Here is a 71,509-nt window from a genome sequence, read left to right on the forward strand (position 1 = left end):
AAGGTGGAGAGCGGTGAAGCTGGAGAGCATTGAGGGTGGAGAGCGGTGAAGGTGTAGAGCATTGAGGGTGGAGAGCGGTGAAGGTAGAGAGCATTGCGGGTGGAGAGCGGTGAAGGTAGAGAGCATTGAGGGTGGAGAGCGGTGAAGGTAGAGAGCATTGAGGGTGCTGCTCTCCTGCCTCTTCTGTGGAGATTCATAAGCTGACTAATGTTATGCTGGTGTCTGGATCACTGTCTGCAGCAGGGGATCTTTGCTGGCAAGATCCCCGATACTGAACAGAATTTAAGTGCCGGTGTACAACGCTGAATCAAATAAAGAAACTCACACATGTGAAAACACTTCTCTCTAAAGTGACCCTGCAGAAACTGACATCTGACCGCATAGAAATTTACGAAGTACTGCATTCACCTTCCCATTCTGCTAAATGTCAGATAATTTTCCCTTTGGGAAGGCTGTCAGAAAAAGTGTAGGATGCAAGTGGTAGAACAGTCCCCCACCCCCACTTTCCCTCTCCCTCTGACATCCCCAGATACCAAGCAGACCCCATCGGTCCACTGTAAGACCCGGGTGTGGGGTCAAAGGTCAGATTCAATAATTCTATGATGACAAATTACAATTAAAGGTCAAGCTATTAAAATTTCCCTTGAAAGAGGGAAGTTTCCCTAGTAAGTAGTGCAGTACATTTCTCTGCTGTCCACAGTGTATTATATTACTTCTGTGTCAGTGGTAGAATGTTTAAATACAGGCTCAAGTACAGCATGAAATGTTACTCCAGAGCCAGTGGTAAAGTGATTAAATACATATTAGAGAATGGCATGTTATTCCAGAGTCGATGGTAAAGTGATTAAATAAATCTTAAGTATGGAATAAAATGTTACTCCAAAGTCTGGGGTAAAGTGATTAAATACAGACTTGAGTATGGCATGCTACACTATTCCAGAGTTAGCGGTAAAGTGATTAAATCAGTTTTTACGGCATGAACTATTACTCCATGATCCGGGGCAAAGTGATGAAATACAGATTTGAGTATGGTTGAGTACATTATTTCAGTCTGCATATTAAAGTGATTAATTAACTTTGAATATTCCCTGGAATGTTACTCTGGTGTCAATGGTAACGTCATTACGCACGGGGGAATGGAAAAACATCAAAACTGTCAATAGATAGTTCAAAGAATAAATGACCGATAAGTGCCGTGGTGAGCAGCAAGAAGACGTTATGTAACATCCAGCTGTCAGGGTTTGCAATGCCGCCGACAGCCTTTTTCACCATTTTACAGACGCTGTTGGAGGCTGGCTAGTTCAGGAATCCCGCAGCAAAAGGAAGAGAGGAGACAGGACAAGGGAAAGAATTGTGTTGACAAATATATTGTAGCATGTCTGTGTAGATCTTGTTAACGGCATGTAATGTCAGTCTTCAGTGATCTGCCAGTTACTGCAATGTATGGCTAGAAACTGGGATGTTATACAGTTCAAGGAGGATTATAAGGCTTCAAAGTTCAGTTTGGGGGGAAGTCCACTGTTGGGGAGGGGGTTGTTTGCTGGGCACAAATACCAATGTGTGCAAAACGTTGGCTAAAGCCAGAACTGCAGCCTGTTAGTAAACATCCAGGTGCCTTCTGCTTGCTCGGGGTCTTCTTCCGTCGAATTGGGATGTTCCAGCATTCATGAGTCGAGTGCAGTGCAGTCAGAGTGAACTTAACTATGGCAGCATAATAAAAATATGAGGCTGAAAATATGTGGATCCCTCCCCCACTCCGTGCCCTTAACTCTAAAGGATTGAAGTGGCATGTTTATGGGTAATGATTCTAGCTACAATAATTCTGAGCTGTTAGTGACCTGGATTTTGCCCGTCTGCGGGACAGGGTGTTGTACTGCGGAAATTCAGGCTCATAACTCACCAAGCGGTCTGCGCACGTATCCCAACAGAGCAGTTTCCAATTACTGGCAGGACATGAGGGCACTGTGGGGGAAACCTTTGTGGGTCAGAGCAGCGTCTCAGACCCAGGATGTACTGCTTGATCCCTTTCAGAGTGGCTGATGCTGTAACATCTGGAAGAAACTTCTTTCAGGTAATATGTGATGTGCTGTATGCTTTCATACAACTCAGGTACTCATAGCTGACAGGAAATACTCCAGCAGTCTTTATCTGATGCAGGGAGAACTCAGACATGTGTGGGAACCATCCGTAAGGCGGTTTCTGAATGGTGGTGCTGACTTACTGGGTGAGTTTGTGAGGGGTGCGCTTGGCCGGGGGGGAGAGGGCATTGTGGGTACACTGATTACCCAGAAGAATTCGGCTCATGTTCAGAATATGCAGGCATCGCTCAGGGGTATGAGCGGTTACATGAATATTCAAAATCCCAAGTTCAATGGGCCGAGGGAGGCAGTACCAATGCACTGTAACACTGTCTGACATGCTTAGGGTACAGTCATGTTTGCTGCATCATAATGAAAGCAGGACTGTATATAGGGGAGGAGCCAGAGTGGCCCAGGTCCCAGCTGAAAGCTAATAGGCTCCTGGAGTGGTCACTCACCCATTCAAAATGTGTCATAGGCTAACGATAGGGCTGCCCCCCACTGTATGAATTATGGTTCCTCTTGAGCTCCCCGCCCCCACCGTTAAAAAAAATCCTAGAATTGCTCTTTAATATAACATAAATCATTTAGCTTTCTGATGCTTCTGACGTTTGTGAGCTCATGAATGTTGATGTGAGATGGAGGAGAGGCAAAGAGAGGTCAAAGGTTGTTCAGGGTTCAGTCTCCGTGGGGGTGGGTGGGTGGGGGGGGGTTTTCAACAGGCCCGTGTACTACGACGGGGAAGAGACCCCAAAGAGAGCCACATTCTACACCTGGGTGAGAACATATGGTGCAGCTTCCCGTACTAACGGCCAATCACAGAGTGCCTTCCAGTAACACGGCCTTTCCAGCAGTAAGGGCTAACTTATGGAGAAACAGATGGGAAGCGACACTGTGGGCGGGATCTGTGCACGACCACGTGTAAAGAGGCGCAGGAATCTGACCCCTTGGTTAGGCCATATCCAGAATGAAAGTTCAAGCCCAGTGCTCCCCGATTCATACTCGTGATTCACTAGAAGATTTGATGAGTACCCACCCGACTCACTGGATAAGTGGATTTATGGACCAGGGAAGCCCATAGCGGTGAAGCAGCCTGATCCACACGTGTAGATGATACATAAGACGGCACAATTGGACTTTAACTGTATAACTATTAGTAGCTATTTGTATTAGTGATTGGTGATGTAGTAGATTAAAGCAGAATTTTACAGTTCTGCTACAGTTAGAATAATTGGATAGAAAGAGCCCCCACCCTTTTAAAGCTGTTGGTTTTGATAGGCTACCACACCCCCAGGACTAACGGATCTATTTCAGAGAGCATTTTCAGTAGGAACAATCACAGGTGCCCAGAGAATAAATGGAATAAATGCGTTTTTCTTCCAGCAGGATGTTAGCATACTTCCAGTCTTTGTGTTTGAGGGTGTTTCAGTGCTGATCTCGCCGCTGTTCCCTGGCCTGGTGGACCAGCAGAAAGCCGGCTGAGTGATTTACAGCGTTTCGTGAGCCAACCAGTCCCAACAATCTCCACCAGCTTGTCCCTTCGGCCTCCCACGTCCCGCTCCCGTCCTCCGCCTAGATGACCACCATTCACTGCTGCGATTTCTAAGAAGCGTGCATGTGAATAGCGTGTGTGTGGGACATACCAAGGCTTTGTTTACAGTTCTGTCTGCGATTCTTTTCCGTTTGTTCTTTGTAAATAAAAATCATAGAGTGACCTCACTCTAAAAACGACTGAAAGCCTCGAGTGTGAAGCTGCTCATTTATTTTTGCCCCCTAGAGCTGTGGGCCGCGGTGCCGACTGGTGAAGTTCAGTCCGGTACACGGTCGGGTTTCGTTCATGCGGAGTCGGCTGGGGTGGTCTCCTGTCTGAGGGGGTGTACATGTGAAAAACAAGCAGGCCTATTTTTATTGGAGACACAATTATGAGGAGAGTTCGCATAACTTACTGGTTTGTCTTCCCTAAGTGCTGGATTTTGTTTCCAGTGTATTCATTACAATCTGAAAGGCTTCTTTGTAGAGACAGTATAACTCAGGCTACCTTATACACTTTTGGCAACACTTTAGTTCCTCTTTTGGGAACTGAGACCATTCTAAGGCACTTAGTACTACGTGCAGAATCATCACACTCCTCTTCATTCTCCCACATCGCTCTCCTGGCCTTTCACACTAAAATCGTTCCCTTTAACCTAGTAGTGCTAATGATGACAAGAAGTGTGATACATGACTTTGAACTATCGTTTACTGTACGCCCTCTCTGACTCTGAAATTCACATGTTACGCAACATTACTGTAAGCACTGACAAGCTTTGCCAAAGGACACCTTGCAGTGGAAACGTATTGCATCAGCTTTTCACTACACTGACACTAATGGAAATGAACGCTCTCCTCAGCTCGTGGTTGAGCACCTGGCTGCGATGGAGGTAATTTATTGGGTCCCACACCAACCTTAACTTACCAGGACCTTCAAAAGCCTCATATGATCAGGTTCGGTATCTCATTATTTCAGTCCTGTTACTCTGACTTCCTTTTGCTGAGAGAGCGTGTATCATGAGGAAATGTGCTCTCGTCATTTTAAAAAGCAAAAAAACAAGGTTTGTGGCCTCTGCGGTCCCTCTGTGTTCCATGCCAGGGGACGTAACTGTGAAACGCAACATGAAGCATGTAAAAGAACACATGATCTCAACGTGGAGACAGTCCGATTTCTACCCCTCTCGTAGTGTCTGTTTAAACAGTTGTGAAAACGAGGCGTCAGTTTGCTTATTCAGGATGGTCTCATATTGGGCATAAATTCAGTTCACCATGACCACTTCAAAGTCGACAGAAGTGAAAGGAGTTGTGCAATGTTTCTGTGTAAAATGCCCTGGCCTGTCAAAGCAAACACAGTCATTTACCCGAAAAGGAAACTATTTATGATCACTTTCAACATAAGAATGACTAAAGCTCCTGGCTAAGTGACAGATCCTTTATTAATTCCAGTGTTGTCTCTTTGAATTGTGCATCTTTGTCATTTTTATGAGCCTAGATTGCTGAAATATTCACCACCCAACACATGCGACACAAATTGCAGAAAGAAACTAGTTTGTCTAATCGGTCAAGTTATTCAGCAAGTGTCTGCTGTGATTAAAGTAACCCAGCGGATCAAGCCAAAAGATTAAATCTGAACGGACTTCAAAATGAACTGTCCCATTTTTGAACTTGTTAGGTATGTGTTCGGCATGTAAGCTTTATGAATATTGAGCATGTGCATGGGAGTGTTGGCGTCCGCTCTGGGATTCGCTGAGTGGAGAACATGTCCCCCCGCTTCCTCCTTATGGGTGCACACTCTGCCCCCCCACCCCCCCCACATGGCTCTTGGCTTTGCGTCCGGAAGCGGGGACCCCAGGGGCGGCCTGACCTCCCTGGCAGCCATAGGCGGCTGTGGCCAGGTGCTCTCAACGCGGCCCACTGGAGCTGGTTTTTGGGACAGAAAGAGAAACGAGAGAATTAAAAACAAACCGACGTCAATAATTTGTTTATCTGCGTGCCGGGTGTTGGCAGGAAGTATTACAGATAGCTGGGGGGGGGGGGGGGTTATTGGCCATAAAATGCACCAATCGGAGGTGGGGGGGGGGTCTGGTGTTAAAATTTGGCGATGAAGGGTACTTGTGGCAAAAATTGCCAAGTGGTCAGATTTGTATAAGTTTAACTGTTTTGCTGGCTGGGGCCCCAGATTTTGTCACGGCTCCAGGCTGTAGCAAACTCAGCCTGGCCACCCTCCTCTTCCTCACACATGGCGTCAGCTACGCCTGGCTTCTGCAGTCGGCCTTCTCTGCTGCACCCTTTTATTGCATCTATATTACACTGTAAATCACACAATGTCCCAGCAACATTTATTCTTTAATATCCTCGCAGACTGTTCAGTGGAATAAATCTGGTTTCTGTTTTCGGGTGTTTCCCCTGATCTCCAGCTGTCAGCAGCTCCCGATAAATGTTCCGACTCCGGCCAAAGTCAGCCGGACTCATTATGATTCAGTTGTGCTGGTGAAACTGCACATAAAATTAGAATCTTTTGATTTCTTTGGCCGTGGTACATGAAAACTTTTTGTTTGTGCAAGTTTTAAATAAAAAATGTAAATAGTAGAAAACTCACACGGAAAAAGAAATGGAATGTTTGGCCGCAGATAAAAACATGGTTTTTCAGAATAACTTAGAGTCTGGAGTCTTTTCTGAGAAGCAGAGAAACAGCAGAGTAACTGCTGCTGTCAAGTCAAGTGGAGATTCTCAAGTGATTCTTACTGCAAAAACGAAGAGTAAAGTTGGTGAAAACGCTTCACCTGCCGAGGCCCGTAGGTCTAGAACAGGTAGCCTTATATCGCTGCTGTGAATGTGACTGCTACTTCTCCCTTTCCTACTTAAGCTTGCTGCTCATTCCAACTTGAATCATTTCAAGCTCAATGGCACCACGCCTCAGTCAGGTCTCCAGCTGAGGTTTCTACAGTACATACATCTTTATTCCATGTTTCCATGTTCTTAGTCTCAGGTCTCAACTGGGAATTTCAGGAAGTAAAACATGCAGTGTGACTTCCAATATGGACAATTTTATGTCCATCATGAAAGGGTGTTGATAAGATTTTTTTTCTATTATTCTATTTTATTTGATCAGATTTCTGGAGTTTCTGCCATGGATTGTGGGCCAGTGTGCATGGCTGGGTGGGGGGCGGGGGGGGGGGGGGGGGGGGGTGTCTAGCCTATTGTCTTATGTAGATTGATGTAAAATGATCCAATTCCCACAGAAGTGTCAGTGAATTACACACAATGATCAGCAAGCATCTTCATACCCACAGGACAAGAGGGCAATATCTCTATTGAAATGAGAGGACACAATGCCTAGGTTAGTGTGTGAACAGAACAAAGCATCTGTCTCTAATGAAACTTCTAATTGTGGCAGTTGACCCTTAATGTAAAGCTTTTCTCCATTACCACATGCTATCCCGCTCAAGGTAAAGCTGGCGGGAAGAGATCAAAATAAGCATCTCCACAGACCATCATGCAACACTGAGTCATGGACTACCTCTGTGACACCGAGAGTCATGGACTCCCTCTGTGACACCGAGAGTCATGGACTACCTCTGCGACACCGAGAGTCATGGACTACCTCTGCGATACTGAGAGTCATGGACTACCTCTGATAAAACTTTTCTCCCTGAAGAAGGAGATGCTTGTGGGAAAACATGTCGACTGGGGGATGCCGGTGCTGTTAGATTGATTGATGGGGCAGGTTTAATAGGTTTAACCATTTAATTTTTTTTTCACTATGATCAGAACATCAGGGGTCATTTAATAAAGGTGTGGCTTAAAAATATATAGTACATTTTGGGAGATTAACCAGCCTTGTTCTAAACCCCCCAGTGTTCCACAGCTTGGGAGAATACTGGGGGGTTGGGAACCTCAAATCTAAACCATCATAAACCATCACCCAGGGCAACTCAGGAGCTGCTACCAAAGCAACTTGGGGAGACACATGCAAAACAGGAGGAGTACAGCACACAGCACAGCTTCCTCAGAGAGGACAGAGGAAGCGAAAGGGGAGCACGATGTTTATATATGACTCTCTCGATTAACTAACTTGCTGACAGATTAGCTTATGAGAAGATGTCAGCTTCTCCGTCAGTGTCTCCCACACAGTGAAAATAAGCAGACTGTTTGTGTGCACACAGCTGTGTGTGTGTGTCTGTGTTAAAAGCTATGAATCTGGGCTTTGATATTGCTTTTAAGTAGGACTACTGGTGTGGACAGGTCTTTGCTTAGAGGTCTCATATAAAAAAATAAATGCTGAAGGTTAATCACTGAATGTTGATCCTGAAGGTTTTGCAACATGTATCTGTCATGTGTTCAGTTCAGTGGCATTGTAAAGGCAGGGAGACACTTCATATCCAGCTAGTGAGTATGGTGTTCAGTGCAGCAGTGTAAAGGCAGGGAGACACTTCATATCCAGCTAGTGAGTATGGTGTTCAGTGCAGCAGTGTAAAGGCAGGGAGACACTTCATATCCAGCTAGTGAGCATGGTGTTCAGTGCAGCAGGTTGAAGACAGGGGGACACTTTACATCCAGACAGTGAGCATGGTGTTCAGTGCAGCAGTGTAAAGGCAGGGATACACTTCATATCCAGCTGGTGAGCATGGTGTTCAGTGCAGCAGTGTAAAGGCAGGGAGACACTTCATATCCAGCTAGTGAGCATGGTGTTCAGTGCAGCAGTGTAAAGGCAGGGATACACTTCATATCCAGCTAGTGAGCATGGTGTTCAGTGCAGCAGTGTAAAGGCAGGGGGACACCTTAGATGCAGACAGTGACCTTGGTGTTCAGTTACTCTGTATCCCTTTGACAAGTGAATAATGGAATGGCTTCCTTCCTTCTTAAGTACTCCCAGAAGGAAGGAGTCCAGGCGAATGCAGGGGAGTGGGAGAGGGGAGGAGAGCAGAGGGAGGTCAGGATTGCACTTGGGTGTTTTTTCATACCAACATACCTTCTAGATGCTTCACCCCCGTATACGTCATATGACGTCATTACGGAATCAGAGGGAGCCTAAATCATCGGGAGTGGAAGCTGAGTGCCAGGAAAACGAGGAAACGTCTCCTTCTTTAAGAGTTAAACCGATCACCCTTCGATTATTGACAGCACTCCATTTCCACCCTTAGGGTGTATTTAAACATAGTTAACTTATCTACTGACAGCAATGTGACTATAAACACATAAGAATTTGGGAAAGATCAATGTGAATTATATTACATATTAGTCCTGCTTGCAAACAGTCACCATAAGCAGATTATTTATTTTCTACTTCCAAATAATTATTCTCTTGGCTAAGTTCCCTGTTGTAATAAATTCTTTTAATTTTATATTTTTCATCACTAATAGTTTTGTTTTTTAAGTGGTAACATCTGTGTTTGAGATTCATATGCAAAATGCTGTGCACTGCAGTACATCACCTCAATACAGCATCTCTGTATCAATTTAATTGAAGGAGTTTCAGCTGTATTTTTGAGAATATTACGAATAAAACATTTGGGACTTCTAAGTACTGGGGTTTACCGTAAGTACTGGGGTTTACCGTAAGTACAGGGGTTTACCGTAAGTACTGGGGTTTACCGTAAGTACAGGGGTTTACCGTAAGTACTGGGGTATACCGTAAGTACAGGGGTATACCGTAATAAGATCATACCAGCCAAGCCAGGTCAGCCTTCATGTCCTTGCGCTTCCCTGCCTCTCTCCAGCTCCTTCCGACATGACAAGTGGCCTCTGCTGGGTCATGTGACCTGCCTTGCTCTCCTGAGTGTTTTCCAGGAGAAGATAGAGAGGCGTGATTGAAAGCACGGGTCCCCAGAGCAGGGAGGCTGTTTTTCAGGCTGGTGACATTGCTGTCACCAGCGAGGCAGACGCTTGGTCAGATCTGCCCCCTTTCGAGGCAATGCAGCGCTTTGTGCGATTGGCAGCAGACATTGGTCCATTTCAGGGGTTCTGCCCATAGCAACCAGAACCATGTGTCCCAGGGCTGGTGGGCCCCGTTTACAGCGTTGAGCCCCAGCCAAGGGAATTAAGAGCCCGTCAAGGGCCTGAAAAGGAATGTTTTCCATCTTGGAAATTTATGTACATTTTTAAACTATGTTATAAATCGCAGCGTATCGATATATTATAATATTATTCCGAAATAAAATAAATAAGATACACATTTTTATTAACATATGTTGCAATGCAATATTTATAACAAGCAATCTCTTCTCAAGATAAAATATTATGGGGTGTAACCCAGATAGTACAAGTAAGTTGTGAATTCAGCCTGGTTGGTTATAAGTCTTTTCTGTTATGTTTGATTTTTCATCATCTTTTGTCAGTGACTGTTTATGTAGAAAGATGACATTATTCAGTGTTTCAGAGGCTGGGCTTTGTAAAGGGCTAGTTGTATGTCAGCATAAGGAAGCACGCAGGCAAAAGTCATAAACTTTGCAGAAGAAAATGCATATAGCAACATGCTTTATATTATTGTATGTAGACACAACGATTTTGCTTATGTAAAATATTATATGAAGGCATAGCTAAACTTCTCCAAAAATGTGATACCTACAGTTGCTTTATGCAACTGAAATAAACATGTCGATATACAACATCGGCAAAGAGAAGAACAGACTGAGTGCTGAGAGAGGGAGAGAGCAAGAGAGGGAGAGAGACACAGAAAGAGAGGTAGAGAGAGAGAGGGAGAGAGAGAGACAGAGAGGGAGAGACAGAGAGAGAGTCATGCACTCTCACAGTTTATACATTTGGAGGTTATCTCTTGAAACTCGGCATCAGTGTCCTGATATAAGGAGCTCAGACATCCAAAAGTTGCAGTAGGTGAAAGTAGGAGGTCAGGGGCTGCCAAAAAATGGATGCCTCAGATAGTACGGTTTGCAGTTATCGTGAAAACATAATGTACTGTATCATTTACAGTATATGGCATTTTGGTATACTGTGTGCAGTCTTTGGTGACTGGGTGAGGTGACCTCCCTTATCCTTTGCTCCCAGTCCTTCCTCATTGTCCCACCATTTCCAGAATGTCCCTCATCATCAGATACCAGTAAGAATTCGCATCACTCTTTCATCCATATGCCTTCTCTTTACAGTCTCTGCCACAGTGAAGCCTTTACTCCCATGTGCTGCTGCAGACCAAACGCTTTCACCCGATGCTTTTCTTCCAGACGTTAGAGCTTCAAGGTAAATAAACGCTGCACAAACTCAGACGTGCCCCTTCCATAAACCCTACTGACCTCTAAAGCAGATGCATCCACGACACCTCACTATGACTGTTAGGCATGATGCTTGAGGACATTTAAGACTGTTTAGGACTAAGTTAACTTTATGGATTACATTATATTTTCATTGCTCTGTTGCTTGTAATTAAAAATACATAAAATAGATGAACAGTTAAAATCAGATGTCACCTGTGAAGCCTGTGGTGATTTGTGGGTATTTGAGATCTGCCAGGCACTCTGAGCTGCAATAAAATGAAAAGTATAAGCCCTGCTTGCATTAATTTTATCACTTTATTTTTATTACGGTCCTTCCCAGCATCGTTACCCCATGTTCTCCCTGGAGTGTGCTTACAAGTGTGCACATGAGTTGAGCAGTAGGGTGGCTGTTAGGACTGTCGGTGTTGGTCAGCAGGGTGGTCTATGTTGGGGCTGAGGTGAGTAGTGGGGCAGTGGTCTTTCATTCAGGACTCTGTCAGGACTGTCGGGGTTGGGGTTGAGGTAAGCAGTGGGGTGTTCATTCAGGTCTCTATGAAGACGGTCGGTGTTGGTCTGTGGTGGGGCTGAGCTGAGCAATGGGGTGATGGTGTTTCATTCGGGTCTCTGTCAGGACCGTTGGTGTCGGCTAGCAGGGTGGTCTGTGGTGGAGCTGAGGGGCATCTCTCATGCTGGCTGGCAGATTGTTCTGGAGGCTAGGTCTCTATTATCTGAAGCAGTACTGTGAGTGGAAGAATTACTTGGTGTTCTGAGATCTGAAGGCGTGCTCCATACTGCAGCTCAGTCAGCTCTGACGGGAAGGAAGGGGTCTGGCATTACGAAGCTGGTCAAGAGAGTCAGCACTGAGCATGACCTGATCACGATTTATACTTAGTATTGCCGATATCGCTACAGCATTTTGAATTGCTGTATGGTGGAGAGTACACAATTCATGCTTCTCGAAAGTGGGCGGAGTCTAATAGATTATAAGCAAATGCATATGTTAATTTTTCTCTGAAATGAAAGACTGGAACTGCCATGTCTGCTTGTTGTCAACTGAACTCAGCAAGGTCTTCTAGCATCCAAAGATGCATGTGGATAGGCTGTGTGGTCACTCAGCTACAGCTTTCAGCCAATGTGACGCCCTGAGGAGGTTCAGCTTAAAGCCTTGTTCGTACTCCACTTGCCCACATGCTGTTACAGCCCATTAGGTGGAATGTCAATGCTGTACGTCGACCATGACTGTCTGTGTACACAGACAAATGTAGTATGTACACAAATGGCTGTGGGCTCAACTGTGCACTCACCATAAAAGCATGGGCAAATGAAGTATGAAGTAGGCGTCAGTAATTATCGGGTCACATGGTCATTAAATGTCATGCACCCTGCAGCCCAAGGAACAGTTCTTACTGCGACTATATCCCAGAAACTACACTGCCTGACCAAAAAAAAGTGACACACTTCAATATTTGATTGGACGGCTTTTAGTTTTGCTTTTGGGGCACATTCATCAATGTATTATTTCCATGTGTTGATGCAACATCTCAATGTTTTTTTCATTCAGGTTTGCCTTCATTTCTTGTTGACATCTGGTATGGATGATAGCTGAGTTGAACCACTCTGTAAAGCCTTCTTCAGCACATCCCAAAGATGTTCAGTGGGGTTATGGTCAAGACTCTGTGGTGGCCAGTTTATGTGTGAAAATGATTCCTCATGCTTCCTGAGCCACTCAATGACAACACTGAACATGGAACATGCCCATGCCATTAGAAAAGGAAATATCCATTGATGGGAGAACCTGGCCATTCAGTAGATTCAGGTACTCGGCTGACATCACTTTATTGCTGCTTAACGTTGACTCTTAAGTACTTTCTGATTTTAATTCAGACGGTGACTTTTTTTTGACCAGGCAGAATGCTTGTCTGCTTTTTAACGCTTGTCTTGAAAAACTGCTAAAAACGTGGTAATGTGACATAACAAAAAATGTAATAAAACTATAAAAATGTTTGCACGAAAATCAGAGGAAACAGGCAATGAACTAAGATGCTGAGCTGCAGCCTACTGGGAGCCGTGAACACAAATTTCCAGACTGACGCTCAGATCTGCCAGAATACAGCAGCAAACCTGGACGCCTTTCATAACCATCATGCTAATCAGTTATAAACACATGGTAGCTTTAGCTCAGTGAGAATGCAGCCAAAATCTATAGAAGACAGCCAGTCAATGCAAACTTGACTATTTATCTGTATGTTCGCTGTACAATCTGTTCACCTAGATTTTACCACATGATTTAACAACATGCAGGTTTTTTTTTATAATGATTTAAATCTCAAGATATTGTAACTCATAATGAGAGGTTCATTTATGAGACAAGATTCTTATACAATCCAATAAGAGATTTTCAGTTTTCAATGATGGGCTCATTTTTCAGCATCCCACCCAAGCCTCTGGGCCAAACCCTGACAAATGCGAGGGGATAGACTGACCGGGAAGGTGTTCAGATGTAATCTGTTAAACTCTCATATTAAACATATAATGAGCCACTGAATTTTGGCGTAAGTCTGACTGATCGAGGCCCCAAGGCAGGGAGGAGTTTTGGGAACAGGCCTTATCCAGAACTAGGCTGGGAACCGTTGGGTGTGGTTGAAAGGGATGGGTTTGATTTCCCATAACAACCGTCTCCACGACAGAGTGTTGATGGGAAACAGACGAGAATCTCAATGCCAGTCAAGAAAGGGAAAACAATAGAATTTTTTTCATTGTCATTGCATATGTGCAATGAAACTGTAACTTGGCCTTTGGATGAGGTGGCCTTACATTCACAGTTACATTTATATATTTTAGCATTACAAGCATGCAGCTGTCAAGGAGCCAACTTAGGTATCAGTGGAGCCACGACCGAGCTTCTAGGGAATGACCAATAAGAAGAACAACTTAGCTTTGGAACAAAAGCTACGCAAAGCATTACAAAACCTTGATAGAACATCAGAAGAGCTAGTCAGATCAAAACAGCACAAGGATTCGTTATCGCTCAGTTTGACGTGGGGGCAGCGATCACTTCACTTACATGTACAAACATGTAGAGATGCCAAATGAATGGTCTCAAGAAAACTGATGCAAATTCCACAGAGCCTGAGCTACTTTAGCGACTGAAGAACTGTTATGATCTCTAGAAAGGGGACACAGTGAAGAACCTTTGATGTCAGGTGACCCTTTGATATTTTTACTACTCCAGGCCCACATGATGGCTCGAGGTGGGACATATCAAACATCTGCGGTTCTCCTCGGCTGTACAACTTTGTTTTGTCCTGGAGCCTCATTGTTGCTGCTCTTTTTTGAAGCGTCCGCATGAGGGTCTCCTTGGCTCAGTACGTCGTGGGTCATTTGATTTTCTGCAACATCTTTGTAGATTAAACCTAGTCAGCTGGAGACATGCTCCAAGCACAGACACCCTCCCCAGGTGAGGGGCAAGAGAGAAATGAAAAGACTGAAAGCACAGTGATGGATGGGGGGGGGGGGAGAATGTGTCTTTTACATAATCAGAGGCGGATTCATCAGGGTACCGCCATGACTGATCACTATTCTTCTTAATTAATTGCATATCTAACTCTACTGTACAGTAGTGCAATGTCAACAATGAAATTCAATCACTAGTATTAGTTAAGAACAGCAAGGACCCAATCAGATGAACACAAAAGAGGTCTCATATCACACATCTAACCTGCATATGAGCCTTTACCATCAACATCATATGGAGCTCTTAGTCTCTCCATGAACCTTATTTTTACACCAGGACTTCATTAGGGTACAGAGGCGTCATATACTTCCCAGTGGCTTTCAGATTGTTTTTCTTTAAAGAGATTGGAAACTCCAATCCTCCACAGGGACTCCTAAACTGCACAATCCTCTTGTTGATTCACTCTTCTTTTTCAATCACACGTTTCTCAGGCTCAATCAGGCTGAATGAACTGGTATGGACTGGAGTGAAACCCAGCAAACACACAGTTAGTCACAGGAAGATAGGAGTTCGTCTACAGCTCAGTCACTTCTGATGTCAAGGTTGCTGCTCACTTTGATTATGTTGCTCGGGTTTTTGTGCTCTAAATATTTAAATGAAAACCCCGGTTTCAAATAGATATAATAATTATTTAGCTGCCTGTGACTCTGAAGGGGAGTCATTTTATATGTCTGTGACTCTGAAGGGGAGTCATTTAGCTGCCTGTGACTCTGAAGGGGAGTCATTTTATCTGTCTGTGACTCTGAAGGGGAGTCATTTATCTGTCTGTGACTCTGAAGGGGAGTCATTTTATCTGTCTGTGACTCTGAAGGGGAGTCATTTAACTGCCTATGACTCTGAAGGGGAGTCATTTAGCTGCCCCTGATTCTGAAGGGGAGTCATTTAGCTGTCTGTGACTCTGAAGGGGAGTCATTTAACTGCCTATGACTCTGAAGGGGAGTCATTTAACTGCCTCTGATTCTGAAGGGTAGTCATTTAGCTGCCTATGACTCTGAAGGGGAGTCATTTAACTGCCTCTGATTCTGAAGGGGAGTGATTTAGCTGCCTATGACTCTGAAGGGGAGTCATTTAGCTGTCTGTGACACTAAAGGGGAGTCATTTAACTGTCTCTGATTCTGAAGGGGATTCATTTAGCTGTAGCTATTGTACTATCACTTACATATATCATTTCTGCTGCTTCTCCAATATCACAAAAGTCTGTTCTGCATGGAGAATATCCTTTAAATGCAAAGACATGACCCCTAATCAGGTCATTCAAAATTCCTTGGTGAGATCTACACTTCAAATCATTGAAGCTGAATTAAAATGTATGTTTTGAGCATTTCATACCCATTCATATTGCAGAGGGAGACAGGGCTCATGGCATCAGGGGCATTCGAATGTCATAGGGAGTTATGTGATGCTCATTCCTGACTCATGAACCCATTTATGCATTATGGAGATTCAGGCACTTTAGTTACAGACGTAGACTGGTTATGGAGATTCATGCACTTTAGTTACAGACATAGACTGCTTATGGAGATTCATGCCCTGTGCTTAGAGATGTAGACTAGTTATAGAGATTCAAGCACTGTGGTTACTGGTGTAGACTGGTTATGGAGATACAAGCACTGTGGTCAGAGACGTAGACTGGCTATGGAGATTCATGCACTGTGGTTACAGCTGTAGACTGGTTATGGAGATACAAGCACTGTGGTCAAAGACGTAGACTGGCTATGGAGATTCATGCACTGTGGTTACAGGTGTAGTCTGGCTATGGAGACTCAAGCATTCTTTACGTTGGACGTAAAGGCCTGGCTCGCAATCTGTTCTAGTTCATCCCAAAGGTGTTCGATGGGGTTGAGGTCAGGGCTCTATGTGGGCCAGTCAAGTTCTTCCACACCAAACTCACCCAACCATGTCTTTATGGACCTTGCTTTGTGCACTGAGGCAGTCATGCTGCAACAGAAGAGGGCCGTTCCCAAACTGTTCCCACAAAGTTAGAAGGATAGAATTGTCTAAAATGTCTCGGTATGCTGAAGCATTAAGAGTTCTTTTCATTGAAACTAAGGGGCCCAGCCCAAACCCTGAAAAACAAGCCAATGCCATTATTCCTCCTCCACAAAACTTTACAGCTGGCACAATGCAGGCAGGCAGGTGACGTTCTCCTAGCATCCACCAAACCCTGACTTGTCCATCAGACTGCCAATCATAGGAGTGTGATTCGTCACTGCACAGAACACGTTTTCACTGTCCAGTGGCGCTTGGTGTTGTGCTTGGTGATGTGAGGCTGGCCTGCAGCTGCAGGGCCATGGACGCCCATTCCATGCAGCTCCTGGGGCAGAGTGTTTGTGCTGGAGTTAATGCCAGAGGAAGTTTGGAACTCTGCGGTTATATCAACAGAGCGTTGGTGACTTTATGCACTATACGCCTCAGCACCTGGCGAACACGCTCTGTTACTGTACATGGTCTCCCTCTTTGCGGCTGAGTTTCTGTTGTTTCTAAACATTTCCACTTTGCAGTAATACCTAGCAGGGAAGAAATTTCATGAACTGACTAACTGCAAAGGTGGCATGCTACGACAGTACTACGCTTGATTTCACTGAGCTCTAACATAACAACCCGTTCTTTTACAAATGTTTGTAAACTTCACTGCATGGCTAGGTGTGTGCAATAGGTGTGAATTAAACACCCAAGTAGTTACAGACATAGACTGGTTATGGAGATTTGTGCACTGTGGTTACAAACGTAGACTGCTTATGGAGACTCTTCTATGTCCAAACTTGCAGTGACTGCCTCCAGGCTCTGTGTGTCGCCTTAATGCTTTAAACAAGGAAAACAAATACAAATGAAAAAAAGTTGGAAACATCTGGTTGTCATTTGGACTTCACTTAAACATTAACATGACCCCCCCCCCCCCACCCAGAATCTAGAGAAGCAGAAGCTCAGTCTATGTGCAGCATATTGCGGGCGGCTGGGTTACGATACCATCACTAGCCAGCCTGATGCATCTGTGAAATGAATGAGTAAAAGACAAGACTTTACATTTGGGACTTTATATAATCAATATATAATTTAAAAATGATATTTTTACCAAGGCTTTCAAAGGCCAAGTGTAAAGCTTTTCCTATACTGAATAGTCAATCACATCGACATGCAGATCACAGCTTATTTACAAACACGCAAGTTCAATTTTCATATTGAACTGCACTTACTCATCCCAGCCTAATCTACTTCCTTATGGAATTTTACTGGGGATTTTCTGACTGTTTGATTGCTGGGGTCAAAGGAGCTTTTTCCCCCTTTGTCTTCGTTAGGGAGACAGCTACCCTAATTAGCTGCCTGCTTCACATGCTGGCAGCTCTTGAATGTCTGTTAACATTTCACTCCACACCTCTCTGAGTTCAAGGTACCTTTTGCAACCTATTTAAAAGCCCGGGACCTTATATAACACATTGAACACTGTGCTCAAAGGAAACAATCCCAACTTACTTACATCCGTCAACCCCTGAATTTAGAGAAAGGTCTGGAAGAAGGACTGAAGATCGTTGAGTTTAAATGGTTCCTGCAAGAGCGATTCATTGAAGAGGTCCCACAATCAAACGAACAGTTCCTCCAAGGGCATGGTGGAGTAGCTTTTAGTCTGGGGTGGGAGATGAAGGTTTTATAAGAGACTTTTTATAAAAGTCTGAATGCCAGTTCTTACAGTGGGTATCTCTGCCTTGTACATGCTATACTCTGCCTTTATGGCTTTGTTCCCTTCTGCCTTAGAATTCGATTCCAGATCCGCCCCCCCCCTCACCGGTCGGGCGGGCAGGCCTGGGAAAACCAAGACGCCCTTTTCTGCTTTTCCTTGATGTTGTATATTAGTAGATATTCCTTCAAAAAAAGCCCAGCTGCATTGCCTCAGGTCCATGACAAAGCGAAGCATGGCCTGATCCCCGAAGGCCTGCACTGCAATCTCATCCTTGGGGTCCTTTCTTTGCCTCTGGCCTGATCCCCGAAGGCCTGCACTGCAATCTCATCCTTGGGGTCCTTTCTTTGCCTCTGGCCTGATCCCCGAAGGCCTGCACTGCAATCTCATCCTTGGGGTCCTTTCTTTGCCTCTGGCCTCATCCCCGAAGGCCTGCCCTGCAATCTCATCCTTGGGGTCATTTCTTTGCCTCTGGCCTCATCCCCGAAGGCCTGCCTTGCAATCTCAGCCTTGGGGTCCTTTCTTTGCCTCTGGCTTCATCCCCGAAGGCCTGCCCTGCAGTCTCAGCTGTGGGGTCCTTTCTTTGCCTCTGGCCTCATCCCAGACGCCCTGCCCTGCAATCTTAGCTGTGGGGTCCTTTCTTTGCCTCTGGTTTTTTTGTGTTGGCTCTTGTCCAGGTCGGCTGGACACACAGCATCTGGACAGCTATGAGGAATCCAGCTGATAGCAGGGCCATTCCTACCCCCAGGAAGCAGACCTCTACCTGAGCAGCAGCACTGCCCCCTGCTGGTGCGGTGGTGAACTGTGTCTCCCCAGGCAACCCCCCAAGGCATATGTTACAAAAGAAAGGCTGTAAATATATGTCCATTTATTGTTATAAAAGGATCACATTTTTGTCTCATGTAGCCACTGTGAATATATACAGTATATATATATATTTTTTTTTTTTCACAGTGGCTACATGAGAAATGTATAATATATGCTCTGTCCCTATGGCTCTTATGGCTCACCAAGTTTTGCATTGTATTAATGACACAAAGGTCATAGGTTAAAATCCCAACGTACACATGCTGTAATCCTTCTCTCTACTCTAAGCTATTACAGAAAAAAATGTTAGACAAATAGATGATGGTGGAAGATATGGGGAGGCACAATGTAAGGGTCTATTTTTTATGGGGGATGAATGAAGCCAAATTAAATATTGGGGAGTACACTCTCCCTTCTGATCCCTATGTTCCCATATAGTAGTGTCTAGATATTAAGCTGGAGAACCTTTTAGAGGAAACGGTTTTGTTTACACAGTTAGTGAGTCTTTTTGGCCCACTTGGTTTGTGTGAGAATGTCGCTGGGGACACCATGGTAACACCTGAGAAGGCTGTGAGGAGTAAGAGGACAGGCAGCCTGAGAATGTCAGCAGTATTTTACTGTCTCGCAGCGGGAAAACGCTGACATCATGCTCAACACACTCGAACTTAATGGAATCATTTGTTACATTACAAGTCACCTGCGATGAGACAAAGAGCGGGAGCAGATCGCATGGCCCAGAAAGGCCACTGGCCTCTAATGAACAGCTATTACTGCTCTGAGGAATTAAGTTCTTCTAAAATCTAATTGCGACACACACACACACAAGCACAATGCGCTCATTTCATTCAAGCTAGGTAGGGACACAGACTGAGGCAGGGCAGGTTAGGGACCACCTATTTCACATTCGGCTCCAGTATTTGTGTTTTCCTTAAACGGGCTATAAACTGCCCGCAAACAGAAGCCGTGACTCCCAAGGAGGTCAATGCGAGGTTCAGCAGACGGGGGCAGTTTCACGCACAATGGGAACCTACACAAAAAGGAGGGAATGTTGTCAAACACCGTTAAATGGGAGCCGGATCTGCCAAAGCGTTGTTGTGCCGTGGGTGAGCAGACGCCTGACATGAACGCTAATAGGCCCCAGCCTTGCTGGAGCACACAGCGCTGTGTGTGCGCTCACAAAGGCCGCCCGAGCGCGATGTGGGCCGATGTTCTCGCATGAGGAGCGAGGACTAGAGGCTGGAAGGCGGATCCCTCGGCCCGGCCAAGATACATTGATTCGGCGAGGAGGCCCTGCCGGTCGGCACGTAGGCCCCAGTGGGGGCATCCGACGGGAGGCATGCTGGCGAGGCTGCAGGGCCAAATCTCACATGGCTGCCTCGACAAGGCCACATCAGAGCACAAGCATGAATACACATTGTAGACACTATGAATGTAATCATTCATATCTTCATCAGTGTGGAGAGGAGCTGATCAGGAGGCCTGTGAGTGGCCTTTTTCTACTCTACAAAGTCCTGTGTTTTTACTCTGTGAAGTCCAGTGTTATAGCTGGCTTATTTCTGAGTCGCATTTGCTAAAGAGAGGGATTCAAAGATTTCTGAATGATTGCGGGCAATTGATTTGCGAGTCAGCAGCCTTTACAAGCTACTCGTCCCTCTTTCGCATTTATTCCCACTGAGGACGCAGAAGGAGTCTGAATGGACCGTATGGATCGTCTGCACTTTTCTGTAGCATTTCTTTGGGCAGGTGCTCCATCGTCTCCGATCGAAAAGGGGCACTTTGTACCTTTAAAGGAGGTAAAAGGAGCAGGTGCTCAGGTGCTCCCAGAGCCCAACCCCCCCCCCCCCCCCACGTTCCTGCTCTGTGTGTCAGGAAGTGGATGTTGGCTTTGTGGCGAGACGTGAGGAGAGCTGGGTCATGAACCCTGGTTCTCCGTCAGGGTAGAAGGCTTCTCTGAGCACGTTCATGCTTCATGTGTCCAGCCGACGTTTCCACACATGATGTTTTAGAAACCCAGCGGAAGTGACCGGCATTTCTGGAAAGCCACAACAGTGACGTTAACACCCAGCACACGTCGTACAGTTTTTTTTTTTTTAAACTGCATGAGGAAGTCGCGACAGATGCGAAGCGCAATAAATCAGACTTTACAGCCCTACATGACAAGCGTGGTCAGGGAGGACGTGGGGGATGGTCATGCGTCCCGCTAACTGCCGTGGTGCGGTCAAAGCAAAGGAGACGAGGACTAACTTACAGCTTGCGAACGTGACATTAAGCAATAACCGCCTCACAGTCACCATGGTGACCCATGCAGCACGTCCTGCAGTCCTCTAACCCCGATCGTGGGTCGTGCTCATTGAGTGCCATGTTTGATTTGAATGATGCAGGTGGGCACTGTTGTGCAGAAACCCCCCACCCCCAGGCTTTGGAGTATTCCACCCGGCCCCAGCAATTTGGGGGTTTGGGCCTGGGGTTCATTTCCAAAAATATATATATATTTACAAGCCATCATGTGCTGGCCCCCCCCCCCGACTTAAAAAGTCACCACCCCCCCAAATCTCCCTCCCCCCACAGGTTATTTCCAAAGAAAAAATCTTAAATACTGAGAAGGCTGCAAGAAAATAAAACAATTTTTGATATTTCTGACAAAAAAAAAAATGTAATTGCTGCCGCGAGGACCAGTTAAATGTCATAACTCTTTTCTTTTCTAATTGTTCTTTGGAGAAGAATTAGGATGCGGCACGTTAAACAGAGAAACCTCCAAAATTGAGTCTACAATCAAACAGCTTTGCAAAATACAAGCAGTTCTGTAAATCCTTATATAAGTCTAATTTTACGTAAGTCAGATTTATCTTCCCATACCGTTCAGGACACCTTAGAGCAAAAAAAATACATAAACCTAAAATATACTAGTAATACGTTCTAAAGAACACATTAAATTAATGAAAAGTCAAAGCTTAAATTTACTTAGCGCTTCCATAAACTCTACATATCTTGGATATTTTTTGTGCAAGTCGAGAGTTCCCAGTACACATCTGCAATGAAACGCACACTCGCATCATGTGGTGACTTCTCCTTAACTTCAGAATAAGCACCATCTGTGATTGCTTTCCCCGGAAGAACTGCTATGAATTTCTTGCCAGGTTCCAGACGCTTATGAGTTTACCATGTCCTTCCTTCACTAACTACATTACAACGCGGGTCTGTACTACATAGATCATTCCTACCCTTTGGACCCAGAAAAGGTTTAGGTTATACATTCTGACCATAACTGTCCAAATATTTATCCATCCATTTTTCATAACTGCTTGTTCAGTTCAGGGTGTCGGGGTTCACCTGGGGAATCTCCCAGAAAGCCCAGGTCATAGGGCGCCCTGGATGGGTTGATATCGCAGCACATGTTATATATTCTCACACAAAATCATGCAGTTTAGAGGCAGTACTTATCACATTTTAAGACCGTAGGTGAGATACATGGGAAAACTCTTCACACGACAAGCCGACGGCGGGAACTGAACCCACAACCTGCAGGGCTACACTGCCATGGCGCAAAATGTCTGGGCACCTATTTTGTCAAACTTCAAAAAAAGAAAATCAGGTGACGGGTTTTGAGAATTCATGCTCATGGACGACATTAACAGTGGATACAAAACTGGCAAATTGTTTTTAACACAAACCATTCATGGATACTTTTCATAGCACTGGTCAATATACAGACCCGTCGCATCAAAGGAGCTTCCACAATGCAAAGAAAGAGATCTGTTTAAAATGAGCACGCTGACTCCTGCTGGCACCGTACTGGCTGCACACTGGCTGCGCGTTTGCCTACTTCTGCCTTGTCACCATGCCTGAAACTTCAGAACATCCAGCTGTGACTCGGCTTAAATAAGGTGGTCGAGCTTATTGGGCTGCCGGGATTCCGAGTGAGGAATTCGTCACTGCGAGGAGGAAGCCAGGAGCAGGGACTGCGTGCCTGCGGCTGAATAGTAACACCTCCCACGAGGAGGTCTGTACGCAGCAAGGAGACCGCCTTGCTTGGAACTGTTCTGTGTGCCTATCACAGCATGTTCCTCTTGTTGTCTGTGGCTTATTATAAGCTAAGCCAAATCTTGGATTCAAAAATAAATATAAAACAAAGATCAGGATTTTAACAAGTTCACAGGAGAATAACAGAAAACAGATGTTTATTTTATTTAAGAAAAAAAAGCAGAAGAAAATCTTAACTCTTCCTATAACACTGGCTGGGATAAGTGGCTCAAAGTCAGATTGATGGCTGGATGGATGCAGGGATGGATGGATGCAGGGATGAAAAGAATCTTAACTCTCTCCACCATAAGCTAACATGGAAAAAGAATAACACTGGTGAACAGTCCCCCGAGCTGGTAATGAGAGGACAGGGCAGATATTGTGGTGGTTTCAGACCCTCTGTCAGACATTTATCAGTTCAAAGAGGACCAGGCTTGTCTTTAAAGGTCTTCTCCTTTGCAGATCTTTCCATATTCCTCCTAATGTGAGACGTGTTCGGATCCTGGGCCCACACACCTGCCCTGGACTTTAATTTAACATGTTTTAGTTTCTTATATTCCCCACCATGAAAGCTGATATACATATATATAGTACAAAGGAGAATACATAGGAATTTAAAGGAGGTTTTTTAAAAGGAGTTTTTAATAAGTTATTCAGCAGGCAAATCCTGCAGAAAATGATTTTTTGTTATTGTTTCACTGTTTTACTCCCGTTAGCATAAAATTTATTATTCTTATCTTTAAATGTTTATTTCTTGTATCACAATATTCCATTTTGCAGGATATTGTATTTTGTGTCCTATCCACTTTTAAATTAGTTTCTACCATATTCATATTTTAGCACTACAGTATATGTTCCTCAGTGCTCTATACTCTTGCTGCTGTATGCACCAGAATTTCCCCCTGGGGTCAACAAAACATCTTATTTAGAATCTTAAGACACTGTGAGACATTTATCAAAAAGTTTTATATAATTACTGCCAACTTTGTTCTATCAGTAGAACTCAGATTTAATGAAAGAAGGTTCCTGCAGATCTTAAAACTAAAAAATGTAGCCTAGTCGCTTAAATTCAATTCTACCAGCTTTAAGTCTTTGGCATTTTTTTGGAGAAATCGCCTGGTGCAGCACTACGGGTCAGTGATAAAATGAGGAGGTCAAAGGTCGGAGTTTTAGAAATTCTTGTCTATTTGGTTTGACGTGGAAATGTTACATTTGGCGCTTTGCTGACAAATGCTGCAGATTTACTAACCCTTGTACTGATTTTTCAGGGCAGCGAAGGGCTCACTTGGCGCTATCAGGAAGACACTACTTATGAATTTAGCTGTGGATTTTGTGAGATAAGCACAGAGTCATGCTGGCATCATTGCGACCAGCTTCCCTTAGTGGATCTTGGACCAATAGCAGAGCTGGTTTTAAAGGACCAAGCTTTATACTGGAACCTGGTTCACCACAAAAATCCCCTTCGATTAAATCTCAAGACTTTCTTTAAAAAACTAATTAATGGCCTAATTGTATGTAATAGATTATTAAATTATATGCATCACATCTATAAATGAACTGAACACTCGTTCACATTTTGTGACCGTTTTTGTGTTTTTTTATTCCTTAACACTAAGAGGGCGATAATTAATCTACACTATCCCACCTCTACTTAGGTCATAAAAGGAAGAAGAAGAATATAACCCGAGGGCGGGGGGAGACGAGGAGGAAAGGTCAATATCAAGATGGCTGCCCGCTGTGTATGGAGTGCCGTGTCCGGCGTGTGCTGCCTAGCCAGCTCTTTAAGCAGAAGCGTTTTTCAGAAAGTAAATAAGGTCCCACTCATTTGTGCTGGGAGTGTTCAGTGTCGGGGCATCCGCCAAGGTAAGTCTTACGGTTAGCTTTATTTTTTCCGACTGTTACCTTGAGTGAAGTTGCCTGTCATCATTAGCATGGGACATCGTCATCTTAGTCTTAGCCGGCTGTGAGTGTTAGCCCGGTACTTCGTTGGCAGACTATTAGCCGACTGTTCGCTTGAACGTGGTATTTCGTTAGCCGGCTGATAACATTAGCATGGCATACCGTTGTTCTGCTGTTATTACGCGCGTGGTACATCATTATTCTACTGTTAGCCGGCTATCGGCAGTAGCATTATACAGTAGCATTGTAAGTTAACTGTTAGTGTCTAGCCACATATATGACGTCGAAGCGCTGTCTTCGTAGGGCTGCTCGGTACCCGATAATTTCTTCCAGAGCGCTTGTCAAAAGGAAGTCCGTCCAAGTGGTTTCGGTCTGGGTAGTCAGTTCGCCGCGGGCCCATCCCTTGGTGACGCCTGAACTGGGCAGAAACCCTATTTCGGCTGTGTAATTTTATATAATGTGTCACAACGTTGTGTCCTTTTTTTTGTTTCTAGTGGTGGAGAAAACGGATGGCAAAACCACAACTGTAAGTATACATTAGATCCTGTAAAAGCCTGAAGTCCTTTATCCTCACAGTACATCTTTAAGTTAATGTTCATGACATTTCACCGGGTACTGTACTGTTCTGTATGTGGAGTTTGGCCAGACCTGCAGCAAACACGTGTCGGCTTCCTCACCACTCAGCCCTTCTGCCTCGATGTGAAAGTGGAATTGTTGGTGTAGGGCCACCTTATTCCCCCCCACAGTGAACTCGGCTCTCGGGAAGAGTGGCATGTCCCTGTGTAACCTTACCCAATGATTTTGCTGGGCAGATTGAGGGAATTTCTGTCGGAGCTTCACAGTGGCCACAGCCCCCGAACCCAGAAGGACAGTGTCCCATCTGCCGCTGGAACCTGAAGCACAAGTACAGCTATGAAGTGAGTAGGGTACATGCTGTACAGGAGCCGCCCAGTGCCAGTCACACACTGTACAGTGCCTACTCCCTAAAAGCACGCTTTCTTCCTGAAGCTCGGGCAGTGAACTGGGGGCTTTCTCTGCAGTGATGCCTTATCAGTGTGCCTCCAAAAAGCTTCAGGGAAAAAGCACATTCTTTCTCCATCACTGAAAGGAGGGACCCTTTTCTTCCCCAGTGGGTTTGGCCTCACTTAGGGACACTTCGCTGAGCCCTGCCTGCATATCTGTGGAACCAGCCTCACAGCAGTCACTCTGCATTTTATTGAATAGGGAGTCTGATAGCACTTGACGCCTGTTGGTTCTGATTGGCTCACCTAATGGTGAGAACGGCCTCCTCTCCTTCCTGCCCCCCCTCGGCTCCCCCTCCTGTCATTCTCAATGGCTTCTGACTCCCCCTGCTCTCTTTCTTGAGCCCTTCAGCTCCCCTTCTCCCTTTCCTATCACACACCCCCCCCCCCAAAGCTCCCAGTCTTTCCCAGTCCACCTTGCCCCCCCCTCCTTTTAGGCCCCCCCACCTTCACAACTCACTCTACTCTGCAGCACCCCTCCTGTCTTCCTTAATTTCCATTAACCCCCATCTCTTCCTCTCCATCCTGGTCCTCTAGATCCCCCTCGTTCTCCTTCCTGCCCCCCCTCCCCCCCAGCTCTGGGGGCTGCCATGTCTTTGGCTCAGATGCTGGAGCCGGGGGTGGAGTGCAGCAGTTCAATCCCCAAAGAGACATAAAATGCTGAGAAGCTGGTTTTGCTCCCGCAGCCTCTAATGCCAAACAGACAGATTTGGCTCACTGGTGCTCGGATCTGCTCCTTGGTCTGCCTCCCTGCACTGCCCGGCTGCTGGGGAAACTCCACGAAAAGCCTTTTATAAATCCATACATATGCATGCACTTACACAGCTGCTTGCTTGCGTGAAACTGTGTCCAAGGGTGTGACTAGAGCCTGTCTGAGTGCATTTAATTAGATTTTTCTCCATATAAAGATCAGTGCAAACTGCGTGTTAACCAGCCAGAATCATAACAAGAGCGTAACGGAGCTAATTAGCTGCTTTATTCAGCCAGACACTCTGTGTTTAATTACTCTGAGATGACCGTGTTTCCTCTTGTTTGTGTGGCATAATGTCAGGACGTCCTACTGCTCAGTCAGTTCATCCGCTCAGACGGGGGGATGCTGCCACGCCGGATCACGGGTCTCTGTACCGAGGAACATAACAAGATCGCCATCTGCGTGAAGATGGCACACAGAGCAGGTCAGAATCGGGACCAGACTCCTTTTATTCACCTGGTCAAAATGCACTAGGAATTTGTTTTGGTGCAGGTGGTGCCCTGAGTGTATTTAGACATACAGTCAAGAACAATAAGTAGAATGTCTGTCTCTCGCTTCAGGTCTCCTTCCGGATCACAGACCAGTATTGCCAGAAGGCCATGTGCCAAAACCCAAACCCCAGCTGAACAGGTGAGTCTTGCTGCAATTCTGTAACTCCCATAAGGTAAAACCTGCCCTCTCTGTTACCCCAGATACCTTGGCCGACAACCGTTACTGAAGCCTTAATCTCATGACTAATCGGAGTCAGAAAGATTTTTATTGGCCAAGTCTGTTGTATATACAATTAATTGTCTGGTGGGTGAGCTTTGGGACAAAATAATAAGCAAGACAATTTCAAGACCGTGTGCAAGTATGTGCACAAGAAAATCTGTGCATTTTGAACACTGTCTGCCCAGAGTAAGAAGCAGTATGGGTGAAATACGCAGCGACAGCAGTCCCAAGCCGAAATCAAAGATCTGGGCCGATCCAGGCATTTTTCAATTAATCAGTATCTGCTACCACTGCCCGATCCAAAGCCTGATCTATTTAATTTCCCGCATCCATCTCATTTACGTGAGTTGGGCAGGTTGTAAGGCTCTGTCAGAAGCTGCAGTAAGTTTGGGGCACATGGCTTGAAGCTACAACCTGTGGAGATGTCGGCCGTGTGCAAATTCTTTAAATTGGAAACTCAAAGTAGCCCAGCTGCTACCTGCAATGTTTACAAAGCCATCCTTTCGAGTGGAGGCTGCGACAGGCTGTTATTTAATACAACAAATCTAATGAGGCACTTCCAGGAACATCATAGGCAGGAATACGGCGAAATCATGTGGCTTAGAGGAGGAATCCACCAACACATACTGTGTGTGTGTCTGTGTGTGTGTTTAAATAGTTATTAAAAGATCAGATCATGACTTTGAATCGGCAGATATAAATAGTAAATGGATCTGATTGTACCAGAAAGGTGGATTGAGACATCCCTAATAAACAGTGAATGTAAATAAAGAGGTGTGATGCTGGGAGAACTTGCAGGACCACCATCTGGTTAAATGCCTAATGCAGTCCCAGTGACCTGGAGCTGTTGTTCACTAACCTTCCGTGGGCTGCAGGTACCTGACCCGCTGGTCTGTACGCTCCGTGAAGCCCATCCTCAGGAAAGGACTGAAGTGGTGCAAAGTCCGCATGCCGGTGGGCGACCCCTGCCTGAAGAATAATGTCCGCTACAGCCTCAAGCCTGTCTACATGAAGCACTGAGCGGCTCTGCTAGCAAAGACCACATGCACATTTCATCTGTAAATAAAATGAATCTGACCAGACATCCCCTTTCTGTTTGCTGCTGGGAATATGTGGCATTTGCAGCCAAGAACTCCACGAGCCACAGCCACTTTTCCTTTGTACTTTATTAAAAATGGCATTTGGGGAGGCTTGGTTCACGTCTGAAGCCTCCTGGGATCTCACAGCATGAAGGGTAGGTCCATGTTCTTGAGACCATCACCCATGTAGATGTATCCGTGTTGTGGAGTCATGGGCACGTGGAAGAAGGACAAGCCCAGCCAAAGCAGACTGCGCAGCACCACAACTCTGCTACCTTTCTCAAGCTGCAAGCTCCAGGACCCTGTTAGAAACAGGCCCCCAAGCGGGATGTTAGACTAGGTCTTGCGTAATAGGAGTTCGACACTCCAGTACTTAGGAATGGGGTTTACTTTGGAGGCCAGTTAGAATGGCGAGTGTCGTAAGTGTGCTTCAGTACCACATTGGTTGAGTAGGGGAGTGTAGCACCGTCGGAACAACGCACTCTCACTGCACACTGTGGGAGTTTTCTGCGGGCGCTGGGAGGCTCGTAGATTTAATGCCGTCAGAAATTCAAATCACTCCCCCCCCCCCCCCCCCCCCCCCCCCCCCCCCCCCTTGTGGAAAGTTCAACTGTATAACAGGCCAATGCTCTGACTTGAGCTTGGAGTGAAATCTGAACGCTGGCCTCTCAACCCAGAGAAGTGGAAGACTAATGAGCCTTTACTGGAAAAGGGGAGGCAGTTTTAAATAAACATGTTCCATGGACTTTTTTTTTCCCCCTAAGAATCCAATTTTTTTTTGATGGATTCCTACCCCAGTGCACTGTGGCGTGTGTGTGTGTGTGTGTGTGTGTGCGTGCGTGCGTGTGTGTGTGCGCGCACGTGTTTTCACACACCAACAGTTTGTGAAATCTGTTACACAATATATGAAACCCAGTGGGTTTTCTATAAAGCCCAAGCCCTAAGAAAGCTGCCAAGTCTCATGTGCTTGGCTTCTGTCTGGGGGAGCTTTTTACAGCAGCAGGTGGACCTGTGGTTAAGACCTAGACGTTGCCGAACGGCCATGTGTTCTGGTCCCTAAAAGGCCTATAATATTGTATTCATATATTACTGTACATGGTACGGATTAGTGAAATTTCCATTTCGGTTAACCTGCCCAACACATACAGGTGGCTCAGTGGTTAACAATACAGCCTCACACCTCGGGTTGTAGGTTTGACTCCTACCTTGGTTCTGTGCACATAGTCCTTACTCCTGTGCACATAGTCCTTACTCCTGTGTTTGTCCTCATTTCAGATTGTCTTTAAATGGACTAAAGTTCCACTTAAAGTCAGTACAGCTGGCCAGCAGGTGAGCCCTGAAGTAAACTTTATGTTTAAGTGTTCCAAGAGCTCCATCAGTCAAAACAATGATCACATGCTGCAAAGCCTTAGATGCTGATATCGTCAACACATGGCAAGGTCATGGAGGTGCACCATTGCTATGGGCACCTCACACCATTACCATATAAAGCCAGACACCAAAAACCTTGTGAGGTCAGGGTCAGATCGTCCAGGAACAAAATTAAGAGTTGAGAGGCTTTGCTCAGGACCCCAGAGATGGAATCTCTCTGCTGGCCCTGGCACTCTATGTGTGTGGAGTTTCCCCCCGAAGTCCAAAGACATGCTAATTGGAGTCACCAAATAGCTCATAGGTGTGCAAGAGCAGGTTGGTGCCCCATCCTGGGTTGTTCCCTGTCTTCTGCCTACAGGCTCCAGACCTCCATGACCATGAATAGGACAGGCAGTTACAGAAAATGGATGGATAAAGCCAGTAAACCTAACTGTACTGGGGTACTTCAACTCTGGGTTGACTGCTGTTTTGAAATGCATCAGTCACATGGGCGTCGCTGCCATTTAATCTGAGGGGGATGTGTCTCCCTCATGTCAAAATTATTTGTTTGGACCCCCCTCCCCCCCCCCCACATCCATCCATTTTCCAAACCGCTTATCGTTCTAGGAGCCTGGAGCCTATCCTGGAAGCTATGGACACCAGGCAGGGAACAACCCAGGACGGGGGGAGCAGCCCATCACAGGGCACACTCACACAGGCAATCTAGTAATTAGTATTAGTTTTACGCTAGTGTGTCCCCCCCCACATTCAAAATGCTTCTGACACCCCTGATCAGTCGCTAACTGCTTCATCAGTGCAGCACTGCGTCACCTCACTCCTATCAGATGAGGGCAGACAGGGGAATACAGGAAAGCACAGAACTGACAAACATTGTGCTGGATGTCTGGAACTGCTAAAATGCCCCCTTAAAAGCCTGCCAGCCTGCGGTAAACCCCTAACTCAGCATACATTTCAGCTGAGTTTAATTGTGCCTTGAGCAATCTGCGCAATGCACTGATTTTCATTACAGTTCTCAGATACTGCGGGGTTTCACTTCCTGTCATTTTGAACCATTAAAATTGATTTATTGCTGAATTTACTCAGAAAGGCAGAAAAGTAAGGTATAGATTGTTCTATTTACCTTTTGGTATGTCTTCGGTTAAGGAGTGCAGGAAATCGAGAGAGGGGTCCAGACGGGTCATGTCTAGAATCCGGTTCTTCTTCCCAGCCTGGGGCTCAGTGAAGTGACAGTAATTGCTTAGCTTTACAGCCTCCGACCAAGACAGACCTGCCCCAGGAGTGCAAAGGCATGCTGGAGTTAGACCCTGGGAGACGCAGACCTCTGAGTGAGGGTCTGTGTGCGAAGCTCACCTTCAAAGCTGCGATTGGTCTGGACTCTCCCATCGGGAGTTCTCGTGAAAGCCCCCCGTGGAACTACAGAGGCCTCCCGGTCGATGGTGAGCACTACGGCTGCCACTCTCTGCTCTTCATTCACCTTTACCTGCAGTGACCAGTATGACGATCAGAATCAGGATAACTGGCCAAGTATGCTGTCACACACAGGAAATTTGACTCTCAGGCAAACAGGACAAGACAATGGTTATACACAGCCCGGTTCATATATTCAGTGTTCGTGTATGTTTCACAAGTGTATAAAAAAAACTGCAAGACTGTTGTGCAAGGAATGTTAGAATAAATACATATGTACAACAAATTACAATAAGTACAGAGAGTAATTTACTCCAATGAGGTACTGTAGGATAATGGGGGGTAGAGGGGTAACAGTGCAATCACACCATAATCTGCATTCACATAAATGCCTTAAAAACTGCAGTGAGATGGGTGCCTTGCCGTTGAACCCGCAGCGATTTCCATCTGGGCGGCCTGGCCGCCCTCCCCCTGCTGGCGCGTCTCCATTTGCTCGTACTCAAACGAGGGGTCTCCTGTGAAGCGCCCGATCAGCGTCGACGCGTCAGCCAGCAGGGGCGCTGTGACCGGGGGCAGCAAGTGCCACTCCGTGCAGTCAAGGCTGGCAGGAGAAGAACACGGGGAAGCTGCCTTAGCGGAACCACCCGGAAACAGACTGTGTCTCTTCAAACACAGCGCTGCAGCCGCACTATAAATTCTTGGGTGTTATTGTTCTTACCTGTAGAGTATTTTCTTGGCTTTCATTTCATCTGCTGCCACCCCCCTGTGCTATAAAATAATCATTCTTCAGCCCTAAAATTTTCCCCCAAAAGAGGACACGGCTGAACTTATAGTTTACTTTTATGACCAGCAAGGATGTCTGCAAGGCAGCCCTCTGTTCACAGTTCAAAGTCAAGCCGCCACCCGCCGTAAGGTCCAGGGCATACTGTAAGCAGGCTGAATCCATTTTCTTTGAGGCGTCACATATAAAACGGGTTTGTAGACATCAGTTGCAGTGGGGGGCGCGGGGTCCCTGTCTTACTGCTACGTGCACGTCGCTCGCTGAGCGGTTACTAAGGTAAACAGACACCGCGGTAATGTGTTGCCATGGCTGCCGCAGTACGGAAGCCGGGTGGCCGGATCGCCCGTACCTCTGCCAGTTGCGCCTTCTCACCGAGATGGCGTTTGTATTAATGGCACTTGATCGCTTGGCTTGTGGCTGGCAGGGTTTTTTTTATTCCGCCGTCTTACAGCAGTAGGGCGTGGTGTGAAACCATGGCCGATAATTAGAAAGGAGCTGTGCGACACTGAGTCAGATAAAAGACGAGGGGAATTGTTTAAGGATGGGCATTTCAAATTTGTTTAGGAGCTGGCTCGTGTTTCGCTTGACACCGTATTATGAAAATAATAAATAAAAAACTATTTACCGGACACGCTTTTCCCATCCACAGAGTGAATGAATCTGGAATTAATCATATCTATTTTCTTATTTCCCAACAAGTCAACTGGTGCGACGCTTTGTAGAGAATTGGGACTTTTAATGGTGTGTAAGCTAAAGTGTCATAGGGGTTCAAGGATACAGTACTTTTCGCAAGGGTTACTAAACCAATGCGTAAACTCAAACAACACTAGATAAACCGATCGGACCGTGAATGCGTGTTTGCATATCATATTGATATGTGCCTTCATCATTTGCCACCGTTTTCTTTGTTTCGTAGACTAGGCGCATTTAACATACATTTCAGGGTTACCAACTTTGGTCAAATTTTCTGTTCCAGTCTCACATGCGCTCATGCACACAACATGTACGTAACCCCCCGACCCTTTTGATATGGCTAATTTTAGGTTTATAATGGAATACTATATATTTGGCGTGAGATTTCTTGCGTGAGCGTGAGATTAAGGCTGAAATCGTGAGTGTCACGCCACATGCGTGAGAGTTGGCAAAGCTGAAATCCATGGTGTCCAGGCCAGTCTAGACTGGGACCCGAAAAAGGTAGTCGTTTTTTAACCATAACCATAACCGGATAACTTGACCCTAGAACTGCAAGTTCCGCCATTGCGCAGCATTAACTGAACTCGTACTAACTTTCAGTGGAAATGCGCAAATCCTTAACGGTAATTTATACGTACTTCACGCCAAAGACGCGCTATGGTTGCATCAGCTTCTCGAAAGGAAGCGCGTGTCCTCAGTCACCTCGAAACGCCGGGGATTGAACCCAGTGCTGAGCGGGAGCGGGAGCGGCTGCAAACCACTTAAGTAAATCCTCCACCCGAAAACAGAAACTCTTCGGTCACGTCTAATTAAATGGCTATTACGTATTTATGAAAACTGACCATGGCTCATTCCTACTACGCAAAGATTTTCCTTGTCCTTATTAAATAAGTTATACTTTACTGTTCCCAGGGGGCTAATATTTAGTATGTCTGAATATATTGGTCAAATATTCTTTTTGCTGTTTGAAACATGGACATTATATTACTATATTTATTCTATTTATTTGTGATTTCAGGATAAAAGAAAACTTACCAATATAATAACATGGATCTGAACTGAATATGGACCGAATCTGTCACAAACACTCTTAAATTCAGTAGCGATATATTTACGTATATTTTTCATTGTTTGCAACCAAAAGCCAGTCCAGCTCTGACTAAGTATTGATTACGTGTATTAGCATTATCTTTATTTATTTATTTATTATTTTTTTTTAAAAGCCCACCACTTCCCTCTACTGGCGACAAGTGGAAACAGTATTATCCAGCAGCCCTAACAAATCCTAAACCTTTCCACACAAATTCCATATGTACATATGCCTCACGCACACATCCAGTCAGGAGATCTGGAATACAGAGTAACTGCATGCCAAAAATTCATCCTGACACACCGCATACAAACTACTGAACAAAATGCATGGCCTTACCTACAACATGCCCCTCTACCAGGCCTAATCACACCAAACACAGAGCCTCACATGTTCCATAAAATCCACAAAAATACAACTTAATCACACCAAACTGAATATGACTTGATAATGAATCATTGACTCTATGTGCATTCGAGCAAAAACCTTGACATACTAAAACATATATTAAAAACAGAAGATAAATTGGGTAACGTAATGAGACACCATTTGTTAGTATTGTTTCTGTGTTAGCACTGCTTCTCTGTTAGCTTATTCTTTAGCTTATCTTGGCATGGCCACCTTGTTAATTAGCTGGGTAATATCTCCTTTTTATTAACATTGGCCTGAGCTACTCGCTTCTGGACAGCTTCCTGCTCCCACGCCTCCCTGATTTGGCCAGCACACTTGGACCTAGCTGCCCCTCTAAGTAGGCTGCCTGTTTCCGTTCCCTCATGACATGCCTGTTAGACCACAAAGCCTGGCCCCTTCGGGGATTCACCTGAAATACACACTCAGATACGGCCACTTTCCCAGACATGTGAAGGGGGCATGTTCCTACACACACACACACACACACATACACACACACACACACTCACATGATCTCTACAAAAGGTAGCTACTGGCTCTCTTCCACATACCCTCACAGACACATGCAGATTCAGGGTTTACCACAATGTGAGGACATTTCAGCCCCATAGTGTGGTAAATACAAACCCACATGTGCTCCTACACACGCATACAGATATTCAGCTGCTTCCTGTAAAGAGGGCTGCTCTTTATGTTTGTTTCAGCTTGTATGTTTTCACTGGCCGTCACCCCACAGACCTGGGCCATAGTGGCCACTGGTACCACGTCAGCTTAAAGCCCACTCACTGGCTCACACCGATCTGCACTGAAGCAAGAGAGGAGTGAGCTAAGAGACCCACGCTCCTCTGGGGGAGACGGCGGGAGACCCACGCTCCTCTGGGGGAGACGGCGGGAGACCCACGCACCTATGGGGGAGACGGCGGGAGACCTACGCTCCTTTAGGGTAGACGGCGGGAGACCCACGCTCCTTTAGGGTAGACAGCGGGAGACCCACGCTCCTCTGGGGGAGACGGCGGGAGACCCACGCACCTATGGGGGAGACGGCGGGAGACCCACGCTATCTGGGGGAGGTGCTGGGATACCCGTTCTTCATGGGAGGGATTTGGAGACCCATCATGCTTTGGGGGAGGTGATGAGAGACTTGCATCCCTTTGAAGGAGATACTCCTTTTTTTGCACAACCTAAAAGGATGAAGAAGCCACCCCCGGATCAGCCCGCAAACACAAACGACGTGCAATTTCAGAAAATCAATATGCTGAGAAAGTAAAACCCTGCTTGTGACTGGTAACCATGGCTACTCATACTGCCAGCTTCCCAACTATGAGCAAAAATGAATGAAAGGCAACTCTTCAGTGCTGCATACACCCTGCCTGTGTTCTCCTTGGCTGCCTCTTACTGCTCATTCGCATTCATGAAAGCAGGATTATGGGCCATTCCATCAGTGGCATTGAGGTGATGTGATGGATTACATTCAGCTCCAAAGAACTAGCATAAAATCTTATCAAGATTAGGCTTTATGGCTTGAAGATGACTGCAGTGAGTTGAAAATGTATCCTAGCTCTGTTACTTGGCATCCTTTGCAGATTATATGCGATTTGTGTGAGGTTAACTCCAGTGCATCGTCCGGTGCCGTATTCTCCCCGGTACCTATAAGCAGTCGACTCTCTTCATCTGTCTGTCTGCATGTCTGCCTGAGATGAGATTAACTGATGTAGGAACAAAGTCGAGCCCTCAGCCGGCAGATGTAATCAGGCTTTTCCTTGGGCTCAGATGGCCCAGATCTCATAAGAGACTCTCAGTATGTTACTCTACTGCACCCAGCTCACAAATGGCATGTTTATGCATGGAAAGAGGAAGACACAGGACAATGCAGAGTGCAGCATGGTTGTAGGAAATGCCACTGTATCAGGAATTAAAATGTGATACAGAACGAGGCTACAGCACATCAACAGAGAGCACAAAATACAGATTAAATGATATACTGTGCGGGAGACGGTTTTCAGGAAAAAAAAGAGATTAACAGAGCGTATGCACTGCAAAAAAAAAAAAAAAACTGGTGAGAATTGATCACGTGTGCAAGAGAATGGAACGGTGAATATGGAGCAAAGTGCAGAGTATTAGCTCAGTAAATGTAAACATATAGCTAAAAAGCAGAAATAAAATGTAGCAAAATGTGGAGCATGATACTGGTGACAGAGTAGATTTACAGCATTGGAGAAGGAGCTGCTTTTAAATCACGAGGCTTTGGATCAGAGTCGTCTACATCAGGAAGCAGCTGTAAGAAGTCAAGCACAGGCTGAGATAAGTCTGCAGTCATCCTATTGGTCTGCATGGTGGTATATTAGATGTATAGGGATTCACCTGAGTGAATACAGTGATAGCATACAGTGATAGCACTTCTATATATGCATTCTGTAAGGGCTGTGCAGGATCAGACAAGGAGGCACTGACTGACTGCAAACTTGCTCAGTTGCCTGAGAAAATATTGTCACCAATTAAATGACTAGACCAGGGGTGGCCAATCTTACCCGCAAATGGCCGATGTGTGTGCGGGTTTTTGGGGTAACCTTTAGGTCGGCTGTTCAAACCCGGGTGTGAGGACTCTTCAGCCAATCAGTCCTCTAATTAGTAATCTAATTATGGAGTTGCAGAGAAAACCCGCAAACACACCGGCCCTTTGCGGATAAGATCGGCCACTCCTGGACTAGCCCGTGTTAATGTGCCACTTTAGGAAGGTGTAGCATTGTGCTTCATCGTCATCAGAGATGATCCCAGTGATGGTGTCGTCACCTGCGGATTGGGGAATTTTAACGGTGGTGAGCTGTAACGTGAAGCCAGCAGGCAGAAGGTGACAAAGCACATACCTCTTGTCTAATCAAGAAACCCAGAGGTAGCTACAGTGCAGAACTGGAGTGCCCCCTGCAGGCAGTACCAGTTATTGCTTCCGTATGGTTTTAGGCCTTTGTCAGGTGAGTAAAATCCTTACTTGTTGACCTGCATAAGAAAGGGCAGCCAGGCCAGTTGTGGGCGCCGTGAAGCGCTCAGTGCTGTGGTCATTGTGGGTAGTCTGGTACAGACGAGCAGGGTTTCAGTGTGGGTGTCTCCTTAAGTACGTGAAGAATCACAGAAACATACGACATACTCGCTCCGAATCCACCCTTCCTGTGAGGTTAGCTGCAGTGTTATTTAAGGAAATCTGCAGGGTGTACATCTGTCAATAAATACCAGCAAGATATTAAACACAACAGCTTTCATTGTTTCCTGTGCAATGGATCACCTCCAAACAGCTGAACCCAGACAGACAAGGAACAGGCTGTGTAGTTAAGGATACAGACTGTAGTGCCCCCTACTGGAAATTATAGATATAACTGAAAATTTCAACTAACAAGAAGTATATCACAAGAACTGAGACGTTTACTGGCAACCTCAGGTTAAGATAAACCAAAAACTGGAGGATAGATCAAGATTTTACACAGAGCTTAAACACAGACCAAATTAGAGGTAGTTTGTATTTTAAGAGACCATCACTAAACTAAAACCTGACGAACACAAATGGCATTTTAACACAAAATTAAGTTTTGTCTTTCTGGAGCACTTGTCTTCCTGTGTCATTGATCACCTCAGAAAAAAATAGGAGAAGAGATACGTCTGCAGGTTGGAAAAAGTTTCTGAGTAGATGAACTCATGCTCGAGCGAAAAATCATATCTTCCAGCTATAATGCTTTAACCCTCCGTAAAATTACTGAATTAACAAGCCGCCAGCACAGCGGTCCGGTTAACCACAAATTATATATATGGCCTGAAAACAAAACAAACAAAGCAAGAACAATGAGCAAATTGTTCTGAATCAGTCACACCGAACATTTAAACGCCCCCCCCCCCTCCCCGGGGGCTGCGTGCTCAGCCCTCTGTGCTCCACTGCCGACCTACGACTGCTTTGCCGTCCGCAGATCTAACCACTTCAAATTCGCGGATGACACAGCGGCGTTCGGTCCGTTCAGCAGAAGTGAGGAATCTTCTTGCAGAGACGAGGTGGAGCAGCTGGCCCTGGACGTGGAAGAAACTCAGGAGATGATCGTAGATTTCATGAAAGTCCACCCCAAACACACCCCACTGCACATCAATTCCTCCACTGTGGAGGTCGTCAAGGGCAGCAGGCTCCTCGGAATGCACATTGCAGGTGACCTCACGCGGACCCCCAATGCCGCCTCCCTGACGAGGAAAGCACAGTGGAGGCTGCAAAGCCTGAGAATGCAGTGCCCTACAGAGAGAAGCGAGGACAGCTGAGAACATCGCTGGCACCCCTCTACCATCCATCCAATAAATCTTCAATATGCAGTGCCTCTGCAAGGTCATTAGGATACCCAAAGATCCCTTTCACCCCCCACCCCATCTGGAAGGAGACTCTGGAGCATGCAGACCAGCTCCACTAGATTCCTCAACAGCTTCTTTCCTCAGGCCTTCAGACTCCTCTCCTGTCTCAGCAGGAATCTTACTGAAAAACTTAATTCACAATTGTTCACCATCCACTCCAGTCACCGTATGCATGTTTCACATAATAAAAGGAAGAATCGCAGCACACTGTTCCTCAAACACCTTTAAGAAAAAAGTTTATATTACCTGTGTAAAAATATTTTCTGCTTTTTAAAGCCTCAAAGAAATGCTCTCACTGTATATTTATACACTGTATATCCCACTGTATACTGCCTGAATATTTTGAAATGACCAAGTTTGACTTGAAAAAGGAGACACAAACTATTCAGATAATTATTATTTATTATAATTTCTAAACATACCGATTATAAAAGACAATCAAGTACACAATTGTTATAATACCAAATCATTCAGGTATTATTAGTACAAATGATTAAAATAACACGTGTTTAATTTAAATATAAATGTTTGATTACCTCTCAAGACTGAATATACCCCCGGCTTAGGTTTGCTAAACCAGATTCCATCCAAAGGCACAAATGAACTTTTAAATACAAAAGCAAAAAAAAACAAAAACTCCACTTGAATTTTAGGTCTGAGGCTGGAAAGTGAAAAAAAAGGTCCCATCCTTAGGATGGTCTGTGAACCCAAAGGACTACTGACCTCTGGGGGGAGGGGGGTTGGGGGGTAAAGGGCCCCTAGTAGAGAGACCCGCTGCCTGGTCTGGGCATCCCCCCCCCAGCTCCAAGGCAGGAGGCGCCCTCTTCCTGAGTATCCTGGAGTCCTTCCGCCGCTGCTGCCTCGTTCAGGTGGGCGACACCCCCTGAAGGTCCGCGCCGTGTGAGGAGCTCTCGAGAGCCCCGTACGACCTCTGGACTGGGTCGCTTGGGAGGGGCTCAGAGGGCAGGGAGTCCTGGAGCACTTTGGGAAGGTAGACCTGCGAATGTAGGAGCATCACTGAGAATGTGCCAGTGAGGCGGGGGTCAGACCATGTGACCGTGTAAAGCAGGGCTGTCCTAGATAAGCTCCTTTAGGCCGGCCTAACCGACCCCCCAGCTGTAACCCAGCACCCCCACACTGACCGAATCTGTCGGGATGACTGGGGCCTCGTCTCCAGGATCATCACCAGGTTCCTTTATCTGCCAAAACCCAAAAGTACGAGCAATGTGGTTTTCGGTTAGATTAGATTAGATTCAATTCAGCTTTACCATCGCTGCACACAGTACAAGTAGCATTTGAGCAATACGGCAGATGTGCACTAGGGGGCGATTCAGAGGGGAGATTCTCACCTTGTAGCTATGCGGGCTCAGGTACTTGAAGTGTCCAAAGCAGGTATATCCAATGCATATGACGATGGTGACAATGAGGATGGCGAAGGTGAAGAGTGACGTGTAGGCCATGAAACCTGGGCAGAGACGCAGCACGGGTCAGTGTATGGGGTGGCGGCGGGTGGGAGAGGCTGTGGGTGGGAGTGGCGGCGGCGGGTGGGAGTGGCGGCGGCAAGCGGGAGAGTGGCGGCGGCGGGTGGGAGTGGCGGCGGCGGGAGGGAGTGGCGGCGGCAAGCGGGTGGGAGTGGCGGCGGCAAGCGGGTGGGAGTGGCGGCGGCGGCGGGAGAGAGTGGCGGCGGCGGGTGGGAGTGGCGGCGGCGGGTGGGAGTGGCGGCGGCGGGAGGGAGTGGCGGCGGCGGGAGGGAGTGGCGGGAGGGAGTGGCGGCGGCGGGAGGGAGTGGCGGCGGCAAGCGGGTGGGAGTGGCGGCGGCGGGAGGGAGTGGCGGCGGCGGGAGGGAGTGGCGGCGGCGGGAGGGAGTGGCGGCGGCGGGAGGGAGTGGCGGCGGCAAGCGGGTGGGAGTGGCGGCGGCGGGAGGGAGTGGCGGGAGGGAGTGGCGGCGGCGGGAGGGAGTGGCGGCGGCAAGCGGGTGGGAGTGGCGGCGGCGGGAGGGAGTGGCGGCGGCGGGAGGGAGTGGCGGCGGCGGGAGGGAGTGGCGGCGGCGGGAGGGAGTGGCGGCGGCGGGAGGGAGTGGCGGCGGCGGGTGGGAGTGGCGGCGGCGGGAGGGAGTGGCGGCGGCGGGAGGGAGTGGCGGCGGCGGGAGGGAGTGGCGGCGGCGGGTGGGAGTGGCGGCGGCGGGAGGGAGTGGCGGCGGCGGAAGGGAGTGGCTCACCAGCTCTGATGACGGAAAAGAAGTAGAGCCAGAGCAGGCAGATGATGGGCGCGGCCAGGGCCTGGTTGACGGCAGCCATGTGCACCCGACGGTCCAGACAGGCAGGCAGATAGGCAAAGTACAGATTGTGTTTGTCCACCAGGTACTTCAGAAACATGTACAGAAGGCCTGGGGGGGGGGGGATGGGGAGGTCCACATCTGAGTGAGCTGGATGGTATCAAAAAATGAGAAGGTAGTGGGCAGTGAGGTGACTTACCGAAAGGCACGATGAGCGGGCATGTGATGCTGTAGGCCATGATGACCGTGAAGATACACAGCATCCAGCCATACATGGCTCCGTACTCAAACTCGTAAGCCTGGTTCTGTGGGCGGGTATGATGGGGAGGAATGAGACCAGCACCAGCACAGCGGCAGCCCCAGACTGCGCGGGGTAGAGGCTCACCTGTTTGATGTACCTCCTCTCTGCCGCGGAGTGAGCCAGCGCCATACGCACCGTGTAGAGCACCAGCCCCGGGAGGCGGAGCAGCTCCATGCCAGAGCCAATGAGCGCCGCAGCAATCACGTAATTTACGAAGAAAGCTCCCTGATTGGGCAGGAAGACACACCTGTGTGCACAGAGCTAGAGGTCACACAGGCACAGACCCAGAGAAACGGGCAGAAAGACGGGCGCGATGGACGACTCACTCAAATCGAAGCTTCCCTTGTGAAAAAAACTGGTTGTCGAAAAGCCACTCGAAGAAGACATCTAAGCTGTAAGAGAGGAGGAACTGTAAGAGAGGAGGAACTGTAAGAGGAGAAACTATAAGAGAGGAGGAACTAAGAGAGGAGGAACTGTAAGAGGAGAAACTAAGAGAGGAGGAACATTAAGAGGAGAAACTAAGAGCAAAACTGGGATTAGAAAACGTAACTGACAATGATATAAAAACAAGGACTAAAAACAGAGCTTTTATTTACTTTATACTTTTATCCAAAGTGAGAAACAGAAACAAGGTCAGCAAGTCCTTGGAACATTTGGGGCTCAGGAGCACAATGGCGACCCCACCCTGCTGACCCAGGCATCTGCCCATCTGATCACAGGAACAGCATCCCAACCTTCAAGCATCAGCGGATGTGCAGCCTTTACAGCGAAACTCTGAGAAGGATTCGTTTGGCCACCAACTCCAATCTCAGCAGCTTCAGGCTGGGTAATGAGGTTCAACTAGGGGTGTGTGGCCCTTGGGCGCAGCTGGTCCGTCGCCGCGGATTACCTGGTCAGGCCCAGCGACGGCAGGATCAGGACCATGAAGAGCAGGAACATGTACAGCTTGTGCATCATGCTCATGTTCTCACCGGACCTGTGGGAGGAAACACCAGAACCTTCCGGAGCTAAAGGAACCCCGCAAACTGTGATGTATCTACAAGGACTTAGGGAACATGGCCTTTACTCTGAAACGGCTGCTTCATGGAAACTAGCCCTGTGTTTCTAGAATGTGTTTATAGCCCAAATGTAGGTGCCTTTTAGATGGCTTGAGGCGTGTATGAGAACAAAATCAAAGCTTCTCCAAACACAGATGGAGAGCGAGACATTAATTACTGTTGCATATTTATGGAAATGCTGTACATTTGCTTCTTGGCAGTGGGGCAGCGTGTCAGTCACAGCTCGGACTTATGGATCAGCACCCCCAGGCGGCCCGGTTACCTAGTCCAGTGGGCCTCTCCCAGGGTGGAGTAGTACACCAGCGTGGGAAGGAGAGCAGAGAAGCACCAGAGCAGCAGGGTGGGAAGGAACTGGCTGATGATGGCGTTCTGCATGGGAAGAGCAGTGCAGTGCATACATCAGCAATGCCTGGGGCCCGGGGGACGACTGGGGGAACCACAGACAGAGGGCAGAAAGCAGGGGCCACAGGGAAGGGGCTACAGAGAGGGGGGCTACAGGGAAGGGGGTTGCTGGGACGGCAGTGTGCTCACATTGAGATAGTAGATAGGTCTTGTAACGTTGAACTTATCTATGGTGGTGATGATGATGGACGGGGTAGTGAGGAAGAAGAGCAGTATGAAGAGGAAAAAGTTTAAAAAGAGACAGCGGAGCCACCAGCGTGCGCCAACCACAGACAGGTTCTCCCTGGGGGGGGGAACGAGGGAGAAGCATGATCACCATCACCTTCATCATCATCATCATCATCATCATATTCATCTATAATCAGTTAGATAGTTAACAGTATAAATCAATGTTACCGAGCTCAGAGATTTATGAAAGCTTTTACTGGGAGGTCTGATGGAAATAACTCACATTATTTAAAGTAGATAGTGTTGGTGGGCTGGGGGGGTTGAAGAACATTTTAAGAGGTCTAAAGCCCCCCTAAAACAGCCCTACTGACACGGCTCTGACCCACATTACTTAGTAATTATGGCTTGGCGTGGGACCCGCTGGTCACACTGACCAGTAGATGTTGCTGGGCCGAGGGGCGTAGCTCAATCTCCAACTGGTCACTCTCAACGCCGCACTGTCAGAAGAGGGCTGGGGCTGCCGGCCACATCCGCAGCGTGACGCCCTGCCGGCAGCTCCGTCACCTACGCAGTCCAGTGCGTTAAAATCCCTCAGGATGCTGGGAAACCAAAGGAGGTTGATCCAAGGTCAGCGGGACGTGGGAAACTTCACGTGGCACCTAGATGCGGCAGCCCCTCTCTCACTCACTAGGTAGCCATGCTCTCGGTCTCCAGAGTGACGAAGGCCATGCCTAGGGGGCGCTGTGGGACTTCTTCCCGCAGATGTTCCTCAGCCTGTTTCATGCTGGACTCCTGGGAGCTGTAGTAGTCAATGGCGTCCACCTTCGAGGGTCAGAGGTCACAGTAGTATGGGAGCGCAGAAAGCTCAGACGCATCATACACATTATACAGCAATGCAAGGAGCCGCGCTGGGAAAAACACGCATTTAATATGCGGCTTCAGCGGAGAGCTGTGTGCTCACGGCTTTGGGGCGTTTGCCACTCACCACCTCACAGCAGCAGCAGCAGCACAGGTATCCACAGGGGTGGGGGCTGATGGACTCCCGTCTGCCCTCCCTCTCCAGAACCTTCTGGTAATACTGCAGGTTTCTCTGCAAACGCTCCCTGCCGGCACACAGGGGGCGCTAAAGTCACGTCCATGCAGGGAACTCGCAGACTGAGCCGCACGAAGCATTAATTACAGAAGCAAACTGCAAACGCTGACATTTTACAGCCAGGAAACATGCATGTCACACTGGTTCCAAGGACTGGTTACACTGCGGCCGGCGTGTGTGGCTCAGCGGGTGGTTGGCAGAATAGTTACATCACCGTTGGTCCCCCCCCCCAAAAAAGTGGTTCAGGGGCATTGGACAAATGGCCGAACGCGTGTTCTGACCACAGGCTTCACTCTCACCTGTATGTGTGTCTATCTTAAAAAGAGCAACACAGGATATGCGAAAACTAAAGAATTCCAATGCACCTGTACTAATACTTGTGCAAATAGCAAATAAAACACAACTTCATTAAACTCTCAGAGCATTAAGCGCATTTTCTGTACAGGGAACGCAAACCCTCCATCTGTAGTGTGTCATTAATGGCTGAAGGAGGAGGAGTTCACATTTCCCCATGTTTTCTAATGGCGGACTGTGCAAACCCAGTGCAGTGGGGGGCAGGTGACCTGACTAGGTACTGCCTTCTGGTCCCCCCCAACCACCACCCCCCTCCCCCATTCATGGTTCAACCTGGGTCAGCACGTGGAGTTTTGACAGATTCTGCACTTGTCCTAGAGTTTACTGGGAAAATTCAGCTCTCTCCGGCTTACTGGCAGACAGGGCCGGGCCCAAACACGAACTTACGCAACAACAGATTCATTCAGAGGAAGGAAAATCCCAGGATCTTCAGCTCATATTCACAGCCCAGACAATGGAAACTGTGTGACCATGTGGCTCCTTCCCAGCAAGCGATTTGCGCTTCTTTGTTGACGCCGTTCCCCTCCAAATCCCGAGAGACGCCACCTTCGTCTTCACAGCCAAGTCGACACAGCTGCCCTTTCACGCCCAGAACAGGAAGTACGGAAAAGCAGCTGTGGAGGCCAAGGCCTTGCCTACCTCTCCCTGGCGTGGGCGATGAGCTTGGCTGCGTCGTAGCACAGGTTCACCTGCAGCACTCGGCAGGTGGGATACGCCTCACTGGAAGAGGCGGGGCGAAGGGCAGAGTGACTTGATTCCACCAGAACTGGAGCCTCAGCGATGAGGAGGAACAGCAGGTGTTCAGACAAGCTCACTTACCTAAAGTGTGTTTTGATTTGGTCCGCACTGGCTTCTCTGGGCAGGGAACAGACTAGAAGAGTCGTTTTGGCCTGGACATCATGGTAAGACAGTATGATCATCGATTACCAGCCAATTTTTATGATTACTGTGTGTTTGGTAAGGTTCTTCCCGGTGGGTATGTAGCACATGATCACTGTCTGTTTCGTAAGTTTACAATCAATTATTATTATACACTGGTATGACTAAGATAAGCTACATTTTCGAATATAACTTTAGAACATAATTTAATTTTATTGGACTTAATGCGTTCAAATAGCATTTTCATCTGACCAGTAGGGGGTGTCCGGTAGAACTGGTGATGGAACCAGGAGTGTAGCACATAATCACATGATGACCGTGTGATGATCGTGTGGTGACCGTATGATGACCGTGTGGTAACCGTGTGATGACCGTGTGGTGACCATGTGTAGCACATGATGGCAAAGTGTCTAGCAATGGTTAGGCTTAGCGAGCCACTCACAGTCTTCTTATGAAAGTCCTTCATCTGGGACGTGTGGTGCCGCAACACCACAACAGTAACGATGAGGTACAGCACAGCGAACATGGTGTGCAGCCAGAGGAGGTCGTTACTGCAACACAACATGCGTTTTTCACAATCAACACGCCAGCCGCCTGACATGACGAGCAGCCTCAACACAGCGTGACCATAAGGATGTGGGAAAACCCGGCTGTGGTATATTGCAGACCAAAGCACAGCCCACGCCCCCTATCTGATAAGAGGGACCACGATTCTGCTGAAACCTCACGGTACGGATTATATAGGAAGTGAAATGGTGTCATGTGAGGATCCTTCGTAAGAACATCCACAAATGTCAACTGCAGAAAGCAGAAATTTCAGCAGAGCGCAAAGCGGCCCGCCGTCAGCCGAGGACGCACACTTACTCCTTTTGCAGATTACCGATGGTTGTTCTCCCAAAGTTTTTGGGGTCGTCTCCTGTAACGCATGAAGCATTTTTAAACCCCCTGCAATCCACACACAGGTACAGCCTAGTCTGAGGCCTATCAATTCCTGCTTCCTTTCCTAGACCATGACACTTACAGTTACAACCACAATGATAAACTGACAGGGTCGGTTCAAAATCACACACTTACACAGCAGGTATCGAATTTTATCAGAAGATTATTGCTCGTCTGTGAATGCAGTATGTATGCAAAAATTAAAAACAGTACAAAAAAATTACCAATGAAAAAATACATATTTAACTCAAATTATGTAACTGGGTATTGTTTTCTACTTAAATTTCCTGCGCTATCGTGACAAGATTTTCTTAGCAAACAACATTCTTTGCTGCTCCAGTGGCCTTCTGGGAAGTATAGCATCCAGTGTGTAACCCAGGTACCAGTTCGCCTACTATATCATTCATACTGAGGATTTGGACATACTATATTTCAGCTTATACATAGCAAACAAGTATCACTCTGTCCCATTCCTAAGTGAGGGAGTGAGAGCGAGTGTGTTCCATTCCAGAGTAAGGATGTGAGAGTGAGTATGTCCATGAGTGTGTCCCATTCCAAGGTGAGGGTCTGGTTACCCCACTTACCCATGAGGTTCCCAGACATGTTGAGAGGTAGGACGACACCTACAGACCCCACACAGATGATAACCAGCAGGACAATCAGGTGGCGCTGGAAGGACAGGTAATGCACTGCATCGATGCCACATCTTTCCTCGATCATCTCCTTGCTGCTCGGGAGGGAATCATGGGAGCCATGAGAATTCCATCCATCCATCCAGTTTCCAAGCCGCTTATCCTACTGGGTCGCGGGGGGTCCAGAGCCTATCCCAGAAGCAATGGGCTCGAGGCAGGGAACAACCCAGGATGGGGGGCCAGCCCATCGCAGGGCACACTCACACACCAGTCACCACGAGAATTCACATCTGCAATATACCGATTAAACTTGACCTCAGGACTGACGTAAGACTGCAGGGAACAAGGAGAACAGTAACAGCATGTAGTAAGACCTTCAGAAACACTAAGCGCACAATATACACTCAGCAAAGACAGGCGCGCGCAGAGTGTATGAGCAGGGCTGTTCCAAGATCAGTGATCCAGCTGCCAGACGGTACACCGGGGACACGTGCTACTTACTCCATCCGAAGGACAAACGGCAACCAGCTGCAGAAGCCCTTTGAAAGTGAGATAACAGCAGATAACATCAACAGAAACACACTGACTGTGAGAGTGAGGATGCGGTGAGGATGCAGGGCAACACGTCCTCACCATGTCATACTCCTCTATGGTGGACATGTTGGATGAGGTGCGGCTGTAGAGGTGTGTCTTGCCACGTAGCCTGAGGGGACAGTGGGGACATTGTATCTTGGAGTCAAGTGTAAGCAGACTCTGCGCTATTTGTGTTGGGATCAGGGGAATCTACAAGGGCGGGGCCACAGTGGGACTGGCCCCAGCTGAAAGGTGATTGGCCCCAAAGTGCTCCCTCCCCTGTCACTCATCGAGTCAAAACATATCATTGGGTAATGATTAGGTTGGCCCCATTCTATAAATTATGGCTCTTCTTATGCCCCCCACCTGGTCGGGACGTGACACCCACCCTTTGCTCTCGGACACCAGTGCAAGCCTCCCATAATCCCAAACTTTCTTCCTGATGAAGGAGAAGATAAGCAGCAGCACCTGGATGGAGTAGAACACACCGTCTTATTGACCTGACTTCTGCCGGGCTTCTTGACATACAATCCGTGAGACGTGAGCCCCACGTCCCCTCAGAGTCACCCCACGCACCAGGAAAGCAACGAAGTCCAGCAGGAGTACAACGGGAATGCCACCGAAGATAGCATCTTGCAGGACGGTGCTCTCATCCGTGGCGCGGGAGCAGCTGCTGTCGTTCTGGCTGCTGCTGCCGTTATTCGCCGGCGACCACAGCAAGGCCATGTGCGGACCTGCAGAAACATCACCCGTCATCAACTCATGGCAGGGCTTGGCATGAAAAACCAGAGACTCATGCTTAAGCAGTAAGCGTCCTGGGGGAAAATACAGATCTTGAACTATCTGGGCTAACTTGTATGGCTTCAAACTTGACAAAGAGATCATTCATAATTAGTTACCGCACCACAAAAAAATTACTTACAAAGTGAAAGTGGCTGTTATGAAATTGCACTGTAGTAAAGCGTAATCATCTGTACACAATAAGCTCTTTTCAGTGGTTCGGTTTTTCCTTTCGCTGATCTCACACATGCTGGTAAAAGCGTAGTATGAAGGCAAACGGAGGCCAGTGTGTCAGCGTTTCATGAACTCTGGCGGCACCGGCAGCGGTTTTCGTGGCTCGTACCCGATGCACGTCCCCGATGGTCTCGGAGTCACACGACCGGGAGAGTGACGCGACCCACGGGGACGGGAACCAGCTGTCACCAGCCTGCGTACACCACTTTCCCGAGATCGGAGTTATAACCCCTTAAAACACTTCGTGCAAAACCTCAAACTTAAATCGTTAAATCTTTAAAAAAATTTAACTTTAAACCGTAAACATATGACCACATGTTCGCCCTGAGTTATGAAAAATAGCAGCCTGAGATTGCCCGCCAAATCCCAAAGCAAACTAAATTAACCGGGTACAATGATACTAACGAAACATACCACGGAGTATCTCCAAACTTCTCTCCGATACCGGAGGCTCGAACCCGAGGATCTCCGAAACTTCGCAAAGTTTCCAGCTTTACATCCGCACATGCGCAGCTGCAGCACAAGGTAAGTACCGGTAGCGCCCAGCGGAGGTCGCTGTTCAATCCGTGGGCTCAATGCCGATGAAAAAAAAATCACATTTATTATGCATTAAGACAGGTCCATGGAGAATGGACGCGTTCAGAGGTTATTACTGGCACCCTCATGGTGCAGACTGGACCAAAATACTAAAATACACCTTTTGCTCTCTAATCGAGAAACCATGGGGAGCCGGATCATTGCTGCCAGCCTGTTTCTCACTCGGCAAAGACTCCATTCATTCACTTAACGATTTATTCAGTTAAACTATCAATTTCCTGTAACTACTTATCCAGAACAGTGTACCGGGCCGAACTCTTAATACGAATTATTAAATAAAACAATTTATATACTGTTTTTAGCTGTTTGTTGGAGGAGCTCAAATTACCAAATACTTTTGCAAAATTACGTATATTGTTAGCTGAAATACATATTCAAGTCCAGAACTGCTGTACGATGAAATGTTTGACGTATGATGAAACACCCCCACCCCACACACACACACACACACACACACACACACCCTTCAGTTCAGGCAGTCTCATAAGGATTATATATCACAGTGGCTTGTCAATTCCTGGGAATCTGCACCCTTGTAAGAAAGAGGTCAGGTCTCACCTGAGCAGCTCACTGATACTGGGACTCTGACCAGGAATAGCAGTCTGTAGATGGATAACCCCCCCCCCCAGATTTCAGTCACATTCCGGTGTGTTCTGTGTGCCGATACCAGACTCACATTTTAACCACGTTCATATCCTGCGAATGACCAGCGGTCACCCCGGTGGCCGACAACCCGGTAGTGTGTGTGTTACATATGTATCAGGCATCCAGCAAGACACCAAACACAGGGCCAGGGTTGTTCATCTGGGGCCCTTCGCCCCCCCCCCCCACAGAGATCTTTCAAAAACTAAATAAATAGCTAGCAAGCCGAGTCAGAAAATCATGGCTAGCTGGTTAGCAGAACATGCTGCTTCAGCGTATGCTAAGTAAGGAATCTGTTATTTAATATTTAGCGTACTTACTAAATAATAACCTCGGGGCCTCTGGCACATAAATGACGTGAGCGGCTGTACACACCACCGCTGACCAGATGTCATAATCGATCCTATTAAGGAAACCATCATTTCACAGAGGGCTGGCATGGTGGTGCAGTGGTTAGCACTGTTGCCTCGCACCTCTGGGATCCGGGTTTAAGTGTCCTCCTGGTTTTTGGAAAATGGATGGATGGATCATTTCACAGAGTGGGGTTTGACACTCGAGGTACGCAGTAGGTCGTCAAAGCAGAAGTGTGTCCTCCGGAGAAAGCAGGGGGAGGGTGTGGTTTCGAGCTCAGCGTCAGGACAGCTTCCGTACTGGGTGTGAAGTGTCCTCGGCTGCCTCAGGAAACGCTCTGTCTCCTCATTCAGAGCACGACGACATACAGAGCAGCTGAGCTGTTTGCCTAGTGACCGGGTTTCAGGGCGGGGATACCCAACCCATCAACTGTGTTGCCACGTGGATCGCGAAGTGATTAATGGATAATGCATTATTGCATCAGTGGCCAACTGGTCGATCACAAACAGCAAAATATACTGTCGCAATTCAGTAGATCTGTAGACATGGCTTCTGTTGTAGAAAATGTTGGTCGCCCCTGTTCTATAAAGTCAAAATGTCTAACTAAATAAAAAGCATTGAATGGGATACCACTGAATAAATATGATGTTTATTTATGCAAAATCAGTTATGGGAGACGTGCCAGAGAAGCAATCCTTCACTGTGGACAAAGCTCCCCCTATCTTCAAGCAATGGAATGACAGCTCAGAAGATTACTATTGTGCTGCCTGGCTGAAGGGTGAATCCCCCACTATGATGTCACTGAGGCAGCAGCTTCTCACCTTGTTTTGCAGAAGCAAAAGCAAACAGGGACAAGCCTGCTGTTCTTACTTAAATATTTACTTCCTTAAATGGATGGAAGCTGAGTCTCTGCAGGCAGGGGGAAGCAGTATGGGGCTCAGCAGCTTAGCCCTCTGGGTCTTTGTGATTGGAAGGTTGCTGGTTCAAATCCCAGGGTCTGCAGAATAGTTTCACTGTTCGGCTTAGGCAATTTTTCAGGGGTGCAATCCCTGCTGCTCAGAAGAAAATGTTATTTGAAGATATTAATGCTTTGTGTGAGTTATATCAACATATAATGATACATTATTTAAAATGTATTTACTATTTTTTCCACAAATATATTTATATGGATGAATGGCTGGTTGGACTCTCTAACCTTGCGCTCCCTGGCAGAAAGTCTAGAGTTGCCTGTGCCGTTGGGGCCTTCAGGAAGGCCTTTAATACCACATTGCTTCAGGGACTAGCTGAGCCTGCTTCGCTTTGGACGAGAATTTCTGCTAAATGCTATGCTGAGGCCAGCCAGGCGGGGTCCGGTCTGTGTCCCAGGCCACACCCTCCGCAGGTTAATGCCCACTGGCACCCCTAACCCTAACCCTAACCCCTCTCCCTTCCAAATACCCCTTAGCTTCTTTAGCTATTGATTTATTTATGGTGATTCTGCCCTTTCTGTGGGTGTGCTGTGTTGCTCAGTGGGTTGCGGTGCCTCTACCTGCTTTCACCATTGAGCAAGGCCCTTAACTCCCAGTCGCACCAAAGACCGTCTGAATCTGCTTTCTCAATTGTAAGTCCCATTGAGTGTTATGAGGGCGTTTCTGCTTTTGTTTAAACAGTATGCTTATCTGGTCTTAAACAGCATTAAGAGAACATATGTCCGCAATGGTTCAGTCTAATCCCATATTAATATTTTAATTAAAGCCTGGCATTGTGGTAGCGTGAAAAATCGTACAGCTTTAATTTAAACCCTCTGCTCTGCCAATCTTTGTGTTTCCATGGAGAACGTGCCCTCACTTAACACTGTGTAACAGAACACACTAAGATGGGCTTCTTGACATCGCATTTGCGCTCTAGCACAAATTATCAACACTGCCTTGTGTTTAGGGCCAAACCAGCTCTGTGCAGTAAGGCTGTCAGAGTACGGCAGCCTGTTTGCAGGTGTGAGTCTGTCACTGTGTGTGAATATGACTGTCTCTGTGTCCCGGTAACTGAGCACAAGCGTGTTACATGTCTATGTGTCTCTGTGTCCCAGTAACTGAGCATGAGCGTGTTACATGTCTATGTGTCTCTGTGTCCCGGTAACTGAGCATGAGCGTGTTACATGTCTATGTGTCTCTGTGTCCCTGTAACTGAGCACAAGCGTGTTACATGTCTATGTGTCTCTGTGTCCCGGTAACTGAGCACAAGCGTGTTACATGTCTATGTGTCTCTGTGTCCCTGTAACTGAGCACAAGTGTGTTACATGTCTATGTGTCTCTGTGTCCCTGTTGGTATGTGTGTGTGAGTGTGTGTGTGTGTCTGTGTGAGTGTGTGTAGACATACCTCCCATTAGAGGCCGCGCCGGCAGCCCCACTCCCCGCTCCTTGCTCCCTGCTCCCCGCTCTCTGCTCATTCACACCAATCACGCGCCTCCTCGCCGGCCGCTGATTACCGCCGCCTCTTCTCGCTTCCTCAGCTGTCACTCCGGCTGCTGTGTGATTGAAAACAATCAGGCCTCTGATGACACAATTACCGTGACCCTTTAACGAGGCGGCTGTACCATAATCAGCAGGTTGATTAGGATGGTTTGTGGCTCCTTCAGTTTGCAGAGAAGGTTAATTTGAGCTTCAGACAGACGCGTGATGGGCGCCGGCTCGGGCGCCGCCGCGCGTGGAACGTGAGCTCGCCGATGTTGCTCAGATATAGGCTGCCCGTCAATCACTGGCGCTTCGCTTTTCGCAGGCAGGAGCTGAGAGAATCTTTCTTCTTCTACCTTTTTCAGGGAAGGGGGGGGGGTTGGGGGCTGGTGGAGTTATTCTCTTCCCAAAGGAAGGTTTGCATGTAACATGACCTTCACAGTCAGCTCTGCATTGTTTTCCGCCTTTTCCTGCATTTTGAGGACAGGATGACATTCGGATCCAGTTCCATAATGACAGTAGTGTAGTGTGAGTGTTACTTGACGAGACCTTGTGGGTGTAACCGGCAGAGGATCGACGTCTCTGACGTCTCTGCTGTTCTGTCAGCATTAACGCTAGTGCTGTTATCTCCTGTGTGCACCTGATGCTTTTCCTGTGTCTGTGAGGCCGTCCAACTCAGAAACACTCTCTGTTTGTCAGTGCCGATACCAGGATGTCATCCTGCAGGGGCACCAGGGTCCCCCTGGTGTGGCCAGGTGACGATTGGTGGGGAGGGGGGTGACAGCATGTCTGTGATCATTTCCCCAACTTTCATCCCCCCCTTGCAGCCCCAACCCCAGCCTCCCTCCACTCCCCAACCAGGCTAAATGGTTAAAAGATGAAAGGATGTTTGCGTAGTACAGTTTTCAGTGAATTCCAAGCTGGTTCTAAGATAAAACATTGGGGTCACTTATCCAGGTGTTATGGAGAGATGCAGCTGCTCAAAAGTACCCATCCGACCAGCGGGAAGAAGTCACACTGGGCCAGGCTGTGACCAGACTCCTCCCACTGTGCCCAGTGCCATAGAGAGGATGGAGATCTGCACAGCCTCAGAAGCAGCAGCAATGCGTGTGATTAGATACAATCGAGCGTATATCCTTTCCAAAGAAACCATTAATGCAGATTCATCTGAGACATGCCTCTAATTGGAAAACAAGGATCTAAAGATATCAGCTTTTCACTTACATAAAGTGTATAATTCAAAAGCAAACAGACAAGGGTCTGACCTTATTCTTCGCCTCACGCCCCCATTCACATGTGTTCTGCAGTTTGTGTTTTAGACGTGTCTTATATCTATAACTGTATGTGGAATCATTTCTTATTTCAAATCCTGCATTTGTTATCAGCTGTTAGAGACACACGCATAAACATCAACAGAAGGAAACTTGCTGCATGTTGCCATTGGTGATGTATGCGATGTCTGATGCATGTATGCTTGGCTGTGTGAGCCTGTACACGAAGTTCATTGGTATTCATTGGTTCGGTTGCCAGTGTTAGAAATCTGCTCCCGCTTTGGGCTTCCTCCCGGATTGTGAGTGAATTATTCACATCTTTAATTTGCGTCCTTGATGACAGATCTTGTCAGCACACTTTACATATATTATGCATGACACTAGGAGCCGACTGCCAGGTACATGAGTGTGTTCATGTTATCCCTGTTCATGTAGTGTAAAGAGCTCTTGGGTTATAGCAGTGTGTTCATGTTATCCCTGTTCATGTAGTGTAAAGAGCTCTTGGGTTATAGCAGTGTGTTCATGTTATCCCTGTTCATGTAGTGTAAAGAGCTCTTGGGGTATAGCAGTGTGTTCATGTTATCCCTGTTCATGTAGTGTAAAGAGCTCTTGGGGTATAGCAGTGTGTTCATGTTATCCCTGTTCATGTAGTGTAAAGAGCTCTTGGGGTATAGCAGTGTGTTCATGTTATCCCTGTTCATGTAGTGTAAAGAGCTCTTGGGGTATAGCAGTGTGTTCATGTTATCCCTGTTCATTTGGTGTAAATGACTCTTGGGATATAGCAAAGTGTACATGTTATATCAGTTTGTGTAGTGTAAATGGCACTTAGGGTATAGCAGGGGTATAGGATGTATGCTGTGATGGGTTGGCACCCTATCCTAGGTTGTTCCCTGCCTTGCACACGTATCCTGTGGGATAGGACCCCCCCCCCCCCCCCCCCCCCGTGACTCTGAATAGGATATGCAGTTTCAGAAAATGATGGATAGATGAACGAGTAAAAATGCTAAGTTTTATTTGCATGATTTACCTCACCTGGCTGCTTTATACCACCTCACTCCTGCTGCCTTTTAGATGAACATAAAAATGTAATTTGAAGAAATGCACTACAAAATGAACAGCAGTGATATTTCTGTACACACTGCCACTGCCAGGGTATATGAGCCCCAAAGTAAATAACAGTGACAGCATCTCCAAAAAGTGCATGAGCCTGCCCCCCTCCCCTCCCCCCACTTGTGATTTTGGAAAGGAGTATACATTGGAAAATATTCGGTCGTTCAATCTCTGCGAATGATGTGACCTGTATTAAATTCATAGTAGAAGGATAATAGTTAGTCCCCCTTATCAAGTGCAAGACGGAAGCTGTGCAATGAGCCTCCTTTGAATTCTGTATTCGTATTTCTCAAAATAATTTGCTGATTGTGCTTACCTTTCTAACGGGCCCATTATCTGCAGAACAGCCCCATAGAACCAGCCTGATCAATTAACATCCTGAAAGCCTTCACTCCACCTGTCATCTTCAGGAGTCAGCGTTTCTCCTGTGAGGATTTAACTTATCAGTTCTCTGGAAGAGGATGAGAACAGGAGTAAGAAGTAAATGTTCTGGGGGCCGGTGGGGGGGGTGATCCTCAGGAGGTTGAGTCAGGACACTGTTTCTCCTGTTCCGTGCTCAGCCCCATGTCACGTGACTCTGTCACGCCTCCCGTGCAGAGGGTGTTTCACGGTCCTTCTCAGATGTTCCTCAGATCTGATGTTCCTCAGAGCTGAAGTTCCTCAAAGCAGTGCTGGCTTTTGCACTGGCCAGTGAGACACAACAGGAATTAGTTATGCATGTGTGTAAATTTGCAATCTTTATGGCTGCAGTGTCCATACATGCATGCTGGTGTGTGGCTCAGTGGACTTAGCCTCTATACCTGTGATTGAAAGATCACTGGTTCAAGTCTGGCTTCTGCATGTCTGTGGGCCCTTGCCCAAGGCCTTAAACCTTCAGCTGCGTTGGGTGGATTCCCTTTGCTACCAAGGTTGCTGTCATGGAGGGCAAAATGGAATGGTATAAAAGAGTACTACCCCACAGGGATCAATACAGTATTGTTTATTTAAAATATTTTTATGGCTTGTATGATAGACAGAGGTGAGAATGATGAGTGGATAATTCTTCTAATGAAGAATCTTGAATATAATCGTTTTCAATCTATTTAAAACAAGTGTTTCCCAATCTGATCCTTGGGGATCCACAGACAATCCACATTTTTGAGCGAAAATGTGGACTGTGTGGCATGGAGCTGGGAGGGAGCAAAAATGTGGATTGTGTGGCATGGAGCTGGGAGGGAGCAAAAATGTGGACTGTGTGGCATGGAGCTGGGAGGGAGCAAAAATGTGGACTGACTGTGAAACACCTACATACATTTGCACTCCAATTTTTGAAGAAATTAACATCCTGAGAAAAGGAACAACAAGCTCCATTTGGCTGATCCATGGTTGGAAGATGTGTGGATTTCTGGTCAGAGCCTGTGTGTGTTTCTGTCTATTAATATCTAATTTGTAAACCAAGTTCTGCGTCTTTATTAGGTGTTATTCACCTTCTTTTTAGATGTCGTATAACAGCACTGAATGTTTCCTAATGAGAGATTTCGAATGACAAGCTTACTTGGCTGCATGTGTGATTTCCAGCCAGAGGAGGGCAGCAAAGCACAGATTCGGTGTGCCCAGGACAGGGAGGTGATATGCCCAAGAAAGGTCTGCAGTGTTCATAGGAAATTTTCATATGGACTTAAACTTAATTTAAAAGTCTATGTCTCATTAAAAAATATATATAATAAAAAAATATATAGCTATATATATAGATATATAGGTTTCAATTTGCAAACTTCTGGATGAATTAGAAACTTTTATGTTTGCAATGGCTAATATAATTTGTAATAGAATTTGCACATTGTAAATGTACAGGAAGGTGATGCCTGTAACTGGACCTACGTTGAAACATAATGTCCACACAAGACATGAAGTATATCAGCACTCACCTTGTGTTCTTCACACCAGGGAAACTGGGACTTTGCCATCTTGCTCATTTGACTTCCCCTGCCGCCCCCCAGAGGATGCCCCCCCCCCCCCCTCTGAGTTTGGTTCCTCCCAAGGTTTCTTCCTACTTGGGAGTTTTTCCTTGCCACTGTCACCTCTGGTTTGCTCACTGGGGACTTTTTGTAGGGATAATGTAAAGCACTATGAGACAATGTAATGTTGTGAAGATGCACTATACAAATTGAATTAAATTGAATTGAATTGAATTGAATTGAATTGAATTGAATTGAATTGAATTGAATTGAATTGAATTGAAATGAATTGAATTGAATTGAGATAAGCACAGAGGATCCTGTGGGCTGTTTCTTTACAGAGACAGAGCAGGAAGGAAAGGTGTGTGTAACCCATTGGGTCTCCACAGCTAAGTCACCTTAAGGGGTTTCTAATAAAACATTAAAGTGGCGATAAAGAAAGATGCAGAACCTATGCAGATACTGCAGTGTACAGTCCATCTTACGTGCATTTCCTCTTTGTGTGTACTTACTGTAGTGTACAATCCACCTTACGTGCATTTCCCGTTTGTGTGTACTTACTGTAGTGTACAGTCCATCTTACGTGCATTTCCTCTTTGTGCGTACTTACTGTACAGTCCATCTTGAATACATTTCCACTTGATGTATTCTTATTGTCTGGAGTACATTAACCCTTAAAGTTTGTTTACTCTAATGCACACTCCATTTACACCTCATATATACTCCCCATATTACTAATTCCAGCTAAAATATGGCTAGCATACATTTACCCTTCTTACTATATAAATGTGCTCTTTTTGTAGTGCATGCTTCATCAGGAATGACTTCTGTACTTCCTCTAGTGCACACTCGGTCTATAGTGTTTTTCGCCTTTATTGCATTTATTGTTCTGTAGCATTAAGGACATCCTTACTTTATTAGTGTATTCGCTATTCGAAGGTTTGTGTGATCCATACCTGCTCCCCTCCCATTGTCATGGTGACTGACGACAGGGGCAGTGTTACACAGAGCACACTTAGTGTGTGTCTGCCATGCCGTTTTTGACTATTTATACGGTAACATTTGTAATGTGTTATTTTTGTGGTGTCTGTAGTATATCTAAGGCTGTGTGTGGCCTATGTACTAGACTTGCTCTGATAGGTTCTCTCCCAGTGGTGATGACAAACATGGAAATCTGTGTGTGTAGAATAATGCTGACAGATTACCATGTTATTACCATATAATTACCATGTCATTACCATGTCATTACCAGCCAGCTTATTTCAGCTTCTTAGGATACAGTATTAGGTGAGTCTCCCACTGTTTCTCTTTAGGTGTCTCTTAAAGCGGTTATGTTATGGACAGACATAGCAAAAATAAAGGGCAAATACATTGCAGTTTTTTATAGATCACTGTTAACAAAACATGAGAAAATAATTCCTAAGTTTATATATAAAGTACCATTTTGGTGTATTTTTACACAACAAAATCACATAACAATAACCGTGTTGTTATTTGGTGTTCAAATCTATTGTTTACAAGGACAAGTAAACACATCAAATGCCATTTAAGGCTGAAGTGCTGGACGACGTCTTTGCCGTGTTCATTTCAGTAATTTCAGCATTTAAGGTCACACAATACTGTGGATGGTGGCATCTTCTTCCACATTGCTTATAGCATTTTGTACCACTTTTCCTTCAGTACTGTGGATGAAAATGTCCTATTTCACATTGCTTTTGGCATTTTCTACAGAGTCTCGCACACTACTGTGAAGAAAATGATCCTGTCGCACATTGTTTATGTTGTTTTGTACCGCGTTTCAAACAGTGCTGTGGATGACAGCATCTTATTCCACATTGTTGATGGCATGTTGTAGCCCATTTCACTCAATAGTCTGGGTGACAGTATCATATTTCACATCATTTCTGGTAATAAAACACTGGGAAATACCAAGATCACTGACAATCAATAACCCTGAAATCAGTTAGTCACTCAATCAGTGAATCAATACATTTCTTTGTACTTATGTGATGCATTCTTAGAGTAATTTGAAAACCAAAGCACATAATAATTATTATTCATTTATCTTTTTATGAACAGACAATTAGGAGAAAATCCTAGAAAACATCATCAAAAACAACCATAGAGGCATGATAGTCAGTCAGACAAACATCTAATATAAGTAAATACTAGATATCTTTAGAGAGTAGACGGGGAACCAGTTCAGAGGAAACAAACTTGAACCTCCAACTGGGCGAGAGACATTCCGCCTTGAGCAACCTTTGACCACTGAGTTTGCCTGCGCAGAATGTCCGCATAATGCTTTTGTGCTAATTCTGTGAGCACACATAGATCAATGTTTTAATAATGATTCACAAGCCCCCTACAAAGGTACATCCAGTCGGTTCTTAAGGTCCTCTTTCCATTTTCAAAACACTGGAATGGTTTAACCCTTCTACAAAGGAAGTGTCACCACCAGAAATTAAAAGCCAATTCAATTTCTCACATTAAAGGGAGCAATTTACCTCCTAATGTGTCAGCCCATCCTTGTGCTTTATGTTTTTATAAAGAAGCTGATGGAAGAGGAGGGCTACGGTATTATGGAGCATGTAAGAATGACGCTGTCTGACTGGAAGAATGACTTACATGCAGGCGCTTGGGAGAAGAGACTTGGTGTAAAGAGAGCATTCTGCTTAGTGTGGTAGCATGTTCAAATGCATATATTCTGCTGTCTCTTACTGTCTGTCCTCCGTGTTCTCATACAGAGCATTCATGTAAGGTCTGTCCTCCGTGTTCTCATACAGAGCATTCATGTCAGCTCTGTCATCTCTGTTCTCATACAGAGCATTCATGTAAGGTCTGTCCTCCGTGTTCTCATACAGAGCATTCATGTCAGGTCTGTCATCTCTGTTCTCATACAGAGCATTCATGTCAGGTCTGTCATCTCTGTTCTCATACAGAGCATTCATGTCAGGTCTGTCATCTCTGTTCTCATACAGAGCATTCATGTAAGGTCTGTCCTCCGTGTTCTCATACAGAGCATTCATGTCAGCTCTGTCATCTCTGTTCTCATACAGAGCATTCATGTAAGGTCTGTCCTCCGTGTTCTCATACAGAGCATTCATGTCAGCTCTGTCATCTCTGTTCTCATACAGAGCATTCATGTAAGGTCTGTCCTCCGTGTTCTCATACAGAGCATTCATGTCAGGTCTGTCATCTCTGTTCTCATACAGAGCATTCATGTAAGGTCTGTCATCTCTGTTCTCATACAGAGCATTCATGTCAGGTCTGTCATCTCTGTTCTCATACAGAGCATTCATGTCAGGTCTGTCATCTCTGTTCTCATACAGAGCATTCATGTCAGGTCTGTCCTCCGTGTTCTCATACAGAGCATTCATGTCAGGTCTGTCATCTCTGTTCTCATACAGAGCATTCATGTAAGGTCTGTCCTCCGTGTTCTCATACAGAGCATTCATGTAAGGTCTGTCATCTCTGTTCTCATACAGAGCATTCATGTCAGGTCTGTCATCTCTGTTCTCATACAGAGCATTCATGTCAGGTCTGTCATCTCTGTTCTCAAACAGAGCATTCATGTAAGGTCTGTCATCTCTGTTCTCATACAGAGCATTCATGTAAGGTCTGTCATCTCTGTTCTCAAACAGAGCATTCATGTAAGGTCTGTCATCTCTGTTCTCATACAGAGCATTCATGTAAGGTCTGTCATCTCTGTTCTCATACAGAGCATTCATGTCAGGTCTGTCATCTCTGTTCTCATACAGAGCATTCATGTCAGGTCTGTCCTCCGTGTTCCCATACAGAGCATTCATGTCAGCTCTGTCATCTCTGTTCTCATACAGAGCATTCATGTCAGGTCTGTCCTCCGTGTTCTCATACAGAGCATTCATGTAAGGTCTGTCATCTCTGTTCTCATACAGAGCATTCATGTAAGCTCTGTCATCTCTGTTCTCATACAGAGCATTCATGTCAGGTCTGTCATCTCTGTTCTCATACAGAGCATTCATGTAAGGTCTGTCATCTCTGTTCTCAAACAGAGCATTCATGTAAGGTCTGTCATCTCTGTTCTCATACAGAGCATTCATGTCAGGTCTGTCATCTCTGTTCTCATACAGAGCATTCATGTAAGGTCTGTCCTCCGTGTTCTCATACAGAGCATTCATGTCAGCTCTGTCATCTCTGTTCTCATACAGAGCATTCATGTAAGGTCTGTCCTCCGTGTTCTCATACAGAGCATTCATGTCAGCTCTGTCATCTCTGTTCTCATACAGAGCATTCATGTAAGGTCTGTCCTCCGTGTTCTCATACAGAGCATTCATGTCAGGTCTGTCATCTCTGTTCTCATACAGAGCATTCATGTAAGGTCTGTCATCTCTGTTCTCATACAGAGCATTCATGTCAGGTCTGTCATCTCTGTTCTCATACAGAGCATTCATGTCAGGTCTGTCATCTCTGTTCTCATACAGAGCATTCATGTCAGGTCTGTCCTCCGTGTTCTCATACAGAGCATTCATGTCAGGTCTGTCATCTCTGTTCTCATACAGAGCATTCATGTAAGGTCTGTCCTCCGTGTTCTCATACAGAGCATTCATGTAAGGTCTGTCATCTCTGTTCTCATACAGAGCATTCATGTCAGGTCTGTCATCTCTGTTCTCATACAGAGCATTCATGTCAGGTCTGTCATCTCTGTTCTCAAACAGAGCATTCATGTAAGGTCTGTCATCTCTGTTCTCATACAGAGCATTCATGTAAGGTCTGTCATCTCTGTTCTCAAACAGAGCATTCATGTAAGGTCTGTCATCTCTGTTCTCATACAGAGCATTCATGTAAGGTCTGTCATCTCTGTTCTCATACAGAGCATTCATGTCAGGTCTGTCATCTCTGTTCTCATACAGAGCATTCATGTCAGGTCTGTCCTCCGTGTTCCCATACAGAGCATTCATGTCAGCTCTGTCATCTCTGTTCTCATACAGAGCATTCATGTCAGGTCTGTCCTCCGTGTTCTCATACAGAGCATTCATGTAAGGTCTGTCATCTCTGTTCTCATACAGAGCATTCATGTAAGCTCTGTCATCTCTGTTCTCATACAGAGCATTCATGTCAGGTCTGTCATCTCTGTTCTCATACAGAGCATTCATGTAAGGTCTGTCATCTCTGTTCTCAAACAGAGCATTCATGTAAGGTCTGTCATCTCTGTTCTCAAACAGAGCATTCATGTCAGGTCTGTCCTCCGTGTTCTCATACAGAGCATTCATGTCAGGTCTGTCCTCCGTGTTCTCATACAGAGCATTCATGTAAGGTCTGTCATCTCTGTGCTCATACAGAGCATTCATGTAAGGTCTGTCCTCCGTGTTCTCAAACAGAGTATTAATGTCAGAAGAGAAATATGGCAGTACTCTTCTGTAACCACATCTTTCTCCCACCGTTTTGTGTGTGTTTGTGTGTGTGTGTGTGTGTGCAGAGTTCAAAATATGATTAGTGCTCTCCTTCATTAATGAGTGGATCTACCAATCTGTGCCCCTGCACTCAGTAACTGCTGATAGATACACACAGAAAACGGTGACTGAAAGCTGTGCTAATTAATAGTGACAGCCTCTTCAAGGTTTAATTGCACACCGTGAATTAGATTAGTTTTAAACTCCCTTCATTAAGGGACGGTCCATATAAATACATCTGTCATTCAGCTCCCTTACATTGTCCCCTAATACATTTAAGTTCATTGGCATTATACACACTAATGTTTTTCTTTCAGGATTCTGTACATGTGTGTACTGGGTGTGTGTAGCTCTCTAGGTATCCATTTCTATAATACTGTACACATGTATAATGTGTGAATTTAGATTCTTATTCTTAATAGCAACATCTGAGGTCCTGATGGTCGGGACATCACTGGATCGACTGCTCGTGGATCAGTGTCTTTGTTTTGGGCCCAATAATCTGATCCTCATGGATCAGCAGCATCACTGTTTTGACCCGATTCATCTGAGCCCCAATGATCAGCGCTGTATCTCGTTAATCATTTAAACGTAGCTATCAACAGGCACAATTAGTCTGGGATTCATGAATCTGTACTGCATCTCTGCTTTGGTCCAGTTGATCCAAGATTCATGGATCGGCCAACTTTCTTTTGAGCAGTGGACCCGTGGCTCCTGGATCAGCAGCATCTCTGCTTTGGTCCAGTTGATCTGCTGCTCAAGGATCAGCACCATATCTGTTTGAGCCTCACGGCTCAGCAACATCCCTGTATTGATCCGATTTTACTGAGGTTCACGGATCAGCGCTGTTTTGCCCAGTTGATCTATTGCTCCTGGATCGTCGCCCTGCATTTGGACCCAGCTGATCTGACGGTCAGCACCATGACTCTTCCGACCCGATTCCTATTGCTCAAACCTATTAGCCACTTTGTAATTACAGCAATTTGAACACAGTGGCAAACAGAGATACACTCAGACTGTGTTAAATGCAAAGGCATAAGGGCTTATGCTGCAGGAGTTGGTAGGTTACTCTAAGCAGCACTTGTTTACTGTCACAGAGCAGGCAGTCTGCTGTAATGACCTTAAGATCCAAAGTGTTCATGTTTTATAGCTAGAGCTTGCTGGACACCATAAGCGTCAAACCATCCTTTCCCATAGCCTGTTATATCCGTGTAACACGATGAATGTCTGAATAAGCACAATATCCAGGTAGTTCAGTATTAAGTTTGAGAGACTGGAAGTTCTGTTGCTGCGAGGTACAAAGTTCCAGTAAGGGGGTTCAAGCATGACTGTCCCTCTTCTAAAATACTCTGCTCTTTATCTTGCAAAGCAAGTGAGCTTGGGAATGTTGCACACCTCAGCAGCGTGGGGGCGTGGCCAAGAAGCTCTGCCTGTGCACCTTGAGGACATTTCCTTGGATGGGTACTGGGAGGGAAGAAGGAGCAGCCCAGGATTCAGCATTCACCTTTGCCTCCTTAAATAGTCCTCTATGCTACCAGAGAGATACGTGAGTGTGGGTAAGACCTAAATACAGAATGAAGGTAAGTATGAATGAGGTCTGAACACAGAAATGGGTGAGTATGAGTAAGACCTGAACACAGAATTAAGGTGGGTATGGATAAGGCCTGAACACAGAATTAAGGTGGGTATGGATAAGGCCTGAACACAGAATTAAGGTTGGTATGGATAAGGCCTGAACACAGAATTAAGGTGGGTATGGATAAGGCCTGAACACAGAATTAAGGTCGGTATGGATAAGGCCTGAACACAGAATTAAGGTGGATATGGATAAGGCCTGAACACAGAATTAAGGTGGATATGGATAAGGCCTGAACACAGAATTAAGGTGGGTATGCATAAGGCCTGAACACAGAATTAAGGTGGGTATGCATAAGGCCTGAACACAGAATTAAGGTCGGTATGGATAAGGCCTAAAACCGAAAATGGTTGAGTGCAGGCAAGTCCTGAATACAGAATTAAATTGCGTACAGATAAGGACTGAACACAGAATTAAATTGCGTACAGATAAGGACTGAACACAGAATTAAATTGCGTACAGATAAGGACTGAACACAGAATTAACCCTGGAACCAGCAGCATTTTTTCGGCCTCCTTTAACTGCCAGCTACATATTTTGCCGTGTGGCATGTTTTCTTTTCACTAATGGGCAATTGTGTTAGCATATTATTCAGAAACCAACAGGACAGTCAGTGATCCTCACAGCTGCAAAGTCGCAGGCACCCCAGAAATGCTGTAAAATGCATAATACAATTTTGTTTTCATTATACGCTTACTTTCACTTTGTATAACTCGTCTGCCACTGGGAAAAATGACCTAGTGTTAGGCTGGCAAGTGTACTAAAACTAAAGGCACCTGTGTAAAATGCCATTGGTTTGTCTGAGAGTTGTTAAAAAAAAGCCACCAAAGACGTGTATGGACTGTGAGTAGCACAGTGCATGGACTGTGAGTAGCGAAGTGCATGGACTGTGAGTAGCGTAGTGTATGAACTGTGAGTAGCATAGTGCATGGACTGTGAGTAGCGTAGTGCATGGACTGTGAGTAGCATAGTGTATGGACTGTAAGTAGCTAAGTGCATGGACTGTGAGTAGCGTAGTGTATGAACTGTGAGTAGCGTAGTGCATGGACTGTGAGTAGTGTAGTGCATGGACTGTGAGTAGCGTAGTGTATGGACTGTGAGTAGCTAAGTGCATGGACTGTGAGTAGCATAGTGTATGGACTGTGAGTAGCGTAGTGCATGGACTGAGTAGCGTAGTGCATGGACTGTGAGTAGCGTAGTGTATGGACTGTGACTAGGGTAGTGCATGGACTGTGAGTAGTGTAGTGTATGGACTATGAGTAGCGAAGTGTATGGATTGTGAGTAGCATAGTGCATGGACTGTGAGTAGCGTAGTGTATGGACTGTGAGTAGTGGCCGTGTATATTTTTAAGTGTTTCGCTTAAGTTGATTTGTATAAAAATTGTTTCATATAAACATTTCTTGGTACAGTTGTTAAAAGTGGAAACTTCGGCGAACATCACCAACATCCACAAATTCAATGCAGGATATAATACGCATAATTACACTGAAATAAATGCATAAAAATCATTAGAAAAACCGGTTTCAAAACCAAATCTGTTTATATAGAATATGTCTATTTATCCAACATTTTATAAACTACAGACTGCATTTCCAAGCCTTTTCGATTTAGGACAGAGCAGTCACTCTGACAGAGCAGTCACATTACAGCTTTTTGATTAAAGGTGTTAGGTTCGCTGCTGTTTTAAGGTAAGTATGGATAAGGCCTGAACAAAGGGAGAAGGTGAGTGTGGGTGAAGTCTGAACACAGAATGAGGGTAAGTATGGATAAGGTCTGAATACTCCTGGAATGGTTGCAGCCTGGAAAGCAGCAAACGTGAAATATTCTTCCCTGCTAGTTTTTATCAAAACAGCCAGACCTTTATTCAGATATTTGTATTATTTACCTTTGTATTACATCTGTGCCGAGCTGGGCTGGCATTTGAGGCCACACTGAATGGTGCAGATATCAGCTCCGACACGTCGAGCTCCGCCCCTCCCGTGCCATGGGATCTCTGTCAATTTCCCTTCAACTGCTACTCCTGCATCCCCCGCCATTATCCTTGCTCACCCGGAGCGCTTCTTCGTCTGGACGGCCCACTGATCCAGATCTCCCTTCCCGTCTGTGGAGGGGAGCAGGGAGAGGCCGGGAGAGACAGAGATACACTCTGCCCTGTGCTCCTTTGCAGTGCCCCGCCCACAGCTCCATTGTAGAGGCTCTCTGAGGCTCCCTGGCTTGAGTGGCAGGCTGTCACAGATGAGTTGTCAGCCAAAGCCACTTGGCAGGCTGAGGTGGCAGGCCAGGACGGGATCTAAGTGGGTTTATCAGTGGTTCTTAACGCCTGGCGGGCTCCTTGACACAAAGGAGAAGGGGATTAAACATCTAAAGCAAACCTAAGAGCATGAAAGCTCCTTATAGGCTGAGAGATGTGGATGTGAGCGAATTCTTAAACAGCTCCGGCAGAATGCATGTCTCACACATGCGCACAGACTGATCCGCAGATAAACTGTGCTTCACGCACTTAACAGAGAGAGACGGATCCATCACATTGAGTCATAGACAAACGCAGGAACGCGGCCATATATGATGTAGAGAAAGACAAACACACATACCTGCACATATACAGTGTGATGTAGAGATATGGAGAAACACCGAAACATGTATGACGTACAGACACGGACAGGCGCAAAAACACACATACAGCCATGGAAAAATTTAAGAGACCGCTCTGTCTGCATTTATAAATCCTGGCTTAATCCTGGTTCTGCTGGCGGAGGCTACGCCAAGCAGCAGGTCGCTTCCAGGTTCAGAATCTCTTAGACAAGGTGAAGCAGGAGACACTGGGAACGACCAGAAACCAGGTAAAGGGCGGAAGTGATGCCAGAGATGAGCGTTAACTCATCCGACCGTTTCTCATGAATCGGGGGATGACATCATGTGACCTTCAAAAGGAAGGGAAACATTAAGTGCAGGTGTGAAGTGCACTGCGAGGACAGTGTGTATCAGGCTCCTAGAAGCAGGTCCAATGAAACAAGGAAGAAGCCCTTCATTAATGAGAAACAGGGAAGAGCCAGGCTGCAGTTTGCATATATATATATATATATATATACATATATATACACACACACACACACACACACACATAAATTGAGAAATGAGTGAAATAAAAAATTGTGATGTGGTCTCTTAATTTCTTCTATGGCTGTTTATGATGGGCAGACACAGACAAACACAGAAACACACACTTATATGACTGCAGAAAGGCCAGTGCTGTGTGCATCCGACATGTTTATGTGAGATGAAGTTTTCCCCCATTTTCAGTTCACGGCTGTAAGTGAACCAACTGCCGAAGCAGCCCTGGCATGTAGCGAAATGAAAACACGACATGAAAGACAAGCGACAGGAACTAATGAAATAAAGGGCTATTTGCATTGTAAAGCAGATGAAACACTTCATCAGAACATTTAAAAAATGCTGGCGAAAGACACTCAGAAATGAAAATTAACCTGACACAGTGAGAACTCACTTCCCTGGAGAAGAGGGGGCTCCGATGTCACTCTTAGGTTTTTACACCATTTTAATGCACATTTTTAGCATTGAATATTGGTAATATTGTGAGTGTCTGTAGGATGGATTTTTCTTAATCACCCTTATACCCAGTATATGTTAGTACCTATGTACTAATGTTGGCAAGATCAGTATAAGAACAATCAGTTATCTTAAAATTTTTAATGCAGTTGATAGCTGTTATTAGCAACATGATTTGTTAATCCAGTTGGTAACTGACACTGAAGCCCGCGGATCTGTTTAGGGTTAGGGTTAGGGTTAGTTGTCCATTTGCAGCGGCAATCATCTGTAAGCTAAGCACTGATGTTGCCTAGCAGCCTGGTTGGGTTTGATTGTCAGAATGCAACTTTACCACCTGAATTTGAAAAAAAATGTGTGTGTGTGGGGGGGGCGGGGGGTTATTCTTTTGAGAATTTGTAGCTTCGAGATCCCCATCCAAGCACCCAACTCCCCTCACCCACATGAAACATAAAGGTTGACTGCTGGGTGCGGTAAACTCTGTGCTAAAATGTGAGGTAAAGTCAGACTTTAACATAGCGAACACAAAGTGAGGAAGAAATATATCAAATATAACAAATATTTTGTTGCTGTGAGGGCCATTTTTTCAGATCAGTGAATGAGTATGTGTGTTAGGGAGTGTTTGACTGCATCAGTGAATGTGTGTGTGTGTGTGTGTGTGTGTGTAACGGAAAGTTTGACTGCATCAGTGAATGTGTGTGTGTGTGTGTGTGTAACAGAGAGTTTGACTGCATCAGTGAATGTATGTCTGTGTGTAACGGACAGTTTGTCTGCATCAGTGAATATGTGTGTGTGTGTGCTTGTGTGTAATGGAGCATTTGACTGCATCAGTGAATGTGTGTGTGTGTGTGTGTGTAACGGAGAGTTTGACTGCATCAGTGAATGTGTGTGTGTGTGTAACGGAGAGTTTGACTGCATCAGTGAATGTGTGTGTGTGTGTGTGTAACGGAGAGTTTGACTGCATCAGTGAATGTATGTCTGTGTGTAACGGACAGTTTGTTTGCATCAGTAAGTGTGTGTGTGTGTGTGAAACGGAGCATTTGTCTGCATCAGTGAATGTGTGTGTGTGTGTGTGTGTGACGGAGCATTTGACTGCATCAGTGAATGTGTGTGTGTCTGTAACGGACAGTTTGTTTGCATCAGTAAGTGTGTGTGTGTGTGTGTGTGTGTGTAACGGAGCATTTGTCTGCATCAGTGAATGTGTGTGTGTGTGTGTGTGTGTGTGTGTGTGACGGAGCATTTGACTGCATCAGTGAATGTGTGTGTATGTGTGTAACAGAGCATTTGCATCAGTGAATTTCAGTGCATGTATAATGCAGTGTTTTTCATTTGTGTGTGCGCCTCTCACGTACCTCTGCGGCTGTGCTCACTAGAATGTTCCGCCATCATCGCCCCTGCAAGCAAGGGAGCTCCACAAAGCACTGACAGGGAGAGAAACACGCTCCAGTCGCTTCTCCGTACTGAGCTCAGGGGTCACTGTGCCCCCAGCATCCTGATCGGACCCAACGGCGAGCCCAGTTAGCTAATGAAGCAGGACACTTATTAGGATGACAGTAGCGGTGTTTAAGTAATCACCGAATGTGAGGATGTGAGTGTCACTCCCACTGACCCACACAGGCACATTCACATTATTATCTTGATTTGCAGTTTAATCATGCATACAGAAACTGTAAGTCAGCCGCTCTCCCAGTGGCCATACTGGGTTTTAGTTCGCAGGTCTTACCAAGACCTCTAAGCGTGTGATAAGCGTGTAAACCCAATGTAGGAGCCGTTCTTTTATTTGTTTATTAAACATAACTTAGCTTGTATTTATATTGGAATTATTCATGAATATTATTGATATTATTCATTTATTTAATGTTTATATTTATTTGTATTTATTGTTCGTAATATAATATATACATATATATAGTAGGGGCGGCATGGTGGTGCAGTGGTTAGCACTGTTGCCTCACACCTCTGGGACCCGGGTTCGAGTCTCCGCCTGGGTCACATGTGTGTGGAGTTTGCATGTTCTCCCCATGTCGTCGTGGGGTTTCCTCCGGGTACTCCGGTTTCCCCCCACAGTCCAAAAACATGCTGAGGCTAATTGGAGTCGCTAAATTCCCCATAGGTGTGCATGTGTGAGTGAATGGTGTGTGAGTGTGCCCTGCGATGGGCTGGCCCCCCATCCTGGGTTGTTCCCTGCCTCGTGCCCATTGTTTCCGGGATAGGCTCCGGACCCCCCGTGACCCAATAGGATAAGCGGTTTGGAAAATGGATGGATGGATATATATAGTATTGTAATAATTGAAACGAGAGGTACTGCCTGTTGTTATAGTGGTTTTTACTGCTGTCTAAGTGTATTCCCACCTGTAGGAGGCAGCAATGGTGGTTATTAAAGGTGCTGAGATTATGTGGCCCAGGGCTGAAGGTGCAAAGTGAAACAGTCATTGACCGTATTTGCCGTGTGTGATGGTGTCTGCATATCGGCCCTGTCGTGCCAAACAAACCAGCTCAAAGTATTGTGTGAATAAATCCACTCATCAAGAACTAAACTCAACATCGTATCCTCATCATTCAACGCGTCAGACTTTTGCACCTCTTACCACGAGGAAGTGGATTACACGGCGAAATTACGACCAAGGAAAATTTTACCTGTTTTTCCAGTATACCCAAGCTTCTCCTTGGCTGGCATCCATCCCACGCTGCCCAATCCGGGTCTCTATCCACGCTAATGCTGTCAGATGTGCGTGCCGGACAGGGCAACCCACGCCGACCAATCCGATTGTGAGGCGTCGAGGAGAGCAGAGGTCACATGGTTAAATGCAGCTGCAGTGAGCAGCAGGTGCAGTGGCACTGCTCTCTTTGGAAGGTACGACTCTCAGCTGTGGCTGAGATCCCTGTGGGACACATGCACACATTAATGTGGGACTTTCACCCTATGGACCAGATCGTGAATACACCCACTGAATTTAAAAGTGCTCCTGTTATTATCACAGAAACACAATTAGGTATCTTTGACACATATCGCCTGCTCAAATGAACACAAAGATCACAAAGACATTGGGGAGTGGGGGTGGGGGGGGGGCATTCTCGATCAGCGTGTCGTATCAGACGCCTGCTTAGCTGGTTGTCCTTGGCAGGAACGTGACAGAAGCACCACAGGGAAGCATGTATGAGGTCTGAGTTGCACTCAGGATGAGCTGGAGATCTTCTTCCTACCTTAGATGGGTGTCGCTTGAATCCCCCTGGCGCGCGTTCAAGGTCCGTTAAAGGTATGATGAATCGTGACAATTAAAACGTATTTTCATAATTCTTTGCCTGCTTTTTTCAGGTGAACTGCCGCTTTTCGTGTCTCTTGTAGAGATGACTCCAGAAATCTGTGAGATGTGTCAATTCATAAACATGTTGTTTTGAATACAGGTCAGTGTGTGTATTTCACTGCGAAATCCCATTGAATGTGGGATTTACTTACAAAAAAAAAATCCCATTTTAAAAGACATCGCACTGCCTGATGCTGTACTGTGCCCTGAGAACCCCCCCCCCAACACAGCCCACGTCTGCCCCCCCACCGTGGCAGAAGGACTTGCTTCCCACCGCGCTCATCTCTTGCCCCCCCCTTACAGCTCGGTTCTGGATTCCCTCGGGTCACTGGTGCTGCTAAAGGCTCGGCCCATTCATCTGACAGAGCCTTTTCTTCTCCTGGAACAAAGCGGCCGAGGCCCCCCCGGATACCCGCCCCCCCACCGAGCTCTATTTACTTTTGTGTTTAGTTAGATTCATCTGTGCCCTTATTCTCCTCACACAGGGACAAATATAACAAAACTCTCTGAAAACACAGTTTGAATAAATTAAAATCATTTTAGCTGCGGATATGCCTCCTCTTTGTTCTTCCGCCGCTCATTTATGTTTCAAACTCTTTCTTTCAGTTGGATTATTTATATCTCAAACTGTTACTGAACCGGTAGTCCCTGACTGGCGGTCCATTGCATGTGCGTTCCCATGGAACATGCCTCGATGGCTGTCCGCGGGAATCGCCGCGGGAAACCAGCTTGAAATGTTGCACCAACTTTCCTCTAACAAGTTCTCTGGAAGCTGCTTTGTTCAAAGAGCTCTTCATCCGGGGATTTAACACAATTAGTGTGCCCTCTTTACCTACACATTAATGTAATGAAAAGCTGAATTGATGAAATGTCTGGTGAACCCGCGGGGAGGTGTTCAGCACCAGAAAGAACGTGGTCATCTGAAGAACAAGGTCATTGGAAGAACATGATGATTTAAAGAACATGGTCTTCTGAAGAACATGTTCATCTGAGGAATGTGATTATCTGAAGGGCATGGTCATTTGTAGAACACAGATTTCTGAAGAATATGGTCATCTGAAGAACACAATTCTCTGAAAAAATATGGTTAACAGAAGAACATGGGCCTCTGAAGAACACCATCATCTGAA

General features: G+C 46.2%; 3 protein-coding genes across 4 annotated transcripts; 1 reads left to right on the forward strand and 2 right to left on the reverse strand.

Moving 5' to 3' along the window:
* The first annotated feature begins 24,506 nt into the window (after positions 1-24,506).
* mrps18a (mitochondrial ribosomal protein S18A) lies at positions 24,507-28,295 on the forward strand. Its single transcript, XM_048986422.1, has 6 exons — positions 24,507-24,693; positions 25,224-25,255; positions 25,542-25,646; positions 26,803-26,926; positions 27,063-27,132; positions 28,089-28,295. The coding sequence occupies exons 1-6, from the start codon at positions 24,555-24,557 to the stop codon at positions 28,231-28,233; spliced, it is 615 nt and encodes a 204-aa protein (XP_048842379.1). The 5' UTR covers positions 24,507-24,554; the 3' UTR covers positions 28,234-28,295.
* Positions 28,296-28,361: 66 nt separating this feature from the next.
* On the reverse strand, positions 28,362-32,148 carry rsph9 (radial spoke head component 9). The gene is given in 6 exon segments (XM_048986421.1): positions 28,362-28,594; positions 30,784-30,930; positions 31,014-31,143; positions 31,494-31,671; positions 31,789-31,832; positions 31,834-32,148. Coding segments are annotated over 6 exon segments (843 nt in total). The 5' UTR covers positions 32,017-32,148; the 3' UTR covers positions 28,362-28,433.
* A 6,655-nt stretch (positions 32,149-38,803) lies between these two features.
* Positions 38,804-48,635, reverse strand: tmem63a (transmembrane protein 63A). Of its 2 annotated transcripts, XM_048985947.1 has the most exons (24): positions 48,522-48,621; positions 48,217-48,312; positions 47,670-47,827; positions 47,482-47,561; positions 47,154-47,223; positions 47,022-47,059; positions 46,473-46,615; positions 45,814-45,865; positions 45,392-45,500; positions 44,890-44,960; positions 44,710-44,790; positions 43,609-43,726; positions 43,312-43,445; positions 43,058-43,222; positions 42,585-42,738; positions 42,316-42,422; positions 41,885-41,971; positions 41,322-41,387; positions 41,080-41,242; positions 40,894-40,999; positions 40,638-40,805; positions 39,769-39,884; positions 39,562-39,618; positions 38,804-39,416 (listed from the first exon to the last, which is right to left on the reverse strand). In XM_048985947.1, exons 3-24 carry the CDS (start codon positions 47,817-47,819, stop codon positions 39,285-39,287), a joined length of 2,367 nt encoding a protein of 788 aa, XP_048841904.1. In that variant the 5' UTR covers positions 47,820-47,827; positions 48,217-48,312; positions 48,522-48,621; the 3' UTR covers positions 38,804-39,284. The 2 variants fall into 2 exon arrangements, with proteins under 2 accessions (XP_048841904.1, XP_048841905.1); XM_048985948.1 differs by lacking the exon at positions 48,217-48,312 and having other exon boundaries at positions 48,522-48,635.
* Between the last annotated feature and the right edge of the window lie 22,874 nt (positions 48,636-71,509).

This window comes from Brienomyrus brachyistius, chromosome 19 (genome assembly GCF_023856365.1).
Source record: "Brienomyrus brachyistius isolate T26 chromosome 19, BBRACH_0.4, whole genome shotgun sequence".
Lineage (NCBI taxonomy): Eukaryota > Metazoa > Chordata > Actinopteri > Osteoglossiformes > Mormyridae > Brienomyrus > Brienomyrus brachyistius.

Coding starts and splice junctions, on each gene's coding strand:
- tmem63a (XM_048985948.1), bottom strand. CDS start 47,819: ATGGCCTTGCTGTGGTCGCCGGCGAATAACGGCAGCAGCAGCCAGAAC. Junction 41,972..42,315: donor GGAGAGGCCCACTGGACTAG/GTAACCGGGCCG, acceptor TTCCTCCCACAG/GTCCGGTGAGAACATGAGCA. Junction 41,388..41,884: donor CCGTCGCTGGGCCTGACCAG/GTAATCCGCGGC, acceptor CCTCTCTTACAG/CTTAGATGTCTTCTTCGAGT.
- mrps18a (XM_048986422.1), top strand. CDS start 24,555: ATGGCTGCCCGCTGTGTATGGAGTGCCGTGTCCGGCGTGTGCTGCCTA. Junction 25,256..25,541: donor CGGATGGCAAAACCACAACT/GTAAGTATACAT, acceptor TTTGCTGGGCAG/ATTGAGGGAATTTCTGTCGG. Junction 27,133..28,088: donor CCCAAACCCCAGCTGAACAG/GTGAGTCTTGCT, acceptor CGTGGGCTGCAG/GTACCTGACCCGCTGGTCTG.